Source organism: Pinus tabuliformis, chromosome 6 (assembly GCF_031772625.1).
Source record: "Pinus tabuliformis cultivar Carrire ecotype Pingquan chromosome 6, CPIR1, whole genome shotgun sequence".
In the NCBI taxonomy this organism is placed as follows: domain Eukaryota; kingdom Viridiplantae; phylum Streptophyta; class Pinopsida; order Pinales; family Pinaceae; genus Pinus; species Pinus tabuliformis.
In genome coordinates this window covers 459,134,003-459,206,091 of record NC_142292.1, presented here as the reverse complement: position 1 = coordinate 459,206,091, position 72,089 = coordinate 459,134,003, and the positions used below count along the sequence as shown (strand labels likewise).

The 72,089-nt window shown below is 38.7% G+C and overlaps 1 pseudogene; it reads left to right on the top strand.

Moving 5' to 3' along the window:
- Window positions 1–37,391: 37,391 nt before the first annotated feature.
- On the top strand, window positions 37,392–64,827 carry LOC149259291 (protein BOBBER 1 pseudogene; annotated as a pseudogene).
- The last annotated feature ends 7,262 nt before the right edge of the window (window positions 64,828–72,089 follow it).

The window sequence follows — 72,089 nt, the reverse complement described above, 5'->3', positions numbered from 1 at the left end:
TGGGTGGACGGAGAAAATAGATGAGGGTGATCGATTGGAATGGCCTTGGCCTTGTTGGAGCATTTGAGCGAAGTAGAAGAAAGTCAAAATTGGACTTCTTTTGACTAGGCTTGACCAATTTTCCTTTTGGTACCAACTTGTTCTTGTTGCTTGCAAATGTTGGAGAGTACATGCATGCATGGAGCACGGATTCTTTTATTTTTTATCCTTTTTTTTCTAGGCCTACTAGCTGCCTCAATGAGGTTTTTAACTAGTAGATCTGCCTAGGCACCTCAAATGAGGTTTCCACCTAGGATATTCTTCCTTTTTTCTCTTTTTTTTGCTTTTTTCCAACCCATTGACCGCCTCATGGAGGTTTTCAATCAGTGAGCCAATCTGAGGCACCTCCAAGGAGGTTTTCAACTTAGATTTTTTTTTCTCTTTTTTTCATTTTTTTTCTTCTTCTTCTACCCTATCCTACTTGAAAAACAAAATCACTTTCAAGTATAAGAATACTTCCAATGGAGCCATGTGCACATCAAGATGATAGACAAAATGATGTGGAGGCTTGAAATGTATGCTTTGACATGTACCTGGATTTCAGAGACCAAATGATTTGACTTTGAAAGGATAAAGAATAGTTGAGGAAAAGAGTGATGTTGTAACTTAGTGACTGTCTGGAACCATATTTCAATATAGTTGTGATGCCTTTGGTCCACTTTCTGATTTAGATCATCTTGTATGTCTTCTTCTACCATGACCTTCAAGTCTTCCTCTTTTTGTTTATTGATCTCTTGAATACATGGAGGATTTGATGGTAACCATGAGGGAGCTTTCTCACTCTCTGATTTTGCTATATGATATTCATCAAATGCAACCCATGGTTCTTTGATCTTCTCTTTTTAGTCCTCTTCTTCTGGATGTGGTCCTTCAATGATATCAATATGATCTCTTTTTTGCAATACTCTTCCTGAACTATGGTGAATACCATTGAGCTCAAGAGGAGTTGTTTGGAAGTGTTGTACCTCAACATTGTAAGTGGGTTGATCTACTTCAATGTGTGGGTTTGGAAATGGTGGTACAGGTAGTTGAGTGGGAGTGTATATTTGAGATGGATGTGGATGGGGTTGTGCTTGTGGTGGAGGTGAATGGTAAGGATAACATGGAGTTTGGTATGGAGGATACACTATAAGAACAAAGGTCATTGGTGAGGGTCATGCCTGTGACGGACATTTAAGTTCCAACGCCAATGTCGCATACGATGATGGTTTTTAAAAAAGCGTTGTTGTAAAAGTATATAGTGATGGTCCTTTAAGGTTTGTCACTAAAGCCATTTTCAATGACACTACTGGTGAGGGTCGTTAAAGGTTCGTCACTAATTCTCTCTTTGGTGACACTTTTGGTGAGGGTTGTTAAAGGCCCATCACTAATTCTCACTTTGGTGACACTTCTAGTGATGATCTTTTATTGACCATCACAAATGATCTTTTTGGTTACTTTTGGCAACGTTCAATAAATGTTCACCGTCATTGATCATTCCAATGAGTTTTTGATGACGCTTCATGCCTATGACAGACCTTTAAGGTCCGTCATCAATGTTGCATATGGTGATGGTATTTAAAAAATCATTGTTGTAAGTGTATATAGTGATGGTCCTAGTGTTTTTCACCAAATCCATTTTCAATCACACTTTTGGTGAGGGTCGTTAAACGCCCGTCACTAATTCTCTCTTTGGTGACACTTTTGGTGAGGGTCGTTAAAGGGCCATCACTAATTCTCTCTTTGCTAACACTTCTAGTGACGATCTTTTATTGACCCTCACCAATGCTCTTTTTGGTTACTTTTGGTGACGGTCAAAAAATGTTCATCATCATTGATCATTCCAATGATTTTTTGATGACGCTATGTACCTGTTACTATATTTTTTGTCAAAAGATAATGATTTAAGACCATTGTTGTGGACTACTTTCATTATGTGTCCAAGGTCATAGTGGTTATAATAGTCAGTCAATTTGTTAAGAAGTAATTAGTGTGTATCATTTCCCTCAAGTCATAAAAATATAGTTTTCCTATGAGTCAACACATGATTCATCTCTATTAGGTTTATTATCTAACAAATTTCCTTTAAATAAAGTTCCACTAGTGTGTGTAGGAACTATATTATTTAATACATAATCAATCTCTATCAATTCTATTAATGAGAGAGACCTAGAACTCCTCAACACTCATGGCACACCTTAACATGCTTTGGAACAGTACACTAACATTCCTTGGCACCTCACATGTCTTGGAACATCTTTGTACCTGGAACATCTTTGTACCTAGAACATCTTTCCATGAGTAGGATGCCCAAGAACATGTTTCCATGCCCTAGCATAGCATAGCACTCCCCTATCATGTTTTGGCATGCTTTGTAGCCCCTAGCATGCCCTGGAACACCTTGGCATAATATTGCATTGACAAACATTAACACTTGGCACACATTGCCACTAGGCATGTATTGGAACATATTATTAGTGTGCCTAGCATGCCCCTTTTGAAAAATATAAAGTCCTGACTTATTAACCCTCTTATGTGTTCATTTCCTTGCATTTTAGCTTGGTCATTTCTTTTGTTGCCTTGAAACTCCTTGTGCATATTGGCATACTCCGACACCCTACACATCCTAGCATGTCTTAGCACCTGGCATGCCTTGGCACTATTTGGAACATTTTAGCACACCCCGTAATTACCTAGCACACTCTAGAACTTCTTAACATAACATGATATTCCCTGGCGTGCCTTACCCGTGCTTAGAATACCTTGTCACTCCCTCCTTGGCATGACAACTAGCACTCATTAACACTCCCCGACACACCCTCAAATTCATTCACTTCCATGCATTTTGACCCAGTGCTTCCTTGTGTTGTCCTATTACTCCCCAACACTCCTCAACATGCATTGGCACTCTCTAGCACACCTTAGCACTCTTTGATATGCTCTGCCACTTCATAGCATGCATCACACTCCCTAACACACATTGGCACTTGGCACATGTTGGAACTCAGCAAGTCTTAACATGTTTGGCATGCGTTGAGTTGACTTGGTATGCTTTGGCATGGTTTAATATTAAATTTATTTGAGATCAATCATTGGAAAGTAGATGAGAAGAAACGGAGAAAGATTTGACACTTAGAATGCATTAACACTTGGCACTTGGCACTTGGCACCTATTGGCACCTAGTGTTGGTGTGCCTAGAATGCCCCTCATGGAAAAGGTAAATTTATGACTTATTAACCCTATTATGTGCTCATTTCCTTGTAGTTTAACTTGTTCCTACCTTTTGTAGTACATCTTGGCATGCCTTAGCACTTGGCACATCTTATCTTGTTTGACATGTCCTCGTACTATCTGGCACATGTTAGCATGCCCTAGCATTCCCTAACATGCCTTGGTAGTCATGAACTCACAACTAGCATTACATTTTTCCATGACTTGGGAACCTTACATTCACTAGAACACCTTGGCACTTCCTACTTGTCATGCCCTTTGTTATCCTCCACAATGTCCCAGGATGATGAGGAGATCGATGGAGGTAACCATAGACCAAGCTCTTAGTTTGGTAGCTAACCCTACAAAACCAGAGAGGTATCTCTCTATGAAATCACAGCTAAGAGATGACTGGAATGTAAAGGATTGTAGGCTATATAGCTAGACTCAGATGGGTTTTGGAAAATTTAGGCTCATCATGTTTGCTTGATGACCCCACCTCTATGGGTTGTACTGACATGGTTTGGTGTTGGCTTGGTGAAGTGGTTATATACGATTTCAAGGCTGCCTCAATGAAGGTGTCCCATGTCATATTCTTCTCTTTCAACTAAGGGAGTACTATAACCTTTATCAGGCTATGATGAAATAGGCTGGGATAATGCACTTTTTCCTTTCAATTGCACCCGTTCAGACATTTTGGTTAGGCTCCTATACAAGTAGCTGGACAAATTTAGGGACTTGGCAGCTGTAAAGTGCATGAGCAGTCTTATGTGGTATTGATATAGCCTAGAAAATATGCCCTCACGTGAATGACTTCATGACAACCTTCATCAGTGGTGCATATATCTCCAACAAGTATCTAAAAACATGTGAATGAGCTCCTTTGTATTGTGATTTCAAGTAGGGTTTGTACTCTTCTAGGTCTAGGTTCATGCCTTTGAACCAATTTTCACCATGGTTTGGTATGCTTGTAGCTTGAGAGATGGCATCCACTGAAAACATGAAATCAGTCCCTGCAATGGTGACCTTGTCTTCCTTCAAGGTGAGGGAAAATATACCTATGAGATGCTCATGGTAACCTACTTCCTACACTCTTTGACAAAACCCTAAACAATTGACATCTTCAAAGCATTTCATGACAAATGGGGAGGAGGTGATTTCATTGCAATTAGAGGGCTCAAACCTCAGTATCTTCCCCCCCCCCAAAGTAGATTTAGACCAAAAGAATTGATGCTATTATAGCTAGGTGCATTTGGGCTAGGCTTAAATCCACAAATAAGATACTTTTGGTCTATTTAGAGGTGCTTGTGAGACATGAGAAGGATTAAGGATGGGGTATAAAGGACACACAATGTTTTAGTAAGGCTTTAATTGTCAAGAAATTATGGAAAAATTTCTAGGGCAAAGGTATTTGGTAATAGGTTATTAAAGAGAAATATCTAAAAAATAGAAAGCTTAAGGAATGGATTAAAGAGGCGGCTCCAAAGAAGAACGTGGCATCCTATATATGGAAAAGCATGATGAGAAACAAATATTGGCTACTATGAAATATGAGATGGGAGGTTGAAAGGGGGAATAGGATACAAATAGGACTAGATGATATCAAAGGGGTGGAGGGAATACATACTCTTTCTATTCACATCCTTGAGCATTTACATAAGAAAAGGATTTACTTTATGAACTAAATATCTTGTGATTGAGGATCTTCTTCTGTTACAAGTTATTGGCTTAATGCATTTGAACGTGTATTTCCAGAGGATCTATTTGTGAAATGGGAATGTTTCATAACACAATTAAGTCTAATAGGTTTAAAAATCACTGAGGAGAAAAAAAAAAAGCTAAAATGGGAAGGTGTTATGTATAATGAGAAGATCTCGGTTAAAGAGGTTTATAAACATATTTCTCATGGACATGGCCTGAATGATAATGCTTTTTGGTTTCATAACATGTGGAGATGGGATATACCTCTCAAAAAAATGTTTTATGTGGTAGGTGGTCCACAATAATATTTTAACTTGGGATAATATCCATAAAAGGGGATTTCAAGACCTTGGAATATTCTCTTTATGCAAAGAAGATTTAGAAGACATGGAACATCTATTTCTACCATGTCCTTTGTGATCTCGATATGGAGTTGGGTTCTTCAAACACATAAAATACATGTAATTTGGAAAATGGTTTCCATTTAGAGATGTCTCACTCAATGGTTTGAAGGTTTCAAAACATATCGTTTCGTGGCTTTCTATATTTTGCGGGGCATATGGAGAAGCAGGAATGAGAAGATTTTTTAACAAACAGAACCAGATACTAGAAATGCCTATTTAAAGATCTTTGCATATTTTATGGAGATATGGCTAATGAAGGAGGAACAACCTAGAAGATATTTTCAACTCATGGAGCTATGGTCATACCTTTTTTTTTTTTTTTTTTTTTTTTTTTTGTTATGGAGCATCCACCAACAGGGTTTGTGGAAGTGGGACACATTTGTCTTTGAAGCCAGACAACACCTTCCATTTCAGTTGGTATAGTGGCACAGGGTCAAATAATAGAGTTGAGCTAATCATACTCTTGGGGGCTCTTTTATGTGCTAACTAGATTGCAATTGAAGATTTACCTGTGTTTGGAGATTCCAAGATGATCCTAGATTGGGTACAATTGAGAACAAAATTTGGACCACCTTCCCTTACTTTTCTGGATGCAATGCATAATATATTTGATGAATACCTTTCAAAGACTGGCCTCTAATAATGTCTGTAGAGAGTAAAATCAAGTGGCAGATATCCTATCAAAGAAGGGATGCAACTGTGTGCCGAGGATTTTCTACTCAGCTTTTGACAAAGGAATCTTTTTGCGACTCAGGGAGTTTTAACTTATAATGGTGTCGGCTTGATGGGCCCTGACCCAGGTTCAGCATTAAGCAGCCAAGAAAATCCCTACACTACTAGCCCTTTCGGCATCAGTCCACAGAGCATGGACTGAAGTCTCACCCGAAGCAGTATGGGGGGATGCAGGAACCAAGTTTTCACACCCTGAGATGGTCGTGATGTCGATCTTATACCCTAACCCTTGTCTTCGCGCAGATCGATAAGCCCTTAGGGCTTATCGATGTTCCTTCTTCTCTGACCTTCAGAACCTTCGCGAAGGTATATGACTAACCTTCATGCAACCCTTACCAGCGATCCAGGCACTTACGCACCTCTGTAACTATGTATGGTTACAAGTTCCCAAATTACCTTAAGTGTTCGCCAATTTTACCATGCAATTAAGGTTATCTTTGCGTAAACATATATTCTTACTTGCATTCAATTAACAGATAGAAACAGATATATTCGTGCATCAAATTAGCATTATAATGTAAACCCAGAACTTAACATAACATAATTGGATGTAATAATCAGAGACAAAATACACAACAATTTTAGAATACTTCTCTTTATTTATGATTCAAGTTCCTAGTACAGACTCTACCCTAGGCCTATGCGCACTCAGCTGTGGACTTCTACCCTAGGCCTATGTGCACTCAGCTGCAGATCCTCTACCTATGCTAAGACTCTCACTCTTAGCTCCCTTATGACCCAAAGCACTTAGAATTCTACTTCTTTTCTACTACTCCCCTAGAACTTACTTACTTAGCTTATTTTTATACAATCCCATGGTCTGTGGACCATGGGTGGATCTTTACAGCCGACATGATTCTTTACAAAACAAGGGCGGACAACCCTTAATGACTCTTGACATCTTCGCGCTCCGCGACCACAAAATGCAGAGACTTTACATTTCTTTATACAAACTTCAGGCCTTCTGCCCCAAAACTTGGGGTTTTTAACCCCAAAATTGACCCCCAGGGGACCCGTTCCCAACAAAAGGATACCCTTGAAATTTTTTCCTTCATCTCATTTATTTGTCATCCGTCCATGAAAATTTTCATATATCATGATATGTTTTTGTCATCTGTGAATCATATATGTTATATTTGTCATCATAAAAAACATCAAACTTTTTTTGTGAAAATTGATATAGTAGACAATTTTTAGAAATAAAGAACTATAATGTAGAGTAATAAGATACTTAGAAATTTAACCATTTTATTTTAAAATCTAATATATGGCATGAAGAAACATTAACAATGAAATACCAAAGTATATATCTACTTTTTATTAATGAAAATCAATAATTTTTTCCTTATTAAAAATAAAAATAAATTTAATCTATCTAAATTCTTGAATACTTGATTAATCCAAATCTAAAATAAATCTAATAACAATGTTGAATTCCAATTCCTAGTGCACTTGACTAGTGCATAGTACCTCATTCAATAGCGTTATGAACCATTACATGTAGTTACATAAAACAATCGCGCCAAATATTAAAATTAGCTTCATAAAAAAGCTCTAACTTCAATCCATACCACCACAGAGATCGAGTCAAAGTTTTCGTAGCTTCGTTAATTGAGACACCAAACATCCAATTCTATTGTGTACCACATTGTCAAAATCATCAACAATAGCTACAATCTGAACTATGTCGTAACTGATAGTCGGGTAAGTCAAGAACCGACATCAGCACTTGCATCAAACTCCCATATATTGGATTAGTTAAACACGTTGATTTGCCTTTGTTCTAATCCCTCAAGGAGATTTTTTGTTTTGATTTGGAATCTCAGTTGCGAGCAACCCAACTTCTTATTATTGGACTTCCAACATTAATCATCAATTTTCTGTGTTCACACTTTGGGTTCTAAACACCTGATTTTGTACCATATATATATATATATATATATATATATATATATATATATATATGTATATGTATATGTATATGTATATGTATATGTATATGTATATGTATATGTATATGTATATATGTATATATGTATATATGTATATGTATATGTATATATGTATATATATATATATGTATATATGTATATATATATACATATATATATACATATACATATACATATATATATACATATACATATATATATACATATATACATATATACATATATATATATATGTATATATATATATATATATATATATATATATATATATATGTATATGTATATATGTATATATATATATACATATATACATATATATATATACATATATACATATACATATATACATATATATATATATATATATATACATATATACATATATATGTATACATATATACATATATATATGTATACATATGTGTATACATATATATATATACATATATATACATATATATATATATATATACATATATTTATATATATATATATATATGAGATATTATTCAGTGGAATTTATATGCAATGGGGGTTGATTTTGAATATTTGACAAACACAACTTCAAGATCCATAGCAGGGCTCATCAAAACTACCATATTGTATCCCTTAGATACATGTAAGACCAAGTACTAGGCGGAGGTTTATGCCAGGGGTCGACAAAAATACAGGTCTGTAGCTCCAGCGCATATTTTGGTTGTTTCTTTTTTTTGGAATGGGTTTTGCTGAATTTAGTATCTGACACATGTATTTCCTTAGAAATCATCTGGGTTGAGTATTTTAAAATGGGTTTTGTATCTGGTTGCAATTTGGGTCACTGTATCCTTGCAGTATCCTTGGGTTAGTGTGCTTAAATTTTGTGGGGTTGATCCTCCTTATCACACTTGGAACTCGCTAACACTCCCTATCACACACTCTTATTCATTCATTTCCATGCAATTGAAACTAGTGCTCCCTTGTGTTTCCCTAGCACTCCCTAACATGTGTTGGTGCCACACCCTAGAACTTGGGACATCTTGGCATGTATTGGCATGCCTAACATGTCTTGGAACTGTCTCACTCTAACATGTCCTGGAACTGTTTCACTCTAACATAAGGCTTTGGCTTAGACAAATATTTGAACCACGGGGGACCAAAAGAGGCTTAAAAATCTTAAATGAAAGGGAGTTTGGCTGAGACTTAGGGATAGTTACTACCTCAAAGCTAGAATGAGAGCTTAGCTCTTTTGCACTACTATTTTTGCTCAAAACGAAAACAACCTTGGAAAACTCATGCTCAAATTAAATATCTACCTTGGAACACCATCCATCTTGGAAACACCTCATGATTTGGTTGGAGATGATCTGTTAAGACAATGAAGTGTCACCTGTAAATTCATACTAGGATTTGAATGCCTCATGTGGACATGATTGGGCTCATAATTAACAATATCAACTTCCATTTGAAACTGTGGTGGGACATAATTAATTGTTGACAAGACCCATTGTCTGACAACCAAGACAGTGAAAGCTCTTGGGAAAAAGAAATAGATTACACAAACTTTACTTGTTGTCGGAGAAAAGTGCCTTCAACTCTAACCACTAGGTCTGAACATGTCCAACTTTGTAACAATTGAAATAATGAAATGAGATTTTCCAATAATCAATGTTATGGGTCTAGACTTTTTCCTCGTAAACCAATTCAATGGCCTTGAATAAAATATCTTTGATATCTACTTTGACTAGAATCCAGGCACACCTTGGCACACCTTGGCACTCCCTAATTGTCATGCCCTCATAGATAGCTTTACTATTTTTGCGACTTGGGAACCCAACCAAGTCATTGGCAAAACAATGTTGTGCCCAACCCAAAGTCTCCCTTTTTCTGAAATTGGTTTGACCAGCAATGTTGAGCTCTTTGAGATGATAAAGGACTATGATTTTAATGAGGGAATGATGAAAGAGACTCTTCATTTGATGTTCATACTCTCTTTTCTGGACAATATAGGCCATCTTATCAATGCTCTGAAAAAGATAGTAGGGTATATTGAGCATTTTTACCCTAGTGAAATGCATTAAAAGTTGGATGTGATTGAGCATTTTTGGGTTCACTCTTTTTCGAGCTTTAATTGAGATATTCTTCTCCTGATTTGGATTTGGAGGTTTTCGCTACAATTCAGAGTAGAAAACATGTTGTCCGCATATGGATAAAATTGCAACCTTCAAGAACTCCAAGGTGTATGGATATGTTTTAAAGGTATTTTTCTGATCTCATTTCTATGACTTTATTTTTAAATTTTCAAATAATTTAAACTTGTATACTGAATTATGGAGAAGGGAGGGTTAGGGTTGACAAGAGTTTATAAATTCAATCATATTTTTCTTGTGATTAGCAAGACTAGGAACTCGTGTGGAAATATGATCTTCAAGCATTTTGGGAAATTCAATGGTGATATAGATTGATCAAGAGGCTATGGCTGCTTCAAAAGTTCTCTAATGATTGTGTTGCTTCTTGTGATATATGGATAAACTTATGCTAGTCTTTACTTTGTTCCTTGCTCTAATACAATGTAAAAAAGTAAAAAATCCTTACACTATTGTAGTGAACAATTGTGAAACTAAATTGTAACACCAAGACACAATTTCTCTACTAATTTCAACAAAATAGAACATAATTAAACAACAGTCACACAATCACAAAACACAATTTTTCTGGGGAACTTAATTGGGAAAACCTTCTCCTTGATTGAGAATTTTATTGATAGAAAATGAGCAATGGATCTCTTACAATACAGTTTTGTTTCACTGGAAACCAATCTAGTTTTCTTTGCTTGTCCTAAGCTTGAAACACCTGCAAGACCCTTCATCTAATTCCCTCAATCCATGTGCATAGCTTGATCCTATTTAACTAGGAAATACTGTTGAATTTCCATGATCTTGGGTCTAATATAGAATCTTAGAACCTTATAATCTCAACAAAAGCTACTTTGCACTGTGGAAAATAAATAACAGTAAATCACACATGCACAAGTATACACAACTTTTTACAAAATTATTGTACAAATATGTACAACCCAATCTTTATTATATTAAACCAATCTAAATAATACAACAGTCTACGCAATACAAGATAAAATGACAATCATGTTGCATACTCTTTGTCGTATCTTGTCTTGTTGGTCCTTCACTCCCATTCTTCTCTCTAGCTTCCCCTTAGTCCATCAAAGGAAAACACATAGAGTCTCCAGGAGGGCTTGTTGGCATTATGACACAGGTTTGGCACTATGGCACAGGTGTTGTCCTTGATGGCAACTCACTCTGGTGACAGATCTCAGTTCAGGCTCTCAGAATGAAGGAAAAATATATATACGTAGTTTTCTCTCACTGAAGTAGCATATATGATCTAGGTGTGAAATAAAAAATATTTGACTTAATAATACTGATTCACCCCCCCCCCCTCTCAGTATTATTTCCAGAAATTGGTATCAGAGCAGGTCCTTCAAAAGAAGCTTGATCGCTTGAAGGAAGATCTATCATCATGAGCAACTACGAGAGAGAATCCTCAATCAGGCCACCAATTTTTGATGGGACCAACTTCGTCTATTGGAAGGTAAGAATTACAGCCTATCTTCAATCTCTTGGTACAGAAGTCTGGGATATCATAGATACAGGGTACACATTTCCTTCAGCTACTCCTACAGATCCGGCTGGGAAGAAGTAGTATGAAACAAATGCAAAGGCTGTTAATACTCTATTAGGGAGTCTATCTCAAACAGAATTCGTCAAGTTTATACAACTCAAAACCGCAAAGGAAATATGGGACAAGATCATTCTGAGCTATGAAGGAGATGAACAGGTAAAACGAGCAAAACTGCAAACCCTCAGAATTCAGTATGAAAATCTCAGAATGCACAATGATGAAAGTGTGGCTAACTATTTCCTTTGTATAAATGAGATTGTTAATTGTATGAAAAACTTGGGTGAAGAAATAAAAGAGGTTGTTTTCGTTGAAAAGGTTCTAATATCTTTGTCTTCTAAGTTTGAATCAAAAGTTTCTGCCATAGAAGAAAAGTAGAATCTAGAGAGCCTTACCATGTCACAGCTGCACAGAATTCTAACTGCTTACAAAATGAGAAAAGGAGGACCATCAGACAGGAGAGAAGCTACATTCAAGGCTTCAGGAAAAGGAGATTACTATGAGTCAGGACATATGTCAGAAGAAGAGGAAGAATCAAATTTTGTCAAGAACCTCCAATGGGGAACTGGAAGATTCAGAGGTAAGCTGCCTTTCAAATGCTTTGCTTGTGGAAGAGTCGGTCATTATGCTGCAAAATGTCCTCATAAAGATAAACTAGACAAAGGTAAGGAACTTGTCAGATGGAACAGAAAGCAGAATAAGAAGAGCTATTACACGCATGAAGACAGTGATGGACTGTCAAATAGTGATGAAGATGAATGAGGTAATGATGATAGACTTTTGATGGCTTTTGAAGATGATGATTTCTTGGATGCTATAAATGAAGAAGGTCTTTATGAAGAAATTTCTAGACTTAAAGTTTGTTTAGAGGAAAAGAATATGATTATAGATACTCTAACATTCCAAATTGCCGAAAAAGATAAATACAATGAAAAGTTAGAATGTGAAATTGTGGGACTTAGAAAAGAAATTGAGAAAAAAAAAGCCCTTAATCTCAGATTTGCTAAAGGATCTGAAACTTTAGATGAGATTATCAAAGTGCAACGTTCTTCTCTAATCAAGACAGGTCTAGGATATAATGAAGAAGCATCTCAAGCACAGGAGCCATCCACCTCCAAAATTTATCTTGATGCAACAAGGAGGAGTGAACAAATTGATAATCAACAGCAAAGGCACAATGGATATCACCAGGTAAATCAGGGGCAATTTACCTCAAGAATGAACAGAGGCTACCAGGTAAATTGGGGGCAATCTACCTTAAGGATGAACAAAAGCTACAACCAGCCACAGGTAAAACATTCTCAATTTGCCTCAAGAATGGATGTCAATAGAAACTACAATCATTCGGTTGGTAGATTTGACAATCGCAGGAGTTTCTTCAATGGCCAGTGTTTCTCTTGTCATAACTTTGGTCACAAAGTAGCTCAATGTGTTTCCTATAAGACAATCATGATTAAAGAAGCTCAAAAACAAAGAAGTATGACTAGGATCATGAAAAGGACCTACAATAACTTTTTTGCTCTTGAAAATTAAATAGAATGTTCTATTTGTAACAACTTCGGTCATGAAGATTCTGAATGCAGGAGCAGGTTTCGGCAGACAACTCAGAAGGAACAAGTCTCAAGTTCCAAAACATGGAGAATGAAAGAACCGCAACCAGAAAGATGTGGGATAGCCTTATATGCAAAAGGACAGGAAAATCAATGGTATATCGACAGTGGATGTTCGAAACATATGACAGGTGATAAAGAAAAACTTCAATCATATAGTGCCTTAGAAAAGGCAAAGAAGGTCTCATTTGGAAATGACACCCCTGCGTTCATAAAAGGTAAAGGTTCTGTTCAATTGAAGGAAAAGGTCAAAGCTGGAAATGTTATGTATGTTGATGGCTTAAAGCATAATCTATTGAGTGTCAATCAGATGTACAATCAAGGAACTGAGGTAATATTTCGATCAAATGGATGTAGTTTTCGTGATCTTGATACAGGAAAAACAATGATCAAAGGCATAAGAACTCCAAATAATTTATACATATTCAAAGAAGGACAACATCAATGCTATCTAAGCAAGAATGATGAACAATGGCTATGGCACAGAAGATTGGGGCATCTTAGCTTCTCTCAGATAAGGAAAGCATGCAAATATCAGGTGGTTCGTGATCTTCCTGAAATCAGAATTCCAGACAATACAATATGCAAATCATGTCAGTTTGGTAATCAAACCAAAACTAATTTCCCTGAGAAGGAAGGATCAGCTAGCACGCCACCTGAACTTGTCCATACTGATATACGTGGTCCAACTAGGAAGAAGTCACCTCGAGGTGAAGAGTACTTCATATTGTTTATTGATGACTTTTCGAGGGTGTGTTGGTTAGGACTCATGAAGTATGAAGATGAAGCTTTTGAAAAGTTCAAATCATTCAAAGCCTTGGTTGAAAACGAATCATATCGACGAATCAAATGTCTCAGATCTGATCGAGGAGGAGAATTTACCTTAGATGAATTTTTCGATTTTTGTGAAGAACATGGCATAAGAAGGGAATTTTTTGTTGCAAGGACACCTCAACAAAATGGAGTAGTGGAAAGGATGAACAGAACGGTTCAACAAATGGCTCGTGTTATGCTCAATGAATCTGGAACTCCCGCAACCTTCTAGGGTGAAGCCACATTTTCTGCAGTAACTATTCTTAACAAGACAAATGTTCGGGTAAATGACACTCAAACTCCTCATGAACTTTGGTATGGTAAGACTCCCATGGTGAAATATTTCAAAATTTTTGGAAGCAAGTGCTACATTAAAAGGACTGATGAAAATCTTGGCAAGTTTGAACCTAGAGCAGATGAAGGCATTCTCCTTGGTTACTCTCCTCATAGCAAAGCATATAAGTATTACAGTAAAAGACTTGGAAAAATTATTGAAAGTATTGATGTAGTGATTGATGAAGAAGGAAATACCTCTAGGCAGGAAAGATCTGAAGTTTTCGAAGATGATGAGGACTATCCCTCAACGTCAAATCAGATTCATGATGAAGAAACCCATGAGGCTCCAGAAGAACAAATAAGAATAGAAGAAAAGACTCCATCCAGATACATTCAAAAGAATCATCCAGAATCTCAAATTTTGGGGCAGAAAGAGGCAGGTGTACAAACAAGGAGAACCATTTCAGAAGCTTCAAGCTATCTAGCATTGCTCTCCTCCACCGAACCACAAAATGTACAAGAAGCATGCAAAGATGAATGCTGGGTCAAGGCAATGAATGAAGAACTTGAGCAGATTGAAAGGAATAACACTTGGGAGTTGGTTCCTAGACCAAAAGATAAGAATGTCATAGGGACAAAGTGGATTTTCAAAAATAAGCTGAATGAAAATGGAGATGTGGTTAGAAACAAGGAAAGACTTGTTTGTAAAGGATATGTGCAACAGGAAGGCATAGACTTTGAAGAAACCTTTGCACCAATGGCTAGACTTGAGGCTATAAGAATGTTCCTTGCTCTCTCTAGCTTTCAAAAGTTCAAAGTATTTCAGTTGGACGTAAAATCTTCCTTTCTGAATGGAGACTTGAATGAATAAGTGTACATTGAACAGCCAGATGGGTTCATCCTTGGAAATGATCCAAATCTTGTATGCATACTCAAAAAGGCTCTCTATGGTCTAAAACAAGCTCCAAGGGCTTGGTATTTTCAATTGGATGAGTACCTTCATCAACAAGGTTTTGCAAAAGGATCAACAAACAACAATCTATATATAAAGGTTGACAATGAAAAGTTGCTAATACTTGTTGTGTATGTTGATGATATCATCTTTGGCAGCAATGAAGAAAACATGAGTCAAAATTTTGCCTTGATAATGCAAAAGGAGTTTGAAATGTCCATGCTTGGTGAGCTCACATATTTTCTTGGTTTACAAGTCCAACAAAACAAAGATGGCATTTTTATATCACAAACCAAGTATCTCAAGCAGATCTTGAAGAAATATGGGATGGATGATTCAAAACCAGTGTGTACTCCTATGGTTACAGGATGCAGTCTCAGCACAAATGATGAATCAGCAGTTGTACATCAACCTACCTATAGATCCATGGTTGGTAGTCTACTCTATCTAACAGGTACCCGACCAGACATTATGCATGCAGTAGGGATAGTTGGAAGGTTTCAGGCAAAACCAAAGGAAACTCATCTTCAGGCAGTCAAGAGAATTTTCAAATACCTTCAAGGGAATCAAAACTATGGTTTATGGTATCCGAGAGATACAGATATCACACTTCATGCATATACATATATAGATTGGGCAGGTAACGTGAATGACAGGAAAAGCACTAGTGGTGGTGCATTCTTCATGGGTCCTAGATTAGTATCATGGTTCAGAAAGAAACAAAGTTCCATTGCATTATCTACAGTTGATGCAAACATTGCAAGATCTTCAAATCACTTGTACTCCACCTATTTCCATCTTCTGCGATAATACAAGTGCAATCAGCATTTCAAAGAATCTTGTCATGCATTCAAAGACCAAGCACATACCTATCAAATACCATTTTCTTCGGGAACAAGTGCTTGAACAAAAGGTCAAGTTGGAGTATGTTCCCTCTAAGGAACAAGTTGTTGATATTCTCACCAAACCACTACCCAGAGAGACATTTGAATACCTCAGATAGAAGTTGGGGGTAGTTGATGCATCATCTTGCTGTTGAAACCTGTTTGTTTCAGAGAAATGTGGTTGTACGCGAGTTGCATGAGGCGGATCCATGTACATACGCCATTTATTCTGATACAGTCACGTATATGGTGATTGAAGGAAATCACTGGGGACAGACTCTAGTTGAAGAGAGTCTGACGAGAGACCATCTAGCACAGGTTTAGGGGGAGCAGATAATCTTCTAAAAATGCATTGTTGGCATTACATTAGAATCTCTTGGCTTGCGCACACAAGTTGTTTTGGGTTTAGGTGGATCAGTTGCAGAAGGAGAACAAAAGGAGAACATGGTTGCTTATCTAAATAGTGCTGCTGATATTAGTTATTGGTGACCTTCATAGTCTTGCTCTAAATTTTTCGTCTCTATGTCATGTATATATTTTACTATCAAGGTCATGTAATGGCCTATTTTTGGTTTCCCCACTATGCCTGGGATGAATGATGTAATGTACTTGGCTATCATATGTAAACTTCTGATGTATCCCCACTTGGTTGGGTGGATGATCCCCACTTGGTTGGGCGAAGGATGTTTGTATAAAGTCTTTTGGTGATAGGAAGGTCTCTTATGATGTATAAATCATTGTTCTTCTTGAAGAACATATTTTTGCAGATCTTGCCTACAATGTGGGGGAGCATGGCTAGCACAGCAGAGCAGAGATTTCAACATGTACTCAGGGGGAGCATAACCCTTTGCCCTTGATGACAAAGGGGGAGAATGACTTTGAGGATCTTGGGGTTGCCATCAAGTCCAAAGGGGGAGATTTTTGGCATTATGACACAGGTTTGGCACTATGGCACAGGCGTTGTCCTTGATGGCAACTCACTCTGGTGACAGATCTCAGTTCAGGCTCTCAGAATGAAGGAAAAATATATATATGCGGTTTTGTCTAACTGAAGTAGCGTATATGATCTGGGTGTGAAATAAAAAATATTTGAATTAATAATACTGATTCACCCCCCTCTCAGTATTATTTCCAACAGGGCTACCACCTATCACTGCTGCAAGTCACTTCTACTTCAGTGAACACGAGATGATCCAATCTACTCTTCTAGGTTGGTCAATCACTGAGCTCCAATCTGCCTTCTAGTAGCCTCTTTCATCCATCAAAGAGCTACACATAGGCTCCCACTAAGCCCTTAAGCACTAAGCCATTAACCTCTAACCCATATAGACCTCAACCCCATGGCACTCAATGCCCTAAGCCCTAACCCTTTTCCCTTTACCCTTGATTCCTAAACCATTAAACCCCTTAAATCCTAGAACCCCTAAGCCTTTCTCCTAATCTATAGGTTCTCCAACACTAATATTCTTGGTCATGTTAGGTTCTTGTCTACTAACCCCTCCAAATACAACCTCCAAGAACTATTAAGGTCCAAGGAAAAAAGCCACAAAGTCTCTAAATTTGATCCACATTTTATGGATAGTCACATTTCTCCCAAATATCTTCTGTGTATTTTCTTTCAAAGGGAAACAATATGTTCTTCTAATTTCCATAAGTACATCTAAGTTCACAGGAATAAAGTAAGGTTCATCTCCAAGTTGCTCCAAGTATATTTTAAACTGACACAAGCAATCCTAACTACACAAATGGTGCAATCTTCAAGCTATCCATATCTAGGTTCATCCCCTTTTGAACCCATTTTTTGCTTCTTCAATACAAAGCTAACCAAGGTCATATTACAATTGGATATCCCTTTTTCATTTGGTGAGAATACCACCTTGTTCTTTAGTATTTGATTTCTTCTAAACATAATTACACAAATACTCTCAACATATGTGGGGCTATAAGGTAGATTAAGAGGAGAAAACATAGGTCAAACTCAAACTTATTGTCAAACATATGTCAAACATATATAAAAAATTAAATAGTATACACATGTAATTCTTACATTGTTTGATGGTTTTGGATTAACTCCACCATTTTATTTACCACACTCATGTTAGTTTTTCATTCCATTAATTATTCAACAACCGATTTCAATTTTCCAAGTTCCTTGACTTTTTATCCCAATATATATTTTGCTTCATGCAATTGAAGTTGATAAATAAAAGAAAAAATAAATTTTCTTAGATGAGGAAATGGAAATGTCAGATAAATAAATACAATAAGTGAACTCTATGGATCCAAATAGATATAGAAGATCTATCAAAAGAAAGGCGAGCACCAAAATCCAGCGAAGAAGAGTCATGAATAGATAACCCAAAATGAAAGAAACAATTCCAAGAGATATGGAGGATGATGCAAAAGAAATGGATGTAGAGTAAGTAACCGTGACAAGCATGGTAAAAGAGCTAAAAGGAAAAATTTGCAAATAGTAACGAAAAAAATGGTGTAGATGTGGATAACCCATCACAATAAATAAACTTTGTGGATCCAAATATAGATCAAAGCTCTATCAAAAGAAAGGCACCAGAAGCCAACCAAGAAGAGCCATGAGAATACAACTCATAAGAAAAAAAACAATTCTAGGAGATACCTAGGATGATGCAAAAGAAATGGATGTGGAAGAAGTAACCTTTGCAAGAATGGTAGAAGAGCTAAAAGGAAAATATTTGTAAACAATCCTGAACAAATAGTGTAGATGTTGCATCAACCCTACTTGAAACTCTGTAATCATAAAGGGATGACCTCTCAAAGATAAGGTTAGTCAAGATATGGCATCAAAACTCATAACTTCAAAGAACCCTCAAAGCACCACAAGGAAGCAAAAAAGAATGGCAAAAAAAGCAACAAAAACCTCATACAAGAAGTGAGTGAGATGCTAGCCAATTCAAGTAAGGTGGCTCTCATGACGGATGTATTCCACTCCATTCCCCATCATTCTTAGTGAAATTAATCACATGGAACATTAGGGGCCCCAACTAAAAAATAAAGTTGAAGCTCCCAAAAGGTTGAAAACATAAGGAAATCCCTATAGTACTCATACTACAAAAAACAAAATTCTCCAACGATCGTGTAAGTGAAATCCTAGAGAAATGTTAGAAAGGTAGTGCTTCAGTGTAATGGATGCAAAAGGAAAAGGAAGGCTAGCTCTTATATGCAATCATGTCAAAAGTAACATCACCAATCTAACTATAACCCCATGCATTCTTTCAGGTCATTTGCAACTCAAAAGTTTTAAGTCAAAAGGTAGAATTACAAATGCAAGTGGTCTAGCTCTATTGAATGATCTCCACTCCATATCTTTAAAATACCTATGGATAATAGTGGTGTTATAGCTCCAAATCTCACTCTTATGGTTTGTGATGCTGCACTCATGGCCTAGGGCAACCCCTCCTTCCAGACCTGGTCCAAAAATTTAAAAAACAGTGTTTTATTCCCTATACGCGACATTGCCCTGAGTTAAACGCGTGTACACACGGGTCTGTCATACCCAACCCGCGTGTATCTATTAAAACACTTAAAAAAATAATAAATTCCTCTTTTTCGGTCGGAGATCGCGGGTTTTACCTGCTGGATCACCTATTAGTGCCCGTGGCCCAACTGTTCCCAACCAACTCCTAACTAAAAAACTACTTTGGAGAGGGTATAAAAAGACATCAAAGGGAAGGCCAAGGAGAGAGAGAAAGGAGAGCAAGATTATTATGCTGAGATTTTCCCCTTAGACAAGGTCTGAAGTCCTTGGTGCTTTCTGCACTTCCCCCATTTTGCATAGGAAACCCTTGTTTCCATGTGTATTGGTGACCATTCATCCTTGATATCATCATTGAGTAAGACTTGGAAGGAGCTCTTGTTGGAGGCTTGAGGCTGGAACGAATCCGGGAGGAAGCTTTGCTTGGAGCCTGCTGAAGGTATTCAGGTGATATCTTTCTGTTATATGTACTTTATTTGCCTTTATATATAAAGAAACACGTCTTTGTTCCCGAAACAATCTTTCTTTATGCTTATGAGATTCTTGTTTTGAATTCTTATGCAAGTGGTTACTTAAAGATTTTTATAACTAACTTTATAGCATAAAGATGGTTTATACATAAGTATCTGTACATGTATTGTTGTGTTCTTTGATTTGTTTGTCTTGCAGGTCAAAGGAAGAAGAAGGGAACTCCAAGAAGGGTTTGGACCCTAAAGGCCTTCTCGAACGTAGGACCTTAGGTACGTACCCTAAACATTAGAATTTGCTTAAAAGTAAAAATGATGGCTGTGTGTGTGTTTCTTTGAATAAGCAATTTTCAGTCTAGTAGAGTCTTAGCCCAAAGGACCCTAGGGGTACTTTCCCTTCAACCAGAATTGGCGACTCCGCTGGGGACAACACTCTTGTTGTTCCTAGTTTGGGTAGTCTTCAAGCCAATCAAGGCTCAGCCCCTCTGTTTGTTGGCTCTGACTGTCTGATCTTTTCTTGAACTCCAAGCTTTTCCAGTTTTTCAGTCTGTGTTTTTCTTTTTTCTTTTTTTTCTTGAAAGACTTCAGATACGCTCTTTTCCTGGATTATAGAAGCGTATATACACAAGTTGCACTAAAGTGAACTCGCGTATACGCAGGTTTCCTTAGTTACAGCCACGTGTACACGCATTCTGCACTTATTTGCAGGTGCGTATATTACATAAATTTCAAGATTTATAAATTTTCTTTTGCTGAATGATTGTCTGGTGGTTTGGGTCAGTGTCAAGCAGTCATTTTTCCAGTGACAGTTCTTTGTTGACAGGGGGCATCTTGTTCTGAACTCTCTCTAGTCATAAGGAGTATTAGTCTTGTTTTCGTTTATTGCAAGCGTCATTGATTTTTGACACACAAGATTTCTGTTTAAGAATCTTGATTGCTCTGTTTCGGCAGAGTAGGAAGATTGGGTTCAATGTTTGTGTCCATTTTTGCTTTGATGACAATTTTGTTTGCTTAACGAAATCATTTTTGTGACCATTTGCTCCTTCGTTTCGGGAAAGTTGTTTGTTACCATTTTCTTGAAACTTGTCTTTTGATCTTTTGGGACTTTCATTGCTGCTTTTGATTGTCAAAAGCGATTTCAAACACATTTATTTTTGTTGAGTTTTCATCATTTGAAAGGTGTCGATTCACAAAAGTGTTTGGATGCCCATTTATCAATCATTGGTGACAGTATTTTTGAGAGCTTTCCTTTGAAAAAGACTTTTTGGTTTGATTGAAAGAAAATCTTTTGAAAGTTTTTGAGTTTTGCTTTCTTAAACTCGCTTCTCATTTGATTTCCTTTTTTGCGAAGTGACAGTGCTTTGTTTTTATCTTAGAACTTGTTTTTATTGTTTGGACGAAATGATTGGTAACACATCATCTTCTATCTAAACATTTTAGTGGCAAGACAAAATTTGGTAAAGCGGCAACTTTCCTTCTTTGTTTTTAGAGTAGTCTTTGAATCTTGCATCCACATATAGTTCTTGCATTAGGGTAAGATTTGCATCTCTTTTTAGGCATATTTAGTTTTGTTAGTTTTTGTGAGTGTGGAGTCTGAAAAGAAAAAGAAAATTTGTTTATATTACAAGTACCTCTGAACCTCATAGAAATTGCTCTTCATCGAAAACAAAAGTGCATGTGCATGTAGCTAAGTTTTATTAATTTCTTTTGCGTCCATAAAAACACCACAAGTTTCACCTCCATTACCCTGTGACTTAAAGAACAGCCTAATAAAATCAAGCGCTTAATTAAAATCCACTAGAACTTTTTGTTTTAGTTATTACACCAACAAGTCTAGGATTTTAGGGCCTTGGATTAGGCGAGTGGAGAGTTAACTCTCCAAGGCCACATAAAACGTCAAACATAAGAGTCTGATTAACGAGAGTAAATCCAATAGCGTTAGGAAGACCAGGAAAGCTCCGGATCTGGGAGTTAAGCACGAGGGTCTGTGAAGACAAGGAAGAGAGATACCCCCTCTCCTACTTGTCCGAACTTACCTCACGACTGTTCCGCCTGGCTTCTGCGACGAGTTGGTGCCCATAGTTGCCTCTCCTAGGGATCTGCATAGGTGGCTGCGGAGGGGAATCCCGTGGCACCTGAGGTCGACGTTGCATCACTCTCGACAGTACCACTGGAGGGCACCCTTGCGAAGCTTGGGGGCTTGCACCGGCGCAGGCTGTTGTTAGGAGGTCAATGTAACTTCCTCTGATACCTTCGCTGATAGGACTGGGCCCTCATCATCCCAGACTATCTTCGGAAGGCCCTTTGATTCACTTTCTCGTATTTTGGTGTCCAGTCCTAATCACCCGGAGCGGAAATACTTGGAAGTTGTTTGACTGGCTGTATCTTTAGGAACTTTATAGTGTGTGCTCTGTGCTCCTAGTCGGCTTAGCTTTTAATTTTTTGAGTCTTTAGTTAGATCATAACAAAAAATTCAAAGTGGCTGACCGGTCTCCAAGATGGTCTCGAAGACTTCGTGGTCTCTCGCCACCTAGTTTAGAGCCTTCTCCTAGAAGGCGCAAAGGGGATACTACCGGTGGGGCCCGTCCCGCGCCGGTTGACGCATCGAGGATTGATCCTCCTCTCGGGGATATTAGCGGCCAAGCAAGGCCTGGCACTTCTGAGCAAGAGAGGGACACTCCAGTCCTTTCTCGAGTTCGCTTTCAAGCGGAGAATAACGTAGAGGTAGAAGAACTTTCAGAATCTCTAGTGATTCCAAATTCTCCACTACCATCTAGTTATCCAGACGTATTGCAATACGTTGGGACTCCGTCACATAGACCAGCGAGTCCAGGTTATGCTACGCGCTTACCATTTATAATCACTACTGGAATCATGGCTTCTACGAGTGCTGCGACTATGCAAACCCCAACATCGGTGCAAGGGGGAGGAACCATTTCCATCCCCTCCGCTTCCTTGTTTGGATCTTTTGCTAGCACGTCTTTAATTGGGTCTACCTCCATTCCGTCCACGAGTGGAAATGCCCAAACCAATGCTTTTAGTACTGGTTCCTTCCTTTTTGGCACCCAATCACAGGGTATTCCATCGGTTCCGTTCAGTGCCGCTACATCCATGATGGGCGGATCGGCTTCATTCCAGGGTTTTCCTTTCGAAAGTGGTCATATACCACATTCCAACCCGATGGTAGGATCCATGCCTTTTTCTTCAATAGGACAAAGCAGCAATCCTTTCCAAGGTTGGAATAACCCTGGGGTTAGTACTGCAAAAACTGCGAATCCATTTATCGGCCAACAAGGAAGTAGACCGTATTCCACGGTTAGCATGTTTCAAAGCATTCCTCCCCTTGCTTCGGCTTGGAACCCATATCAGGGGTTATCAACTCCTTACCATTCTTTAGGAGGAAACTTTGCAGGCTATGGAAGTTATACGGCAGGAGTTGGTCAAACTCCAAATTTTGCTGGACACAAGGCTTGCCTTTTGGTTCAGCCGGTTCTACTGGTCACTTCGGGCAGCCTGGTGCCTCCCAAATCCCAGGACAATCTTTTTAGAGCTTTGGGAGTTCTGCCCAGTCTGGGTGGAATCCCCTAGGTCCTCCTAGGCTTCCGTTTCTGGCAACGTTAAACTTGCCAGATCTCACTAAGCTAACGAACGACCCTATCAAATACAATCCGGCCTAGCCTCCGGTCCCAACCAAACTCCCTTCGGATATACCAAAATTCGAAGGGAAGAGTGGTGAAGATTCGGGCGATCATGTAACCACATTCCATTTGTGGTGCTCATCCAACTCCCTCATCGAGGATTCGATTAGGTTGAGACTCTTTCAGCGCACCTTGACTGGTAATGCGGCTAAATGGTATATAGAGTTGCCAGGGGGCAGCTTTACATCGTTCGCAGACTTAGCCAATATCTTCTTGAATCACTTCCAGTTGCCTGTCCGCTATGATGCCGGAACTAAACTTCTGGCTACCTTTCGTCAGGATAAGGCAACCCACATTTCTGATCACATTCAGGAATGGAGACGGAGAAAAAGGCTCATTAAAGCCGAAATCCCTCCGGAGTACCATCTAGAGTGGTTTTTGAAGTCTTTGCAACCCGAGATCTCCAAGGATGTCTCCATGTCTGGGGTCTATTCTGAGGAGCAAGCCATTTTCAGGGCCCAGCAGTTAGAACTGATTTACTCTCAGTCTGGGATCCTCCAAAAGTACTTGCCAGATGCTCCTGGATCTAAGGTTGATTTAGCTAAGCCAAAGCCAGGTCCGCACGCGGATGGTATCGTAGGGTCAGTAGACTCGACTACAGTGAACTTGTTGAATCAATTGCAGCAGTTGTCATTACAAACTGCTCCTAACAACCAAGTCACAATGTCTAATCCTCAAGCCTCCCAAAATTCTTCCATTAACGCCGTCCAATCCGATAACCCCAAAGGAAATCAAAATTCCAATGGGAAAAAGAAAGGACGTGGTAAGAAGAAGAACTTGGATGGGAAGCCCGATGCAAATAAATCCGGCAACAATGCTGGTGGTGGCAAAAGTGAGTCGAGAAAGAAAGTTAAGTTCCCTTGCAAGTTATGCAGTGGGGACCATCTAACTCATCTTTGCCCTAGAATTGAAGACGCTCAGCGCTTGTTAGGACAGCAAGGGACTTCTAGTTCGCAAGCTGTGTTAACTAACCCGTTTCCCCAAGGGCAGCAACTTCTTGCTGGCACGAATTCAAATCCTGGGACCTCCTCAGGGGGCAACCAGGAAGGGGAAAAAGCATCAAATTTTTTTACGATGGGTTCAAACGTTAACGTGACTACTCGGTCACATGATTATGGTGAAGCCGAAACATCTAAGGATAAAACGGTTCCTGGAAGTAATGACCTTCATATTGAGCGACCTCTTGTTGAGACTATACCTAGGATACCGAAAGGTTCCTCCAAACGCGCGACGATTAACCCTAATGCTAGGGCCGCCCAAAATTACTCCATTGTGGAGGATTTGGCTCAAAGCCCGTGTGCTATGTCCGCTTTGGAAGTTCTCCAATCGTGTCCGTCTCAGAGAAGTGCTTTACTCTCCGCCATTGGAGCAGTCGATCCAGCTAACTCTTTAGTGCTCTCTTTTGACATGTCAAATGTCAAAAAGAGACTCCCTCATCATATGGCTTTTCAGGTAAAGTCAACATACCGGAAAATCAATATTTTTCGCACCGTTATAGATGAAGGAGCTTCCAAATGCGTCATGTCCATGTCATGTTGGAAGGCTATTGGTTCACCTTCGGTCGTTCCTTCACCAACCGTCTTAACTGCATTTGATGGCTATTCTCACAAGCCGCATGGGATTATCCCGGCCTTTCCTATATGTGTTGGAGGGAAGGTCGTTAATATCGAAGTTGAAGTCGTAGATGCTAACCTAGACTATAATCTCCTATTAGGAAGGAACTGGGTGTACGAGATGGAAGCCGTCGTATCGACTCTGTTTCGTGTCATTTTCTTTCCTCATGAGGGGAAAATCGTTAAGGTTGATCAATTGGACTATGCTCCAATCGATCCTCAAGCAACCTCCGACTCTACTGTTCCTTTGGTGGATAACCCTCGCCCGCCGACTCAGAATTTAGGAGTAGGGATTTATTCCTCATTGATGGGTACGTTTGATCTTCCCTCTCCTTTTGCAAGAATCAATGCGATTTCATCATCCAAGGAGTCTTCTCGAGAAGAGTTCTTTCGTACTCATTATTTTTCCGACCCTTGGACCTTGCCTTCACCTACGACCACATTAGTTGAAGGACAAGTGAATGGAATGGCGTTTCCTATATCTACAGCTGAGCTTAGATATCAGTCTATCGTAGACTCTGCAGATAACCATTCTACTCCTTTTTCTGAAGAGGAGTTAGATGGTCATGTGGCCCCAGCTTGGAGCTTCGATTCTACCTCTGCCTTGGACTGCTTAGATTAGGTTTTACCTTTTGAAGAAGCAATCCTCGAAGTAATGATGGGTATAGATTGACCTTGGGAAGACTTACACCATCGCTCATATTTTCTTCCTCCATTGCAGGAAGCAGAATCTAGATTCTTCGAACTCGTTGGTAGTGATGTTTGTACGGTGTCGAACCCTTTGGATCCAACACACACACGTGCCGAAGGTAATATGTCGGTAATTTCAAAGACGATACCTATAAACATCTCTAAGGATCCTAACATCATTGAGAATATCTTCATCGGAATTGAGTGTTCCCCTGAAGAAATTCAAATTTACACCGACCTATTCAAGGAATATCGTGATGTATTTGCTTGGTCTTATGAGGAAATGCCCGGCATTGATCCTTCTATAGTCCAACATGAGATCAAGACGTACGAAAACGCAAAACCGATTCGTCAAAGGCTTCGGCCGGTTAACCCTAGGAAAGCAGTGGCTATCAAAGCTGAGGTTGAGAAGCTGCTAAGGGCGGGTTTTATATATCTTGTTCCTCTTACGGATTGGGTTTCGAATCCAGTCCCTATGGACAAAAAGCAAGGAACAATCCGCGTATGCATCGATTTTAGGGACTTAAACAAGGCTTGTCCAAAAGACAATTACCCCACGCCATTCATTGTTCAGATTATTGACGAGTGTGCGGGTAATGAGATTTTCTCCTTTATGGATGGTTTCTCAGGTTATCTCTATTCGCCCTGAGGATCAGCATAAGACTGCCTTCATATGTCCCTGGGGTACCTTTGCATATCGAAAGATGCCCTTTGGTCTTAAAAACGCTGGAACCACGTTTCAGCGGGCCATGTCCTACGCTTTCCACGACATCAAACATGTCATCGAAGCATACTTAGATGATCTCGCTGCTCGTTCTCGAAAGAGAACATATCACCTTAGTCATCTTCGATTATTCTTTGAGCGATGTCGTTTCTATAAAATCCGGTTGAATCCCAATAAGTGCGTTTTCGCGGTTACATCCGGTCGGTTGTTAGGGTTTATAGTGTCCAATGAAGGGATTCAGGTTGGTCCCTTCAAGGTTGAGGCAATAGTTCAGTTGCCTCCCTCGTCCTCAATCCGTCAACTTCAAAGTCTTCAAGGGAAGGCCAATTTCTTGAGACGGTTTATAGCAAACTACGCCGAGATCACTAAAGGGTTCATGCGTTTGCTACGGAAAGGAGTTCCATTTGTGTGGGACGACTTTGCGCAGCGGTCGTTTGATGGTTTGAAAAAGGCATTAGTCTCTGCCCCGCTTTTGAGTCCACCGGATTATGGTAGAGACTTCCTTTTATATCTCGCTGCAGCAGAATCTACCATTGGTATGGTTCTAGTTCAGGAAGACGATGCTCTTGTCGAGCACGTGATTTATTATTTGAGCCGAGGCTTAATAGGCCCTGAACTCCGCTATTCTCCGGTTGAGAAGTTGGCCTTGGCAGCTGTCCATGCTGTCCAGAGGCTCCGTCATTATATTTTGCTACGCAAAACTTTTGTCCTAGCGGCGGTCAATCCATTCCAATTTGTCCTCAGTAGGCGAGTGATTGGGGGCAAATATAATAGATGGATAGTTATTTTACAAGAATTCGACCTCGAGTTCTTGCCCGCCAAGTCTAAGAAATCTATGGTCTTCGCGGAGCTAATTTCTGAGCTTCCTTGTGGAGAGGATATTGTTTATGAGGAAAGTTTACTCGACGAACATATATTCCTCATCTCTTCACAAGACCCTTGGTATGGAGATATCATTGTTTATCTCCAGACTTCGAAGTTTCCCTCTACTTTCTCCAAGGATGAACGTCGCAAGTTACGTCACCTGGCTAAAAACTATGTTATCATTGGTGACACATTATACCGTCGAGGGGTTGATTCAATTCTTCGACGTTGTTTAACCTTAGAGGAAGCGGAGTCTGTTCTTAATGATTGCCACAGTGGAGCTTGTGGTGGTCATCTATCCGGGCTTGCTACAGCCCAGCGCATCTTACGTGCCGGCTACTTTTGGCCTTCACTCTTTAAGGACTGTGTGGAAGCGGTCAAACGCTATCACCCGTGTCAAATTTTTACTCGCAAGATGCGCGCGCATCCAGCTCCCCTTTTTCCCGTTGTCACCGTCGGTCCCTTCACTAAGTGGGGTATTGATTTTACGACTTGTAATCCGCCTTCAGCGGCGAATCACAAGTACATTATCGTGGCTGTAGACTATTTCACGAAGTGGGATGAGGCCATGCCTACTTATAAGAACAACAGTGACACGGCAGCTTTGTTTCTTTTCAATCAGGTTATCTTAAGATTCGGTATCCCAAGAGAGATTGTCACTGACCATGGCAGTCATTTCCAAAATCAGCTAATGTCCGAATTGGCTCTTAAATTAGGTTTCCGTCAGGAGCATTCGTCTCCTTACTATCCTCAGGCCAATGGACAGGTCGAGGCAGTCAATAAAACTCTTAAGACGATACTCCAACGGACAATCGATAAAAATCGGTCCAATTGGCACATTATGTTGTATCCGGCTCTTTGGGCATACCGAACCTCCATCAAAACGGCTACTGGTTTTACTCCTTTTCAGTTGGTTTACGGGATGGAATCTATCTTTCCGGTCGAATGTGAAATTCCATCTCTGAAATTGGCTGTCGAGCTTCTTCCTGAGACTTCGAGTCTCGAGGAGCGCCTAGTTCACTTGGACCATCTCGATGAGCAGCGTCGAGATGCCGCCACGATGAATGAGGCCCATAAGAAAAGGGTCAAAACTCAGTATGAAAAGTCTGTCCATCCTCGTGTCTTTTCTGAAGGTGACCTTGTCTTGGTCTAAGACCAAGATAAGGACGCCTTGGGGGCAGGCAAATTCAAGCCTATGTGGTACGGTCCTTTCATTATCAAACGAGTCTTAGAAAAAGGATTGTATGAGTTAATTGATTTCGAAGGAAACAAGCTGGCGGAGCCCCGAAATGGGCTCTATTTAAAGAAGTATTTTGCTTAGTTTTACCAGGCAATGGCTTCTTTGTATTTTATGTGTATTTGTACATATATTATCGAGCGTTTTCTGATATCAGCACTTTTTGGTCTGCCTTGGCAGGTGCTGATGGATGATTTGGTTTATTTTGGATTCGCCGATGGTGCTAGTCGGCACACTCGGAATCTTGCTTCCGCAGCTTGGGTACTTTATTACCCAACTGGTCAGTTGACGATATCGAGAGGCGTGTGTATTGGTCCTGCTTCAAACAATATGGCCGAGTATACAGCTGTTATCAATTTATTATCCGAGGCAATCTCTTATGGGATCGACTCGTTGGTAGTATATCTTGATTCTCAATTGATAGTGTCTCAGTTAAATAACATTTATCGGGTTATAGATCCATTATTATATCGCCAATATTTAAGGGTGAGGTTGTTGCAAAGAGCATTTATTTACATTAATTATTTTCACATTCCAAGATCTCAAAATTGGTTAGCTGATTCTATCGCTAATCAAGCATTGGACTGGCATATCAGTCATTCATCATCATAAAATCATGCATCAAAAAGTCAAACTGTATATATATATATATATATATATATATATATATATATATATATATATATATATATCGCAAAGAGTCTCGAGTGTACATATGTGTGTCCAAAAATATACAAAATTGGGACTCAAATGCCCATAATCATGTCAGGCATATCTAATGCCTCGGCTCTGGATGAGCAGCTAAATAAGTAACTATAGCATTGGCCACGCGCCGAAAGACGCGAACCCAGTCACGTGGCATCCCAACCACGTGACGCTGCATATCTGGAGGAAGGTCCTCTATCTCGGCCATCGGTACTTGGCAGCTTAGTCTCGCTTAGTGTCGCTCGACGTTGTTGAGGGTCCTTTCCGCATCCGCAGCCGCCTCTTCGGCTCCTCGGCCACGCCGTCCATGCCGCGGGAATCCATCTGGTCGCACGGGCCCAATGTCTGGAACATGATCATCATATTAGTCATTTGAATCTCATCAAAAAATATTTTTCAAAATTTATCATTATATTTGAAAAATCCAAAAAAATCATATAATCATAAAAATCAAAAATCTTACCAATCTCGCCCCATGCTGCATCCGGTGGTAACACTAGATCAGGATCTCCTCGGAAATCCAGCCCAGCATAGGGGTAGTCATCTATGGCGATGATCTGTTGCTCCCACCAAGCAAAAAAGTCATCGTCGAATGCATTCCTAGGTACTTCCCCACCCCCCAGACGTTTCATCAAGTCAGCCCACCGGCCCATGCGTGGATCACGTGGACTACTGATGGGAACTGCTACCCTGGGGCGGAGTGCGGGAACCTTCTCGAAGAAGAAAGTGCATAAAATGGTTCCGTACCCAAAGTTCTTGGTCTGTCCCCTCCTGATAGAAGCAAGTTGTTCCTTCATGTTGGCAAGTAGAGGAGTACACCAGTCAAACACCGTGGTGAGACAGTCCACTGCTACGCTCATGTTTACCCGTGATGCCTGATGTAGTGAGGATGATCCGTTCACTCGAGCTATGGTGAACAAGATTATCCGCAGTGACAAACTCGCTACGTGTGGGATAGAGATCTGGCTCCAGACCTTCCGATGACCTGGGCAGTAAATTTGAACATAGTCGTCTACACTGAGACTATTCCGGGTCCTGCCCCGGGAGTGTACTACCTCTCCCCTTCGGGAAAGGCCCGTGATAAAATATATATCTTCCACTTCTACCCAATCAATCAATCACAAAAGCTTCCTCCTCGACATCCCAATAATCAATGAGTCTCTCAAGCAGACGCACGTTTGCTTTCATATTTGGCAACTTGAAGAATTTTAACAATCTGCATCCCCGTAGGGCGTCTAATGCCTCATCATTGTTCATAACTTCATTATCTACAGCTGAGTGCTCTCTTTCACGCCATGTGACAGTCATCCTGGAAGAAAAAATCACTTTCATCCGTTAGTTTTGTATATAAAATTAGTTTGATGCGCACACGCGGGTTCCCTTGTATACAGTCGCATGTAGGGCCATCGTATACGCGAGTTCTATACAGCCAACCCGCATGTACGCCGCAGAGCAATTTTTTGCAAAATTCTAATGGTGAAACATTAATTAAACTTCCTAAAAAATATCACAATTAATTGCAAGACAAGTTTAGTGCTTACCTGGAAGTTTTCGGCAAGTTTGAACGGTTGAATAAGTCACGGGGAAGTTTGCTCCTTTTGCTCCACAATTTTTTCTCTCCAAGTCAAACGGTGAAAATGGTAAGTCCAAAATTTCTTTTTATAAGTTTTGAAAATGCAATTTTTTTTCAAAATTTTATTTTGTTTGGTTTCATGTCACTTTTAACTTGGGAGCTTGGAATGTCGAGATTGGGTTGTTTTTCAGGACATTTTGGACATTTTTCGACGGTTCGAGACGGTTCCATGACTGTTGACCCATCATGGCATGTATCGTGTTCTCACTGGAATATAGGTTAGGGACACCATTTTTCCGTTGCATTATGCATACTAGCCTCCATTTGACCGATACATCTGCCGTAGGGTCGACCCCATCATGTTATGGTTCGTAAGCCATTTTCACTCGCCGATTCTTTAAATCATAACATGATGGTAGAGCCATCCTTTTACATGGGCATCCTAGTTAGCACCTCACTGACATTTTTTGCCCATGCTGCTTCGTTTTGAGTAGGCTCGGGAGTCCTCTGTAGTCCCGCCATGACTTATGCGTTGAAGACTCATTCCTCTTTGCTTCTTCGCTTCGTTCTGGCCTTATACCCTAGAGGCTCCTATGTGTGTTGAGTTGTCCTTCTGCATTGCATGTTGACCATTTGCACCTTTTGGCCTATAGCCGGCTTCACTTGGACTCGTGTTTAAGCCAACTTTTGACCATGACGTCTGCAAAATCAACCTTGCATACCCTTGACTTCTACAGCTTGACATACCCAGATCCGTGGAAGGAACTTACCTCTGAGTGTCACTGACCAGTTTTTCACCTCCCTGCATTGAGCATAGGAACGTTCCTTTCCCAGGAACTAGATCATCTGTTTCACCGACACTCGTTCTTTCCACTGTACCATAGCATTCTTTTATTCTTTTTCCGGCTTATCAGAAAAAGACAAAAAAAATTAAATATTCCAAAAAGAGCGGGAACAGGGACATTATTTCCATTTATTGTTGGCAGCTAGAGTCATTCGTGTCGCCCTTGAACAAAGCACTCAAAACAAAGTCTCCTCCGCATGGGTGGGATTTAGTTTGACTTAGGTACGCCATAACCTTGTTATCGAGTCAGTTCTCCCCCGATTGGTTATCTCTTCCAATCATATGGAGGGTTCGTTCGTGCCTCCTGCATGACGAACTTATACAGATTCATCATATGCCGCCACATAGTCACATTGAGTCGTGCTTTTGTTCAAGGGAAGTTAGCTTGAGTCGGCCTTTCTGTAGTGTCTCTTGACTCATTTTTCAGTCGGCCATCCCTGGTTGTCAATGTCATGTCTATAATCACATCAGTTATATTGGTCCTTTACTCGTGCCGGTTTGAGAAGCTCCCCATTGACTTCTTGTTGGCGGGTCTTGTCCTTATCGACGACGACACCTTGCTCTGAGGACAGGCCTAGAGCCGCACCCTAGCCCTATTTTCATTATTGATAGGTCACCTTGTGCTCAGCATCGATCAGTATCATGGGTCTTTGACTGAGTGGTTTCCCTTGTGTTCGACATCAGCATACATTATCACACATTGGGATTTGTGCAGTACCTTGGTTTCCATTTGACCCTATTGGTGGATACCTCGCCTCTGTGTCAGCTTTCATTATTGGTTGGTTCAAAGGGTTTCTGCCGTGCGCTAGCCACATCTTGTGTACGCCGGAAATGTACTTCGGTTGGGTTACTACATCTTTTTTCGTCCGATTCCTTCCACATTATTGGCCTACGGGTTACACTCACGCTAGATTGATGGGGGATGCCTTAATGCCTTCCTTCTAGCAGATCTTTCCCTATCGACTCCGACTCATTGCTCTGGGGCAAAGATCTAGAGTCCATTTGGCAGTACCTTTGGGTTTGCAGTCATTAGTGGCAGATTCCTCGCTATCGATAGTGGGAAACCATCATTGTCTCCTGATTGATAGATTCTTACAGGTGTTCGACTTCAGCTCATCTATTCACACTTGTTAGATTGTACTGGGTACCTTGACGCTCATTATCATTATCGGTGAGTAGTCTCGCGTTTGTTAACGGTATACATCAATGACCGGTAATCAAACGATTTCTCACATGGTCGACTTCAGATCATTTATTCCCATGATGTAGAAATGTACCACGGCGGTCGGTGAAGACCTCAGGTTGTATCAGCATTCATTGGTTCACTTGACAATTGCTCCTGTTACTGCTAGTTGATACCACTCCACCTTATATGTTGCAGTCAGTCACGGCGACATTCTATATGCTGGCACCTGAGTTTGTAGTGTAGTACCATCCTATTCCATCATGTTCAGTTGGTACCATTTTGGGATCAGCCTTTGATATCAGTGATCCGTTGCATCTTTCAGCATCATTGACAGTCTTATATGTGATATTCAGACATGTACTTACTCATTATGATCAGATGATCCATTATGTATTTTCCAGTCATTTATACTTGTATACTTAGTGGATCCGCTTGTACTTGATATGCGAACATGCTTTACTTTTCCTGAGCATGGGTATGCCCACCTCAGACAGTGTTTCTTTCTGATCTCCTTTTGGTGGCTTGGCAGGCTGAATTCTGGTGAAGTCCTCCTCGGTTTTTCGGCAGAGTTCCTTTCCTTGTACTTACTTAATATATTTCGGCCATCATGTTCCCCTTCTGACCTCATACATTAGGGGGCATCTGTTATAGCTCCAAATCCCACTCTTATGGTTTGTGATGCTGCACTCATGGCCTAGGGCAACCCCTCCTTCCAGACCTGGTCCAAAAATTTAAAAAACAGTGTTTTATTCCCTATACGCGACATTGCCTTGAGTTAAACGCGTGTACATGCGGGTCTGTCATACCCAACCCACGTGTATCTATTAAAACACTTAAAAAATAATAAATTCCTCTTTTTCGGGCGGAGATCGCGGGTTTAACCTGCTGGATCACCTGTTAGTGCCCGTGGCCCAACTGTTCCCAACCAACTCCTAACTAAAAAACTACTTTGGAGAGGGTATAAAAAGACATCAAAGGGAAGGCCAAGGAGAGAGAGAAAGGAGAGCAAGATTATTATGCTGAGATTTTCCCCTTAGACCAGGTCTGAAGTCCTTGGTGCTTTCTACACTTCCCCCATTTTGCATAGGAAACCCTTGTTTCCATGTGTATTGGTGACCATTCATCCTTGATATCATCATTGAGTAAGACTTGGAAGGAGCTCTTGTTGGAGGCTTGAGGCTGGAACGAATCCGGGAGGAAGCTTTGCTTGGAGACTGCTGAAGGTGTTCAGGTGATATCTTTCCGTTATATATACTTTATTTGCCTTTATATATAAAGAAACACGTCTTTGTTCCCGAAACAATCTTTCTTTATGCTTATGAGATTCTTGTTTTGAATTCTTATGCAAGTGGTTACTTAAAGATTTTTATAACTAACTTTATAGCATAAAGATGGTTTATACATAAGTATCTGTACATGTACTATTGTGTTCTTTGATTTGTTTGTCTTGCAGGTCAAAGGAAGAAGAAGGGAACTCCAAGAAGGGTTTGGACCCTAAAGGCCTTCTCGAACGTAGGACCTTAGGTACGTACCCTAAACATTAGAATTTGCTTAAAAGTAAAAATGATGGCTGTGTGTGTGTTTCTTTGAATAAGCAATTTTCAGTCTGGTAGAGTCTTAGCCCAAAGGACCCTAGGGGTACTTTCCCTTCAACCAAGTGGGTAACTTCCACATCATTAAATTGATGGAAGAAAAAAGGTGGCTTGAAATAACTGGACTCTGATTCCTAGCTCTTCCTTGACCTCATGCAAGACCTGCATGCCACATATGAAGATACTATACATGGGATATTGACTTGGAATAATCGAAAAGGTGGTTTCCCTCAAATCACTTTCAGATTTTACATATTTTTGGTCTCAAAAGCTCCTTGGGACAATGAGACCTTTGTGGAGGTTTTAATCCTTCCTTGTTGCATATCATATCATTGGCATGTAAGCTTGGAAGAAGATATCAAAGCAAGCCCCAAAAATAGACCCTTTTGCTTTGAAATCTTTTTTCTTAGGGATCCTTCCCTCTTGGAAAATACCCAATAATGGTGGTAGGAAGCCACTCCTCGACTGGGCTCAATTATGCACCAATTCCAGTAGAAAATCAAGTTCTAAAAGCTCAAATAAAAAAATGGAATGGAGAATATTTTTGGAACATCCACGAAATAAAATAGGAATTATAGGATCACATGGAATAAGTCCAACAATGCATTATTCTTGAACAATCCACCAATCCATGATCAAACACCACCATCACAACAAAATCTTCTCACATCAAAGCACTACGGGATATAAGCTTACAAAACACGAGGAGTTGGAAGGATAATTAGTTGGTTGAATTATCTTTAATAAATCAATTAAATTTAATGTCACGTTTATAATATAAATACTATTTGGTTAATTGGCAAAGTTTACAAGTCATATTTACTATGACAAAATGAAGGACCAACAAGTATGGCCACCATGTACAACATAAAAAATTGTGAAGAATGATCGGGGGTTGGGAAAGTGTATGTAAAGAACACTTGAATTTTTTAATAATCAATTCAGTTGTCTCAAGAAGACCTATAGTTACATCAATATCAACTAATATCCTTACAAATGACCTTTATCTTTCAGAAACAAAGTCGTCATCCATGAGAATACTTTTTCCTAGGTTGTTTTCAATTGTGCATAAATCTTGAATATTCTAGGGTTCCAAGGGGAGTCCAAGAAGCTTTATCCATACTAGGGTGTTTGACATGGTCTCATCCCTAGCATAAAAAAGGGGTGGTGGGGTTTTATAGACAAATAAAACCTATCCACAAACCAAACTTCATTTGATATAGAAACTACATCTTCTTCGTTCCAAAAGACAAAAAGAATGCATCTCTTTTGCTACCATGTGAGTTGCTAGTATATAGCATAAACTTGAACTCTGACTCTACTTTATCTATCTCAGAAAGTAGTCCATCTCTACACTCTTGCCAATAAAATTTCATGCCAAAGTGCATCTTGAAAGGTCAAGGATTTGGTTGACTGCAATATATTCCCCCACAACTAAGACCACATTTTTCCTCAACTTCTAATGACTTTACATCATTACTATTTCCAATGAACCAAAAACCCTCCTTAGAGGCCAAGCAAACCACATGTTCCTTATACACTCCTTCACAATCACCTTCTGTCAATAGATAATGAGGGTTCAAGCACACAGGAAGACGTTCATTTTTCTAAACATTAACTCTCGAATTGAAAGAAATGGCTAGAGACAATACACCCACAGCCATGTCCTACTTAGGAGGGCCCTTATAATTGTCCAAAACATGGCAATATTAGCACTTGTACCACCAATCTTATCACTACTCATAACATTTTACCAACTCAAAAAACCTTATCTTCACATTGTTTAAAGTATGTGAAAATATTCTTAATCATCTTAAATATCATGTTATTCCATTATCCATAGACCTTTTTCCATAAATCTTCTATTATTTTTTTACAAATTAATTAAAAAAATTATGTAATCTTTAAACAACATATCATTATCATTCACTCACTTTGCAATTTCCTTTCCCACTTCAGCTTATGTTATCTTTTATAAAATGAGAGGGGAAAATGAAAAAAATATATATTTTTTTAAATATGATGGAAATTGAAGAAACTAGTTATTTTAATAAAATAAAAGGCCAAAAATGAAAAAGAAGTTATAAAAAGGGAAAATGAGCCTTCTCCTCGTTTTGGTCATTTATATTTTTGAAGCAATTTCCTTTCCCACTTCAGCTTATGTTAGCTTTTATAAAGTGAGAGATAAAATGAAATGAAAAAAATAAAAAGGAGGGAAATTGAAAAAATAATAATTTTAATAAAATAAAAAGCCAAAAATGAAAATGAAATTGTAAAAAGGGAAATTGAGAATTCTCCTCATTTTGGTCATTTGTATTTTTGAAGAAGAAAACTCTCAGAGAGAGTTTGGAATCCTGTGAGGCTAAGCTGTCAAAAAAACCCATTGGGAAAATTAGTTTGGTGATGAGAAACTAGCCCCAGGTAGATTGGAGCTAGATTTTGCCATTGACTGCATTTTCATGGAAGAAAAATTTGATATTGGTGCAGATTGGGCAGGATTTGGAACTCACGAAGGTACTAATTTCATGAATTCTTCCACAAATATTTGTGCCATGAGATAAATTTGTAATTGCATGTTTGATGAGAGAAGTTCTAGATATTTTGGGGTGCACTCTCTTTCTATTGGTGTCTGAAGTTTCGTATGGTAGAATAAAGGTTGAAATGCTTAATCAAGGGCGTTTAGTTCCCAACAATTGCTAAACGAAATCCTGAGAAAAATAATTAAGTGTTGGCTGGTTCTCAATGGCTTAGAGGGTGTAATTCTCTGAGAAATATCCAAAATTCATTGCAAAGGTTTTACAGGGGTAAAATCCCATCAAGAATGGCACCCAAGTTCATTAAATGAGGCACATTCTCTTGGGTGCACATATACTTTCAATATAAAACTCTCCTTTAACAAGGTTCTATAGCCAAGCAACAAAACTTTTAAAACAATAGCTGCACAGGAAAAGTCATATTGAAGCTGCAGAGGAACTTTGACAAATAGTGAAACGTTTTGTTGACTTTCAATATAAACTCTCCTTTAACGGGGTTGTATAGCCCAGCAACAAAACTTTTAAAACAATAGCCGCATAGGAAAAGTCGTATTGAAGTTGTGGAGGAACTTTGACAAACAATGAAAAATTTTGTTGACTCAGACACATTCAATGAATCTCTCCTTGTTCAAGACCAACTTTCCCACGATTGTTAATATCCAGTAGAATTAAAGAGTAGACATTCTGATCCAGGTGGATATTGGTGGCCACCTGCCAAGTCCACCTGGACCCCCACCATTGTCTTTCTCAGCATTTTCAGTTTCCTTAATTATAGCACAACTAACTATTTTTAGCAGTTTTTCGGGTCCTGAACTTCCGGAGCCGTTTTGAGGCCCTAAACGACGTTTTTTGGGGAATCTGGGGGCAACATGGGTCATGGAATGGACCAATGTTTCCCATTCCAACAATGGTAGTACTCGGATAGATCTTTCTAACGAGCTATTGTATGCGTCAAACGGAGATCATATGCCAAAGTTACGACCCCGGGAAGTTGATGTACCAATTTACCCCAAACGGGGCCCACAGTTTGGCGTTTCATCTCCTAGGGTTAGGTTTTGGAATGTTAAGGGTTTTCCATTGTTTCTCAACAATAAATAGGCCTTCGAGCCTCATTGTAACACAGTTGAGAGGCATGTAGCCATCACATCTCTTCTGAGAGATAAGCTACCATCGCCCTAGCTGGTTTATTTCCATTTCTGGTTGTAAGCATATTTCAGTATTTTCCATTAATGAAATGAAGTATTATTTCCGCTGCATCTTTGTGTATATGGTTATCTCTGTAATTTGTTGCGTTCCTGTTTAAATCCAGATCAGTGGTATCAAAGCGGTCTGCTTTTTCTCTGTTTTTCTTTGCATGTCCCCAACAAGGTCGGGATATAAGGAGATAGGGCTTGAACTGGTTGAACCTTTGCAAGCCCAGCCTCGCAAATCCCGACGGCTTCCCATGGCGGACGAGAAGAAAGACGAGGGGGCAGGAGATCCCATCAAAATCTTGCTCGAAGAAGCCCTCGAGCGATAACGGAACGCGATGATGGACAGCTTTGCCCAGATCCTTCAGCGGCTACCCAGAAGCAACGCATCGGCTTCCAGCAGCTACTCTGGAAACACCACACCCTTTAAGGTACAAGTTAATTTTGAAATCCCCATATTCGAGGGTTAGATAGACGCAGATGCCGTAGATAAATGGTTAAATCTGCTAAAGGGTTATTTTTCTGTTCATGAATTTTCGAGTCAGGAAAAGATTGTTTTTGCTCTTCTCAAAGCAGCACCCCACGTCAAGCACTGGTGGGAAACCTAATGCGAGCAGAAGGATGAAAGTACTGGTTCACTATTTTCAGCCGCACCCACCTGGGATTCGTTCCGGGATGCCATAAAGGAGCAATACTACCCTGTTGGAAGCTATGAGGATGAATACATAAAGTGGACCACGCTGCGGCAGGGAAGGGACCAAGACGTGCCGGAGTTCACCAATATTTTCCATACCCTTCGCACAAAGCTGGGTATCAAAGATTCGGAGCAACATTTGATACTCAAATACCGTGGCTGCCTACACAAGTACATCCAGGAAGAAATACAATTCCTAAACATCCCCTCGCTCGGCGCAGCATACCGATATGCCATCAAGGTCGAGCAGAAGTTTAAACAAAAGAAGCGAGACTTTGGATCTGCGAATCCAAAGCAGGGGAAAGGTGCCCCTAAACTACAGAACAAAGGACAAAGCCAAGGCGGGACAACCCAAGACAACCAGCCGAAGCTGCAAGCAAAGAACAGCGCCACGAAGCCGAGAAAGGACACTGGAAAATGGTGCGAGTTCCATAAAAGCTCCACTCACAACACAAGTGAGTGTCGGGCCAAGCAGTCACTGTTGGCTGAGCTAAAGGTTTCAGAATCAGATGCATGTTCCGACTCTGAGTCAGAACCCGATAAGGGGTATGAAAAAGGGAAGCAGATCATTGATGCGGATCCCAGCGCCGCTGTTGCTACCGCAAAGATCCAGAAAAATGAACCCGAAGATCCAGAGGAGGAGGAGCGTCTCTTCCACTCCCAGATGTGGGTAAAGGGCTCCCTGATACAGTTCATTGTTGATAGCGGGAGTCAAAATAACCTCATTTCGGCAGAGGTCGTGAAGTGGTTGGGCTTACCGACCACAGCACATCCACAACCATACATCATTGGGTGGCTTCACCAAGGACGAGATCTTCGCGTGAGCCAGCAGTGTCGCCTTCCATACAATATCAAGCCCTTCACGGATGAGGTATGGTGTGACATTGCTCCCCTTGAAGTTTGTGATGTATTACTAGGACAACCATACTTGTGGAAGCGACATGTTGTGTATGAATCAAGGCCCCGTGTTCTTATTATTACATTGGGAAATAAGTTGTTCAGGATACCAGAGGTAGCACCACCTGCCGCCATCTCTTTGATTACTGCAAAACAATGCAGTAAGATCATTTCCAAAACCAGGAAATTTGTTTTCCTGATCATACGCCCTTAAGGAAAGAAGAAGACAGTGGTTGTGGCCTCCAGACGGGGTCCCTCTGCACGACAACTACATATGGACAAGATTGTGGAGGAGTACGAGGACATCTTCACCTCCTCGGCAGGGGTTCCTCTGCACTGTCAAGTCAAGCACTCCATCGATCTGACCCCAGGTGCGCCGCTACCCAATGGACCAATTTATCGGCGCTCCGTTCTGGAGAACAATGAAATCAAGAGGCAAATTCAGGAGCTCCTGCAGAAAGTTCACATCCGTCCGAGTTCATCGCCCTGTGGGAGCCCGATCGTGTTGGTACAAAAGAAGGATGGGACGTGGAGACTCTGTATTGACTATCGGGCGCTGAACAAGATCACTGCCCGTAATAGGTACCCAATCCCGCGGATTGATGACCTCCTAGACCAACTAAAGGGGGCGAAATATTTCAGCAAGATCGATCTGAAGTCAGGATATCACCAGGTACCAATCGAACCCTCTGATGTGTGGAAGACTGCCTTCAAATCCAAGGAGGGCCTCTTCGAATGGTTGGTCATGCCTTTCGGATTGACGAATGCTCCTGCAACCTTTATGAGGCTAATGGATGACATCTTACGGCCATTCACCAACTCCTTTGTAGTAGTATACTTGGATGACATTCTGATCTTCAGCCAGAGTTGGGAAGAGCACCTCCACCACATCCGACAGGTTCTCCAAACACTGCGGCAACACAAGCTATGTGCCAATTTGGAGAAATGCACTTTTGGCATGACCCAGGTTCAGTATCTGGGATACATCATTGATGAACAAGGGGTGCATGTTGATCCAGCCAAGATCCAAGTCATTCGGGATTGGCCCTCTCCAACCACTCTAACAGAGCTCCGCAGCTTTCTAGGTCTTGCCAACTTCTACCGCAGGTTTGTGTTCGGGTTTTCTCATATTTCTTGGCCCTTGAATCAAGTCACCAAGGGAGGGGATAAAGAAAATTTCTTTTGGTCTGAATCTCAACAGAAGGCATTCATGGAGTTGAAGGATCGCCTCTGCACGGCACCAGTGCTCGTGTTACTAGATTTACAACAACCATTTGAGGTCGAGACAGATGCCTCTGACTATGCTATTGGGCCAGTCCTTACTCAACATGGACATCCAGTGGCATATCACAGTGAAACACTTTCAGACACAGTCTGGAAGTACCCCACTTATGATAAAGAGATGTATTTCATTGTACAAGCCTGCCGACAATGGAAGCATTACATTTTGGGGAAGGAAACAATCATCCACACAGACCACCGACCCCTGTAGTTCATACAGACCCAAGGGAAATTGCAGAATGATCGCCATCAGAAGTGGTCTACATACCTGCAACAGTTCCATTTGAATATCAATTATAAGAAGGGCAGCACCAATAATGTTGCAGATTGCCTCAGTCGACCACCGATCATGGCGTTAACCACCGTGCTCAACTCTTGTGGGCACGAGACTTCTGATTGGCCACTTCTCTACAAAAGCGACCCAGAATTCGGCCACACATACCAGACACTCTTGGAGGGTCGGCATGTTACAGATTTTCACCTCCAGGATGCCCTATTATGCCACCTCGGTCACCTTTGTGTTCCTTCAAGCGAGCGTGCCAAGATGATTTGGGAAGCACACTACAGTTGGGCTGCTGGGCATTTCGGGGTCGAGAAAACAGTGGTAGTACTGCAAAATTATTTCTATTGGCCGAATCTTCGATAGGATGTTGGGAAGTACATCAGATCATGTACTGCCTGTGCCATTGCCAAACCGACCATTAAGAAGCACAACCTCTATACCCCGTTGCCTACCCCTAGTCGACCTTGGGAATCCATCTCCATGGATTACATGTCAGGCCTTCCTTCCACTAAGCATGGAAATGACTGTGTTTTTGTGGTCGTCGACAGGTTCTCGAAGATGGCCATTATGATGGCCTGCAAGAAGAACATCACAGCAGAAGCCACTGCTAAACTCTTCTTTGAACGAGTGTGGGTGCACTTTGGGATCCCACAGTCTATCATCTCAGATCGGGACAGTCGGTTTCTCAGCACATTTTGGTCCAGTCTCTGGTCAATGCTGGACACCAAACTCACGAAGTCCATAGCCTTCCATCCTCAAACTGATGGCCAGACAGAGGTTGTCAATAGGATGATTGTGCACATTTTGCGCATGTATAACTCAAATCATCCACGCACATGGGATGAGAGCCTCCCCTATGTTCAGCACAGCTACAACCGAGCTCTTCACAGCTCCACTGGCCATAGCCCTTTTCAGGTGGGTTTGGGATTCCAGCCATTATGCCCCATTGATGTGGCCATGCCACTTGCAGCTACTCACATGTATTCAGCTCATGTCCAGTCCGAAACAGATAAGGCCACCAGCTTCATTGAGCGCATCCAACATATTCGCCAGCAGGTCAATGACATTCTTGAGAAATCAAATGCCAAGTATAAGCAGCGACATGATCAACACCAGGTGCCACACAAGTTTCAGGTGGGCGACAAAGTCTAGTTGCATTTGCAAAAGGAACGCCTTACCGGAGCCTATCGGAAATTGAGACCACTCCGATATGGTCCTTACACCATTACTAAGGCTATGGGAGACAATGCATTTGAGCTCAGCATTCCCCCATTCCTTGGCCTGCACCCAGTGTTTAATGTGGACCGCCTTCGACCATACTTTCCACCATTGCTAGACACATCCGACATTGCAAAACAGCTCAAACCCACAGAATTAAATCCAGATTGCATGGAACAAGCTGCAACTGATCGGATCATGGACACACAGATCAAGAACACTCGCCAACAGAATATCCAACTGTATCGAGTCGGCAAAGCAGGCCAACTCCTTCAGCAGGGCAAGTGGCTCACCAGGGAACAAGTTCAGCAAAAGTTTCCTCATCTCATGGAGGAGCTCAACGCAATGGGGACCATTGCTTCCTAAGGGGGGAGGAATGATCCAGGTGGATATTGGTGGCCACCTACCAAGTCCACCTGGACCCCCACCATTGTCTTTCTCAGCATTTTCAGTTTCCTTAATTGTAGCACAACTTACTATTTTTAGCAGTTTTTCGGGTCCTGAACTTCCGGAGCCGTTTTGAGGCCCTAAACGACGTTTTTTGGGGAATCCGGGGGAAACATGGGTCCATGGAATGGACCGATGTTGCCCGTTCCGACAATGGTAGTACTCGGATAGATCTTTCTAACGAGCTATTGTATGCGTCAAACGGAGATCATATGCCAAAGTTACGACCCCGGGAAGTTGATGTACCAATTTACCCCAAACGGGGCCCACAGTTTGGCGTTTCATCTCCTAGGGTTAGGTTTTGGAATGTTAAGGGTTTTCCATTGTTTCTCAACAATAAATAGGCCTTCGAGCCTCATTGTAACACAGTTCAGAGGCATGTAGCCATCACATCTCTTCTGAGAGATAAGCTACCATCGCCCTAGCTGGTTTATTTCCATTTCTGGTTGTAAGCATATTTCAGTATTTTCCATTAATGAAATGAAGTATTATTTCCGCTGCATCTTTGTGTATATGGTTATCTCTGTAATTTGTTACGTTCCTATTTAAATCCGGATCACATTCTTATACAAATGAATATACAACAGGTTTCCGCGTAGGGTTTAGTCCCTTGCTTTTTGTGGCATTGAAAAATTCCCACGCTTTAGAAGTTTTGCCCTAGCTTACTTCTCCAACAATCATTGCTACGATAATTAGAGCATCACGTTCACAGTGAAATGCTTGCACTTACCAAAGATACCTATTAAGTTATTAGCCTCTTTGTATTTTATTTCCCTAAAAATATGCTAAACCAAGGCAATGTAGCTTGAAACAATAGGAATTCAAACTAGTTCTTGCATGATATGCATTGTATCAAATCCTCTCTTCACCTAGCCTATTTTCAAGTAATCATCAATAAGGATGCCATAAACATTCTCATCAGACATGCAATTTTTCATTTTCATGACATTGACTGCTTAGCATAATCCATTTTTCCATTTTTTGCACAACATTTAACTAGCATATGGAAACTCTTGGGCATAGGCAAAAGGCTTCTCTCCTTGATCTCATGGATCAAGTCAAGAGCTCCTCAATCCTTCTTGTTATATATTAACATTTCAAAAAACAAGCATAAATTTCTTGTTGGAAAAGATGGGAAAACTTCAACATCTCATCTCTAGGAGCTTTGAAAAGTTTTCCTTATTCAGACCAAAATCTCACGAGTACCCTATATGCGGGAAAATTCACGATCATATTTTCTGAAAACATCATTGAAGATTTTGCGAGGATAACTAATGGTTAGCAACAACTTCACACCTTCCTAGCTCTATTTTTTATTAACAACAAATATCAACAAGAGAACATGTTGCTTCAATCAAAATATATTTTGATTATGCATTATGGAGCCTTTGCACTAGTCCAATGTATTCAATTACTATATTTCTTTCACGTAAATAATTCCTGCAGCTAAACAATGCAGTAAGAACTGAAGCAAATTTATCTCAAGTATTGTCATTAGTAAAACAAAAGATTTTAGTCATTGTTTCAGTTCCATCATTTCCAGTACTATCTTCAGTAGAGATCTTAAGGCCTCCAAAACAGAACTTTTGTTTTTGGTAAGTCACCAGTTAGAAAAGTAATGAGTTGGTTGATATTGCTACTATTTGATTTATGGGTGAGATGGTTCAGTATATTTACAATAATTTATTTCCGCTTGGACTACAACTTTTTCCACAACCCAATAAATGTAGGTACGTCATCTGCACTTTCAAAACATGAATGGATATCTTCACTACGAATACAGAGGTTCACAATAACATTTTTAGAGTGCTTTTTCACTTTTGAAGATACAGTCTCCGAAATCTAGACTAGAAGAGTTATGCCACCTGTAGTAGGAATTTCCCATTTGCTTTCATCATTTTCATTTGAAAACATATAAATCAAGGCCACTGCACATTCCTATTGCTATTTGAATAAAGGGCAAGAAGAAAAATCAAGCATTCTACTCCTTCCCTACCTTGAATGGCATGCCACATATTATTTGCACTATTGTAGAGAATTTTAAGAGACCTTATGAGTTCCTCCTAAACATCATCTGCAACCCTTATAAGTAAACCCACTAGCAAACACTTTTCTTCTGCATTTTGGAGCTTGATACTTAAGTAGCTATTTCCATACAAGCTAGCAAGGGCTTCTAATGTATGCTCCCAATCTAGAAAAGGTGATCAAGTCTTGAATTGCTTAATCAATACTTGTTCAATAAATACATTTTCTAGTGAATTATGCAAACTAGGCTATGAATTTTTCCCGAAAAAAATTATTAGCATGCCAAGTGTAGTTGAGAGAACATACTTTGGATAGTGGGATACAACCTTCAGTTCTGGAAAGAGTATACAAAATCACCCTTGGGAAATTGACTGCTAGCATCTTCACATCATTTTTTTGCTCATTGACTTCATCTTTGCTTCAAGGAAGTTTTCCTTGTGGATCTTTTGTGAAACTCCTTACCTTAGGTTACAATTTATTCTATTAGAGAAAAAATGAAAAAATACATAGAATACATTGAAATATGTTTGCAGATTGCATTAACAAACTCCTAGATTTGTGAAAGTGATTCTTTTAAACTCAAGAAACGTTAAAATTGACCCAAAGAGCATGCTACAATTTAATTTTCCTGTGAAATTTCATTTCTACATTGCATGAAATGCAATTTCACAAGCTTGAGAACATTAAACATTATATCAGCCTCTATTAAAACTTGAACCACATTTATTTCTACATACGAAACTGATAAATGGAGCACGGGATATCTTGCACTAAAAGTACCTTGCTTTTTTGGACAATTTTAACTTGAAAACTAGTTGAAATTATCCTAAATATCTGAGTTCCACTTCTATAAGGGTGTTTTCTCCATGAAACTAGGCCCCAGAAATGGGCCAACCTAAGTTCCCCATATCAGACACTGAGATGTGCATGGCATGGACTTATTCTGATATTCTTTGCAAGCCCAAATTTATGTATCTCATTTTTGAAGAAGCCTTTGAGTGCAACGTTAATTATAATTCTCTTCTGTAATCATTGAACCATTTAGTTTGTTTTTCAACAATATTAAAGTACTTTCTTTTTGTGTTGGAAACACCATTCAAAAAATTCTAGAGAGGCATCCCAAGCTATTGGACAACAAATATTTTACTCAAAGAGATCATAGAGTCTTAATGTTACAACTTACATATCAAAATAGCATACTGGAAATGGAAGTTTGTGCAATAGTTCTCACATTCTGATAAACATGTTTGACAACCTAGCCTCTCTCTATCATCCCATTCCAAAAAACCTCAGGTTTTCCATCTATATCTAAAGAATACATCAAAAACATTTTTTTTTTAGGATTGAACAGAATCCTTTTTTAGGCCATTTCTTCACAAGTTTTGAAGCTTTATTTCTCTCACTTTCTCCCAAGTATGCATAAATAAGAGTAGTAAAAATAAGGGCATCGCCAACAAGACCCCTCCAAACATTTTATTAATTGTTTTTTTTTCCCTGCTCAGGTTTCCTAACCTCGAATGGTGTTTCTATATAAAATACATCTTCAGATAAACCTCTTTCGAAAAAATCATCAAGAAGCTTCAGAGCTTCCTCTTCATTGTGTTGGAAACAATAGCCATCAATTATCCATGAGTAAACACTAAAATTAGGCATAAACACACAATCATCATTTTAATAGGACCTCCATTGCTTCATTTATTTCCCAAAGTTTCAAAAGCCATGAATAAAAGCCTTGTATGTATACACAAAAAAATATCCCGCTTTGTAACATCTTGTTGTGAAGTTTCCAGGCATTAGCCATGTTACCTCTCTTGCATTATGGATTGATCAACATATCGCATGTGAAGTGCTCAAGTTCACCCTTGTTCGCCATTTCATGCAAAAGGTTATTGGCTTCTTCCAATTTCCCTTCCTCATAGAGCTTATGGAGGAGGACACCACATGTCACCATTCTTGGCACTAGCCCTTTCATCTTGCAATCAGAAATCCCCAATCATATTATCTTCTCTACAATTACCATCAATCAGGGTAGTATATGTTACATTATTTGGAATCAAATCACCCATTTCATTCAAAATATTCAATGCACACCTCAATCTACCTTCTTTACAAAATCCATGTATCGGAGTGTTGCATGTTACAATATCAGGGGAAGAACCTTTTCTTGCAATCTTGGAAAGGAAATTGAATGCATTTTCAATGTCTCCTTCCTTGTAGTATCCTTGAATGAGCAACATTGTAAGTAACAATATTTGGGAACATGCATTTAGGCATCATTTCCTCTATAAGGGTATTTTATTTAAGCATCTTGCCTCCTTTGGAGAGACCACTAATGAGTGCAATATAAATGACAATCGTGAGTTTGATATAACAGTCCACCATTCCATGAAACAATTTGAAAGCATTGTCCATTTTGGATTTCTTGGAATATCCATTTATCATAATAGAATACAAGATGGTATTGGAAGGTATGTTTATGGTCCTCATCTATTTGAAAATAGCCTCTGCCTCATGTTACCCCATCAATGCACATCGACACACATCAAATGGCTTATCATGAATATATTCCAGCACATTGCCAGTCATTTCTAAATGATGAAGTGCTCCATTTCAAATTTCCCAAGCTCATTGTTCTGGTAACTGACCTTCAATTTTTGATATTTGTGGTGCTCAAAGCAAATCGGAGTAGAGGAGACTGCATAAAACCATGCCCTTGGGATTGAAAATTGTCATGAATTAATATTTATTGTTCCACACAGATGATGCTATGACTCCCTTCAACTTTACTATGGAGAATGATCATTCTCAACTCATTACACCTGTTCCAGAATAAGATAAAACAAAAACTCAAAAGAAGTTGTGTATAATAATGGTGCTAGAGACAATGGATCTTCACGTAATGCACACTTGAATTCTTAGATCTGCAGATAAACTAGTTCCAAGGAACATAGATTTGTTTGATGCAAGATCATTCCACCAAGACACACTCCACTGCCTGATCTCACTTCTCCGATACCATGTTGAAAAACATTTTATGATCTATGGATAATTACTTGTGATATTATTTACCATGAGTTTAGCTTATTCAATTTTCATCAAGTAATTATACATCAAAAATTTAACCAATACTATTATAGCTATAGTCTAAGAGATTTTACTTAAAACATAGGAATAAGTATATGGGAACAAAGGAAAATTTCGTTGTAGCTATTGCAACTAGAGCTTGCACAACGGTGATAACACAGGTACAACTCCTTTTCTTCCTACTTTGTCCTAGTGATTTGGATTTCCTAGCCAAATTTTGGTATTTTGACTTGTACATTTATTGCTCAAATTTATACACAAACACTATGTTATGTGGTGGTTTAATTTGTTTTGGAAAGCCACTAGACACAGCTTCTTCTCGAATGTAAACTAGTGCATTTGGGAAATCAAAGGGACTTTGGTAAACTCTCACTGAGGGTTCTTGGAAATAGGCATTCGATGGACTTGGTGTGTCTTTACTCCTGATATCAAATCCTTCTATATAGGTACTATTAACGCCACATTTTCTATTCAGTTTCTGAGTTAAAACTTTCCATTTTGCATTTGTATATCCTTTATCCATTCTATTTTACATGTTTAGCTCTCATTGATATGTTCTTTGTCTGCTAATGGTTTGTTTTATTTCTTACTTGGTATGGAAAAATGCATAATTGAAACTAAACTGTGAAAAATATATAAATCCATATGGCTTTGCTAAAATAGGCCTGCAACTTTAACAACAGAAAAGCTAGAGACCCATTTTAGGTTGAACATGGCTTTAAGAACTATACAACATCAAATCAACACCTCTGAGTAAATGCAGATGTAACTTAATAAAATACTAACATTTTTTTGCACATTAAGTCAATTTCCTTTCAATCTTGGGGTTTGAAACAATTTATTATCCCATTGAGATGAATTTTCTTAAAACCATGCAGTAAATTTTGTCTTATCAATGGCAAATATTTATACTTTGTTTGACTTAATTCTGTCTCTTCCCACGTTAGTCAATCTTTTAAGGATTCAGTTTATCAATGTGGTAATATTTTTTTGATCAGTTGATTCATATCCTTTGTTAGATTTTCTACCTTGTTTAACTCTGAGAGTCTTCTCCACAGTACCAGAGTGCACTTAATTGGTAGGTACAATAGTAGTAAGGGTGTACCTTTTGCAAGTCCATACAGCAATAATAATGGCAACAGTTTTTCATGGTTCCAATGCACATTATAGTATGAGGGAGGTGTTGTTATGTAAGAGAGTAGAGGGTATATTTCTAGTTTGGCTACCCTCAATTAATTTCAATTTGCATGTTGTTTAAGATTAAGCAATTCCATTTTTTCTTTAGTTCAGTTTAGTTTGTAGTTCAGATTCAATTCAGTTCAGTTCTGCATGCATGATATAATATTTGGAGGGCACAAAACCCTAGATAATTAGAGCTCTTTTGCATGATAAGGTTCCAGTCTAAGTAGGGGCACAATTCTCAAGGAAGGAGATGCATGCTTCTGTTTGTCTTCCAGTTGAGATGCACTTACCTAGCACACTTATCCATGTAGCAAGGGTACACTAGATGATTAAACTTGGGCTAGCATTTGACTAAGTCACCTTGAATGCTTCATGCATGTGACCAGATACTTTGTATCTTTTCTCATCTTCCTATTCTATAAATGAGATGTAGTGAACACGTTTGTGTTGGTTAGCAAGCTTTTGGTTTTGATGTATTGCATTGTATTTTCTTTGCTCTGCATTCAATAGAAGATAGATGTGATTGAGAGTTCAGACTTGTGTACATGCTCTTATTATTTTTATGCAGTGTTTTTGTAGATTCTAGTATACCCATCAAGGGCTTTAAATTACCTGGGGTCTTAGAAATATTCTTTTAGTGAAAAATTTACTTACTATTGTCTGGATTACATGGTATCGGAGCACTTTCACTGAAACTAATAGGAAGTTGTGCATGGATAGGATTGAAAATTGTTAGAGGGAGTTGTTGAAGGGTTTCAAGGGTGGGATGCTCGAGTTTCAGCAAGTGAAGAAGATTTCGACTAGTTAAAGGTTGTGGCCCATGGGGTGTGATGTCCCAGTTGTTCCAGGGATTGGAGTGTTATTTTGCGTGTTTGTGAAAGGTGGCCTCCACCTATAAGAGGTTGCAGGTTTGATTCTTAGTTCTCGATATGTTTTCATGTTTGTTTAAAGAGTTGTAATCACAAGTAGTTAGGGTCTTTAGGATTGTCACATGTTGGAGGGCACTTCCAACTTTATTATAATTCACAATGCAGGATCTCTTGGAAGAGGTCGAATTGTGGTACGTAGTGGAGAAGGAGATTTTTACTTTCAATAGATACCAAGGTGTTGGCTGAGCATGATTAGAAATTGGTCAAACTAGAATGAATAGTTTTTGATTTGGTGAAGAATCATCTAACCCCTTTCACTGTAGAGAAAATGATTGATATGGAAATGCATATTACCTTGATTACATTGTATTGGAGCGAGAACATGTCTAGGAGAATGCTATTAATGAAGAAATCATCCATTACTTGCATGAGCAACACTACTACAGTAGTTATCTATCTGATAAAGATCAAGAGTTGAGATATCAACGAGCTACACTTGATGACAAGGTAGAAGAGAATGGACTAATTTGGATCATTTTGAATGGCTTTGGTCCATCTTGGCACCATTTTGTACAGTTTGTATGTGCTTTTGAGAAGCTACCTTCAATTGAAAGTTTGTGGGATGCATTTATCGAGGAGGAAATGAGATTGGAGATGGTTTCAGCTAGTGATGAGGATGTACCAGAGCTAGCCCTCATTGGGAGGGTGAGGAAAGGAGGGAATAAAATAGGATTTGTGAAGGGTTAGAAGAAGAAGGAAGATTCAAGCTCTTCTAACCAACAGAAGAATAATTTGAGCCATATCAAGTGCAAGAACCATGGCCAATATGCTTCTTAGTATCTTGAGAAGTAGGGGAAGGGTAAGCAACAATAACAGTAAAATAGTTTGCAAGAATTGTAGAACCTTCGAGTATGGATGGCCACTATGCTTCTTAGTGTTCTAAGAAGAAAGGGAAGGGTAAGCAACAACATCAATAAAAACAGTTTCTAGAAATTCTGAAATCTTCAAGTTCATTGACAGGTGTGGTACAACCTTTTCCATGGTGTCATGCCTTTCCACCAACACTATTTCAATTGTTTGTGGTATGTTGAGAAGTGGAGCCTCAAGACATGACAGTAAACAAAATAGATTTTTTCAATTTTCCATATGAGTATACCTCACCACTTCTAGTCAATGTTATCTGCCTTTAGGAAAAAATAAACAGAGCACCCCACGTGAGGTACATGATGCTATCTGCCTTTAGGAAAATGTAAATATAGAACTTCACACCAGAGCCAAGTATATTTAAATTTTACAACACTTTCACACACAATTAACCTGCATGATTTGGACATTACCTCTTAAATGATCCTTAATATCTTGCAAGCTGTTTCTTAGAAGCATATATTTGGATGTGAGTGAATTCATCTTACATATACATTTAGTGAAGGAAAAAATATTACTAGGAGTCACCAACGCCAACTATATGGTTGAAGATATATTTGTTGGCCTTGATGAATCCTAGTAATATTGATTTTGTATTGGATTTTTTAAAATACATAAGAATTTTATATGGTGTATTGGCATTTGAAAGATACATAGGATGTCACAACTAATCCTAATAATCAACTTCCCTAATGACTGGGAGGCCATAAAACTCCACTAGTGGTTTTTGCACTAAATGTGGGTATCATTTATTGATAAAAGTGGGATCTCAGGGAGACTTGTGTGGAAGTTTTCTGTAAAGAGCAACCAAATTTAGAATTAAAAATTTGGCACAAGTGCACTCTAACAAAACTAAACAAGTTTCTCTTTATGCTTTCAGGGTAGCCCAATACACCCCTACAGATTGGTAATTACTGATTGTACATTCTAGTCTCATTGGCATATTTGTTTGTCATTCGTTGGACATCAATAAAATTACCTTTATCTGCTTACTACAAATTAAAAATGTTAAACAACTGTAGTTTGATATGAATGCTCTGAATGAAGGTCTCTATGTTGTCGAACCTATTATTCTTTTCTCTTAAATAAGATAAATGATCACCAATGAATTCCTTCTCCAGAACTTAGTTCTCCTACAACTGCAGTCCTTCCTTTGAGAGAGTATATGTTGCCCTATTAAGTTCTCTAAACACATGAGAGGTTCTGATCATCTGGAACTTCTGGAGAGCTCTTTCATCTGAGTAGTTAAGGGAGATAAGGAAGTATCCTGGATCTGACCTTGTGCATTCATCCAATTAACATCCAGTGTTGAGTGTCCAAAGACCTATAGATGACCAATATCCTTGTCAAAGGAAGATGTTAATAAGGAAAATAGAGCGTTCAACTTCTCCAAGTTATTTTTATCTTGGTCCATGTTTTCCTTAGTTCGGAAATAGTGAGTGTCACAACAATAAAACACAAATGCATGACTACAAATCTGATGAGAGCCTTGGAAAACAATTCTACATGTAGTAAATTTTTTAGTGTTTCAGTTGTATTGCTTTTAAGTTATCAAACTGTAGTGTTATCAAAGGACAATAGATACATGTGTTGATGATAATTATCACAATTTTAAGATATTCAACAATAAAAGTTTAAAACCATTTTTATGTGGACTGTATTCATTTAGTCTCATTTGTGTTATTGTTTTCCATCAGATAGAGTCATCTTGGTCTTGTTGCTACAGTTTGCCTCTTTCAAAATCTTGACAAAGATGGCTTATTTAAAATTTCATGCTCACATATATCTAAAGTTAATATCCAATCAACTTGCGAGTTGTAGGATGGTATAATGAATCCGTTCTCTCTCAAGGAGACCACATAGTTACATTAATGACAAGGTTATCATGCTTCAGTCAACGAGCAAGTTCAATATGCCACAGGGTTCAGATATGAGCCTTCCAAATAATAATAACCAAGTCTGCATAGTTAGTGCAGCTTTCACCAACATGAATATACTATAAATTTACTGCAATAATGACCTTCAAGGAGGCCAAGAGATTGTGTAAAATGACCATCGAGTGCCAAGTGTTGACTAATCGAACCTTCTTGTGCTCAGATTATCGATAAACTTGTTTTAGGGATACCTCCAACATAACCATAATATGTCTCTTGGGATCAATATGATCCTTATTTAACTTTTCTCTTACACAATCCTTCATCCTTATTATTGCCACAAGTTAGATGATTCAATCCTTCAAGCAAGGCATCATAGTGACTTGACCCTATCGCAAAAAATTTCTATCTTCAAAGAAAAATATCCTTCCAAAACCAGAGGCATTGATAGAGAGAATAGGTGTTGAATAGTTGATATTAATCAATGATCATGGTGATCATGCTTAGAATTTGATGTAGGACTTTTAGATTCCAGGACCCTTCTGAAATATGTTTTGGTCTAGGATTTGGTACTCTTGATCAATGTCCAGGACTGTAACTTCTTAGGATAGAATATCAACTTCAAAAGTAATGATGGAATGAATGCAAGCCTATACTTTTTATCTAAAGTATACGATATATCTTAGATAGATATCTCTTGCACTTAATCGGTCCTCTAGAGATGAGAATAGTATTTCAAACAAAGATCTGTAGAGGATTGACCTTACCTCTAGGGATCATAGAAAATATCTTTCCATAAGATTACGATGATGATACAGTCTTAAGATTGATGAGTAGGACTGTTATAAAGTACAAGAACATACCTTGTTGTCTTCCAACTTTTTCCCATGATAGTTGAATATCTTTAGGATTGGTGCCCATGTTTACTAATTAGGGCTTGAAGAAGGCCTTGAGAAATAACCCAGATTTGAACTCTGACTTGATTTACCACAGAGAGATGGAGGTATAAATGAAATTCTTTAGTGATTGCAATCTCTTTAAGCTTGGGCTTGTCCTCACCTGAGCTCTGATACCATGTTAATTTTCAGTTAACATGTTCTTTGTTTATGTTAGATACTTCATTCAACCATATGCCCATTAATCCATTTACCAATCACATTAGACATTATATAATAGTAACTGATGAAATAACATAAATGATAGATGCAGAAGACAAGCCAAGACAGAAAGACACGAGAATATGGCTCAAGCTAGGGAAAAACCCCAAGATGGGGAAACCCTTGATCAAATCTTCTTATTATTATCATCAAATGTTTAATAGAGAAAGAGAGAGAGTAAAATGATATAAAATAACTTTCCAATATGAAGATTAGGCATCACTTCTCTTAGATCCATTCAATCTTGTAATCTAGGCAGTTTGTTCATAGAGGACAAATCATATTGTTGTACAAGATTGGTCTGGTTAGGGCAACAACAGTCCACTGCTTTCTAAGTTGACTGATCCAAAAATCCTCCTTTCTACTGTGACCTTCCTTATTTCACATGATGCTCCCTTTGGCTGGCTTAAGGAGTTAGTTTATGACCACATTAAGGTCACCGTTGATATTATCTCTATGGTTATGGATTAGGGATTCTTGATCTGAAAATGCGATCTTAGACTAATATTAAGGTATTACAGACTCATGTGTAGGATTTGCCTACATTACTTAGTGCAACGGATCGAAAATATTGCGAATAATATAGACAATGAAGCAGTTAGAAAAACATAACAGTTACACACATAACACAACAATTAATCGAGTTCACCCAAAACTCTTGGGCTACGTCTCCTGGTCCAGCTTTCAATGGTGGCCTCTCTATTATGTCTTCAAGAGAAAAGTTTTTACAAATGTGAGCTCAAATTGAGTCTCAACACAATAGGAATAAAACAAAAGGGCTTTACTTGGATTCCCCAAGTCTTTTTTAGTACACAGACTCTCCCTCTCACTCTATGTCTTTGTTTTCTCTCTATCTTAGCACTACCTACCTCTGTCTCTGTCATTCCGTGGCTTTTAAGCCAATCGGCATTGTCTGTTCGTTTCCTCTTTTGGGCTCCCCTATGAGCATTAAGAAATCATTGCTAAATGGTTTTAGGGATGGTGGCCACCTGTTTTACAATGGAAGGGGCCTTCAGCACCTTTGAAATCCCAAGGATAGTCGTTCTCTGTTTACACAAAGAAATACACAAAAACACGGGAAAATCCACCAAACTGTTGTTTATCGGACCTGAAATATTATCAATTCCGCCTTATAACTCCATCAGGTCCACCTTTATATCGCTATCGCATGTCCACCATTGATCTATATGATCATTGATCCAATGGTTGCTATTCATTTCAGGCGGCTTATGCGTACGGAGATTACCCACCTAAAAAGGCGGTTTTCTCAAGCCACATGTCAGCTAGTGGATGGGATCGGGTGGAGCCCATCCAATACCACTTACCGCCTAAGGCCTGCCCGAAATCCCGCTCATTAGGGAACTCAAAATATATATTGTTGCATGTATAAACCCTTTCGGGTCCATTTTATCGCTTCATTCACATTTCCTTTGTTTTTCGCTTATTTAACGAAAATGTGAAATACATAGAAAAAATCCTTTTACCAGACTTGAAATATTATTAAATTTCATCCATAACCCTGTCAGGTCTGGCTATCACAAGTCGCATTTGTATCGGCCCCACTCTTTTATATTTCTCTAATGCAATATTGCGATGTGATATGTCGCAATCGCATATCTCATAGTCCCCAGGCCTTTGGTAAGCGCTCCTTGTATTTTGCCGATGTGATATTGCGAGTTAACCTGGGCCGTCAATCTTTGCACTTGATCGACAGTCCTCGTTGACTCGCGTTGATCGCTATCGCAACTTTCATATGGTAGCCTCTAATAGGCTCCGCTTACCATCTACGATTGTGATATGCCAATCGGATCTGGACTGTTGATCAGCCAGATCTGACGGCTCTTGTGCATCATTGTTCAAGCCTCTGATAGCTCTGTTTTTCACTGTTTCTTCATGTTTTTCAGGCCCGATAGTGTAATCCACCATGTTTAAAAGTTCATCCTTTGTGATAAAAAAAAATTATTTTTGAAGACTTATAGGGTTTTTAGGGTCCATTTTGGATCACGCCTTCCCACTAGAAAATCTTTTGGACCACCAAAAGTTGGTTTTTAAGCATCAATCAAGTGAGGATACAGCTTCCTCACTTGTCCAATCTCTATCCATCATGCACTGCTTGGTTTTGAACCTTTAAGTCCGATTCTGAGGTACTCAACATCCCCTCTGCGCGTAGTTCTCACCTTTCTATCCAGAACTATGTCTTCCTACAACTCATTGAGATATTCAGGCAACAGATCATCAATAGAAGGCAACTGACTTTGCTCTTCGGGATCTTCAATCAATGAAGGTTCATATAGTCTCAAGTTCTCTACATTAATGACTGAATAGATATGCATATAAGTTGGCAAATCAAGGCGAAAAGCATTTTCACCAATTTTCTCAAGTATCTTGAAAGGCCCATACCTTATTGGTTTCAGCTTCTTACCTTCACCTTGCATTCTGTCTTTGTTGATGTACAGCCAGACTTGATCACCAACTTGGAAGCTATGCTCAATTCGATGCTTGTCATGCCTTGCCTTGTACTTGGCCTGGCTTCTTTCCAGTTGTTCCTGCACTGCCTGGTGAATTTCTTGGATCTGTTCAATGAACTTGGTTGCTTTGTCCACATCATTGTGTCCATCAACTTCTATGTCTTTACTAAAGACAAAATCCAAGGGAGACTTTGGTATAAAACCAAAACAAGTCTCAAAAGGAGATCTCTGTGTATAAGAGTTCTTGGCACAGTTGTAAGCATGTTGCACATAACACAAATGCTCATCCCAAAGCTTGGGATGCTTGCTGCAATAGCCCCTGAGCAACTGGATCATTGTCCTATTGACCACCTCTATTTGGCCATCTGTTTGTGGATGAAATGTTGTGCTCTTCTTCAATCTGGTGTCCATCAACTCCCATAGACTTGGCCAAAACTTCCCAACAAATCGGGAATCTCGATCAGATACAATAGAAGTGGGTAACCCAAAATGAACCCATGCATGCTGAAAGAATAACTTCGTTGTTTGTTCAGTTGTAACCTGCTTGTTACAAGGTATCAAAATACACATTTTGCTGAACCTATCCACAATAACATATAAATAATCATGACCTTTTCTAGATTTTGGCAATCCCCCAACAAAGTCCATGGAAACACTTTCCCAAGGACGAGGAGGGATTGGAAGTGGAGTGTACAAGCCTAATTTTCTATTACCGAGATTTCTTGTAGCACACATGGTACACCCTTTAATATATCTAGAAATTGTTTCATGCATTCTTGGCCAATAACAGAACCTTTGCAACTGTGAAACTGTTTTACTTACACCAAAATGACCTGATATTAGAGAAGTATGTGCTTCTCGGATTATGTTAACTCTTTCAGTTTGTGGAATGCATAAGTTTCCCAAATGATATAAGAGTTGGTCCTTAACATGATAATTCAATTCTTCTACTTGTTTTCCATGACTTAAAGTTTCATATACATATTTAAAATCTACATCTTGAGCATATTGTTCAATGTAGCTTTCATGCAATACTGAGTTATGCTTAACTATAGTAGATGCATTTATGATTGGTCTTGATAGCATATCTGCAACCTTATTGTGTATGCCCTTCTTATATCTGATGACAAGATGAAACTGTTGTAGAAAACCCATCCACCTATAGTGTCTTGATTGTTGCAATTTAGTTTGTGAGTGTAAATATTGAAGTGGTTGATGATCTGTATGTATAATTGTTTCTTTTCCCATTAGGTAATGTTTCCACTTTTTCACACTCTCTACTAATGCATACAATTCTTTATCATATGTGGGATCATTAACTACTGCAGAAGTAAATGTATCAGAATGATAGCATATGGGTTTACCGTGTTGCATCAACACTGCTCCCATGGCATAGTCACTAGCATCCATTTCAATCTCAAATGGTCGTTGAAGATCTGGCAGTGCTAGTACTGGTGATGTACTAATTTTTCCTTTTAAGGTGTCAAAGGATTTCTGTTGTTTTCCTCCCCACTGAAACACCTTGTTCAATCCTGTTAAAGCATGCAAGGGAGTTGCAATCAAGGAAAAGTTAGCAATAAACTTTCTCCAATATTGTGTTGCTCCTAGGAAACTCCTAACTTCTGTAGCAGATTTGGGTTTAGGCCAGTTCATAATGACTTCGAACTTAGAGGGATCTATCTTCAATTCACAACCCCCTACAATATGACCCAAATAATTTAAAGATGTTTTGCCAAATTCACATTTTGATAACTTCACATAGATATTTGCTCTTTTCAAAACATATAAATTCTGCTTTACATGCTTCAAATGTTCTTCCCATGTTTCACTGAAAACAAGAATGTCATCTAAATATACAATTACAAAATCATCAATAAAAGGTCGGAGTACATCATTCATAACTCTCATGAAAGTGGCAGGAGCATTAGTTAAGCCAAAAGGCATAACCAACGATTCATACAGCCCTTGCTTTGTCTTGAAAGCAGTCTTCCATGCATCTTGTTCTGCAACTCTAACCTGATGATAGCCACTACGCAAGTCTAACTTGGAAAAGTAAATTGCTTCTTTCAACTGATCTAATAGATCATCAATGCGAGGAAGAGGATAACGATTCTTGATCGTTATTTTATTCAATGCTCAGTAATCAATGCACATCCTCCATGAACCATCTTTCTTTTACACCTGTACGATTGGAGATCCACATGGTGATGTGCTCGGTCTTATGAACCCTTTATCAAGCAGCTCATGTACTTGCTTCTTGATCTCTGCATTCTCTAAAGCAGATAACATGTACATCCTGATGTTAGGTAATGGAGCATCTTGCTGCAAATGAATATCATGTACTATTTCCCTTTTGGGTGGCAGACCTTTAGGTTCTTGAAATAGGATATCATATTCTGAAACAAATTTAACTAAATCAACCTTCTGTTTAGTATCACAGCCTTCAAATACATTGGTTTTATCAGGTTTCTTTTCCTTTACAACAATTAGTAAAAATTGTTTGCATGAATTTACAATTCTTTTCATCTGCCCTAAGTTTATGAGAGAATAGTTATTTTTGAGTTGATGAGCTCTTACAATATGTTCTATTCCATCTTTAGTGAGTTGATACTTATTTTCAGTTCTGTAGAAAATGGCTTTTCTATCATACAAGTAAGGACATCCTAAAACAATACCACATATATCCAAGGGAACTATATCTAACTCAACCTCATCTACGAAATTTGACCCAATAGCAAACCTAAGTTTACATTGTCTAGTCACTTGTAGCTTTGCTTTATCACATACCCAACCTAATGGATATGGCTTCTTTTGAGGTGTTTTTAGTAAGCCCAACTTCTTTACAATTATTTCAGAAATCAAGTTTACTTGTGATCCACTATCAAATAAAGTATCAATCTTTTGGTGCTTGGAAATAACTCTAATATGAAAAAGATGATGTCTTTTCCTCTCATTATCTTAATTATCCATACATTGTGAAGAATTACTTGTAGATGCTTCAGAACTTTTACCTTTTATACCTGTGGATGTGATTGTTTTTTCATCACCTGAGTCTAAACCCAATTCTTTATGAATAGCAGCAGCAATCTTCTTCTTCTTACCACCGAACTTCTTAGGTTTCAGCTCCAGATGCAAAGACCAGTAGTGTTCATCATCGTGTCCATCCTTCTTGCAATGAGTGCATGAAGGTTTTTCTTTCTATACAGCATTTTCCTTCCTCTCTTTCCATTTCAGCTTCTTCTTTTCCTTGTTCTTGCTTGCAGAGGGTTTTGATGATCCCCCAATCTATGGGTTCACATTCTTGCCTCTAGCTTCTAGATGTGTAGCCTGAACTAATACATCATCTAGGCTAGTGGGGTTAAACATGAGAATGGTGTGCTTCAAATAGCTATGCATACCACCTATATAATCAAAAAAAATTTAAGTGAGTCTAGAGAAATGTCTAGAGTTAAAGCTCTTTTTCTAAATTCCTGGGTATAACTTTTCCCCTTTAATTGGCGAAGAGTTTTCCAACTCATCATTGCTTGTTGCATATAATCTAGAGGATAGAACTATTTTTTAATAGCACAAACAAATTCATTCCAAGTAGAAATAATTTTACCATGTCTCTTCAGATCAGCTTGTGTCTTGCCTTCCCACCACACTAGTGCAGTTCCTCCAAGGTGAAGGCTAGCCAGTTGAATCCAGTTATCTATCTTTTCTGCATTTAGTTCTCCATCATAAATTGGCAAATCAAATTTCACATCTAATCTAATCACAACAGTTTTCTTCTTTTTCTTTTCAGGGCTAGTTTTATGTGAAGAAGATGATGAGGATGGTGATGATGGAGTAGATGGTGGAGAAGGCCTCTGTTCTTTTCCTTTGCCTTCTGGATGGGCATCTAGAAGAGGTTCCTCTGCTCCTTTATCTAGTTGAGATGCTGAAGTGCTTTCACCTCGGCCTTTCTTAAATTCCCGATACATCTCTTCCACCATGGCCTGAAGTGCCCTAAAACCTTCCATAAATTGAGATTCTGCTCCCAAGCGAGTTTCTTCTGCCATTTTGCTCCGAGGATAAACTCTTCCAATTTCTGGATTGGCCTCAACAAGTTCTCCTTTTCCTAGTTTGAGCTTTGACCTAGTTAGCATTCAAAAATCTAGCACAAGCTTGTCTAACCTTAGAAATCCTAAAGCTCTGATACCACTTGATCTGAAAATGCGATCTGAGACTAATATTAAGGTATTACAGACTCATGTGCAGGATTTTCCTACATTACTTAGTGCAACGGATCGAAAATATTGCGAATAATATAGACAATGAAGCATTTAAAAAAACATAACAAAGACATGCATCACACAGAAATTAATCAAGGAGTTCACCCAAAACTCTTGGGCTACGTCTCCTGGTCTAGCTTTCAATGGTGGCCTCTTTATTATGTCTTCAAGAGAAAAAAATTTACAAATGTGAGCTCAAATTGAGTCTCAAAACAATAGGAATAAAACAACAGGGCTTTACTTGGATCCCCCAAGTCTTTTTGAGTACATAGACTCTCCCTCTTGCTCTTTGTATTTGTTTTCTCTATGTCTTGGCACTGCCTGCCTCTCTCTCTGTCATTCTGTGGCTTTTAAGCCAATCGGCACTGTCTATTCGTTTCCTCTTCTGGGCTCTCTGGCTCCTGCCCTCTGTCCACTCAAATCCCCTCTGAGCGTTAAGCAATCATTGCTAAATGGTTTTAGGGATGGTGGCCATCTCTTTCACAATGGAAGGGACATTTTGTGCCTTTGAAATCCCTAGGATAGTTGTTCTCTGTTTACACAAAGAAATACACAAAAACACGGGAAAATCTGCCAAACTGTCATTTATCGGACCTGAAATATTATCAATTCCACCTCATAACTCCATAGGGTCTGCCTTTATATCGCTATCGCATGTCCACCATTGATCTATATGATTGTTGATCCAACAATTGCTATTCATTTTGGGCGGCTTATGTGTACGAAGATTACCCGCCCGAAAAGGCGATTTCTCAAGCCATGTGTCGGCCAGTGGATGGGATCGGGCAAAGCCTGTCCAATACCACTTATTGCCTAAGGCCCGCCCGAAATCCCGCTCATTACGAAACTAAAAATATATATCACTACATGTATAAACCCTTTTGGGTCCGTTTTATCGCTTCATTCGCATTTCCTTTGTTTTTTGTTTATTTAACGAAAATGTGAAATACATAGAAAAAACCTTTTACTGGATTTAAAATATTATTAAATTTCATCCATAACCCCGTCGGGTCTAGCTATCACAAGTCACATTTGTATCAGCCCCACTCCTTTGTATTTCTCCAATGTGATATTGCGACATGACATGTCGCAATCACATATCACATAGTCCCCGGGCCTTTGGTAAGCGCTCCTTGTATTTTGCCAATACGATATTGCGAGTTAACCTGAGTCGTCGATCTGTGCAATTGATCGGCAGTCCTCGTTGACTCACGTCGATCACTATCGCAACTTTCATATGGTAGCCTCTGATAGCCTCCGCTTGCCATCTTCGATTGCGATATGCCAATCGGGTCTAGACCGTTGATCGGCCAGATCTGACGGCTCCTGTGCATCGTTGTTCAAGCCTCCGATAGCTCTGTTTTTCACAGTTTCTTCATGTTTTTCAGGCCCGATAGTGTAATCTGCCATTTTTAAAAGTTCATCCTTTGTGATAGTTTTTTTTTTTTTTGAAGACTTAGAGGGTTTTTAGGCTCCATTTTGGATCACTTCTGAAGCATGCTGCTCCAGCCCTTGAATTCTGTAAACAGTGCAGCCTTTTTCTTCTTACAAGGGCTCTATTATTTGTAGTATTCCTAGCCTATTTTTAAGTTTCCTTGTCATCATCAACAAGATACTGAATACTATCATATAAGGTCAACGACTTTCTATTGTATTTCAACTTCTTGGGCAAATGATTCGAGCCCTGCGGTCAAGCTGTGAGAATATATTCTAGCTACAGCCAAACTACAGGAAGAAGTCCCATACGAAACAAGTCACAACCCATATATAATATTGTCCTTAACCATAGCAAAGGACTGCTTCCAAACTCAGACCTGTTATGACAAACCCCTAGCCAAAACAGTCCCAACAATAACAAGAATTTATCCTCCTTAATCTTCGTTGCCATAGAGATATCTTTTTCTTTTGATTCATGTGTCCCAAATGAGAGAGAATGTTCCTCTATATATACAATTCAGTGGAGTTGAGGGGACGTGACTTTTGATATTCTTAAGTCGACATATAGTTGAGGCCGACCTCAATAATTTACATGAGAGAAACATAAATTCAAAATTTTACTTCTACTTATCCAAATTTGATGATATTTAGATCGATTTTGATCCTCTAGAAAATAGGAATTCAATGCCACAATTATATTCCCCAAAGGAGGTGTTCAAAGTGGAATTTGGCCGTAGTTTCCATTTGTAACAAAAATAACCATCATTTGAATGTCTGGAAACTACAATATATAAATGTGAGATATATACTCTACATCGTTGGGTTATCTCCTTTTCAAATCTGAGTTTTTTTAGGCTACATGTTAATTGTTTGAACTTTGAACTTTTAACTTCGAAGAAATTCCTGAATGGACTTCGTAAGGCAATGGTACCATAAATTGTGTTATTTCAAAGATTTGACTTCCATATTTTCACAAAATACAATTTCCTCAATAAAAACTTATATGTATAGATACTTATGTTTAGGATTATATGTGTTGGAGTGGTTCCTTTACATTTTACTATAATCTTGATGTTGAAAAGTTTTAGCTGAGTTTTTTCATCAATTGCTCATAGAATATGCAAAAGGAAATTATTGTCAAAATGTGGCAAACATTACTTTTCTCTTGATTTCTTATTTTATTGTTCATGACAGGATAATCATGCTGTAGGAATGAGTTATCCTACAATCTGTTTCAATTTGTGGATTATTTTTTTCTTCCCATTTTTTTACAAATATGTAGATTTCATTTTCAAGTTGATGGTTTTTGCATGTATCTTGTCTAGCCCCAAATGCTGGTAATGGAGCAGATCTTGAGAAGTAGTCATGGACATAGACGCTATCAGAGGTTAGTGTTACAATACCACTTCCACCTAGTATCAAAAAAAATTTAATGGTCTGTGGCATAAAGAAGACTTATTTAACAACAGGGTTGAAAGGGCAACCTCATGTCTTAGTTTCAAGTCATTTATTCGTGTTTCTTAGTTGTAAGTCTTCTGTTCGACTTTGAGCTTTATCACATGAATTATTTCGCTAATCCAATATGCATGGCCTGTATTTCTCACCCGATGTTAGTTACTTGACATGGTTGATATAACATTCAATTCTAGGCCACTTTTATTTTAAGTCAGAGATTTTATTGATTAAAAGGATGTTCATATTTTGATTGGTTTACTTGGAGCTTGATTTAAAAAAGTTTTGTAAATTCCACGTGCAAGATATTTTTTCAGTGTGATCTCTCTGCACCAGTAAGCTCAGATGATTCCTAGAACATAGGTATACAACAAGTTCATCTTTGGCCTTTGTTGTTTATCTGTTACTCTTTACATCATTGATGGATGGTTATTGATTGACGTAAAATAGAGGATGGGGAGGTCCTACCAATTCTCTTGACAAAACAAAATCAAATGGAGTGGTAGAGCTGTGTTTTAAAAGGTGAGCAAGAAATCAACACTTGAAAGGTAGAACTTGATAATAACAAGTTATTTGATCTGGATCTAGAGACACAATAGACCGTGGAAAAAAACAAATGGTATTGACGAGTCTTCCCTGAAAATAAGCTCTAACTGTTACACCACTGCCCAAATTTCAGTTATCTGCAATGACAATAGTGACTCTGGCTTTATTTGTATGAAAGCGACTTTGGCCATTGTCCTATTCATTTCCTATGAATGGTTTTGATCTTCAAACCCCAACTAGCTTGTTGTTAAACTAATTAAAGTTTTGATGACAAACATATAGTTTTCAAAACTCTTTTCTAAATCTTTTTACTTGAGCAAATTTGTATTTTTACTTTAGCAACTGTAGATTGCTACCGTGTGACATTTGATATGATATAATTTCCTGGATAAATAGACAGAAGTGTTGTACAACATAGTCTTTTTTAAATCTAAAGAAACAAAATTTCCAAATACAAATTTTATTAATTAAGAACATCTTTTAGACTTCTTAGCTAACTTATGATTATATTTCGGTAGGGGATTTTGTGTACACTGATATTGTGTTGTCTCTTTGGTTTCTGTCAGGTAACAATGGTTAATAAGGAATGTGTTCTTGAGCAGCAGACACACATCTTATTCTACTATCGACATGGATATCCATGGTTTTCAGGCATGGCAACAAAAACACAGATGTCAGTGGGATCTCCAAAGTCCGTGTTGGATGAATTTAATACTAGTGATGATTTTGATTCCTTGTCAGATAAATAATGTCACAAGTCAAATTCAAATAAATAGAAGTAGCTCAAGAATGAAGGTGAAGCTATTGCTTTCTGTCCAAGTCAATTTCTTTTATTTTTTGGTTGTTGTCATGTTTTGAGCGCAGACTTGTGAAATTCCAAATTTCATGTTGGTTTATGTAAAGGGGATATATATATATATATATATATATATATATATATATATATATATATATATATATATATATATATATATATTTCGTTCATGGTTTCTGAGGATTTGTGTTACATTTTCACATAAGTTTAGATATCATTCAGCTATCTAAACAACATTGAGATTTTTCTTTCACTCAACCTATAACATGTTGCATCTATCTTCATCAATGTTCTTGTTCCATATGATATCCACTTATGACATTTCTTTTGCAATATTTGGTGCATTTTCTAGTTATAGGTCATTTATAGATTGTAAATGTATTTAGAGTTTCACTTCTAATTGAGTATTCAACTGAACATATTGATTCTCTTATACATAATTATTTTTCCCTCCACCCATTTTTCATAACTTCCATAACCACTAGGTAAGGACCTATAGCTTCGATGTTGCTTTGCTTGTTTAATAAATATTTCCCAGACTTTAATTTATTGAAAGTTGTAGAATTTAGAATTTATGAAGTTTCAAGGTCTAAATTTTAAAAGTCTAATTCTTTAAAAGGTGCTAGCTCAATCGAAAAGCACCTTCTTTACAAGCAGGAGGTTGGTGGTTCGATTCCATCGTGCCCTGACATCCATATGGAATGACGATGATCAATTTTTGGTGACAGAGGTTCTTTTGACCATCACCAATTAGATTTGGTGACATTTTTTTACCCTCACCAAAACATGAAATGATGACGGTCAACAAACACCACCATATATACGCATCAATAGTGACGACCCTCAAAGGTCCGTAACCATAAATCTTTGTTGTTGTTATGAAATGGTGAGTCATTGTCCATCATTATAGTCATTATTCATGATGGACATTGAATGTCACCACAACACCTATACTTCTGGCAATGCGGATTTTGGTGACAGTCAACGAACGTCACCATATATATGCACCAATAGTGGCGGCCATGAAATATCCATCATAATAAATCATTGTTCATATGAAATAGTGACAGTCACTATCTGTCATTGTAATCAATATTTGTGACGGACCTTGAATGTCACCATAACACTTATACTTTTGGTGATGCCACCTTGGGTGATGTTCAGTTTTTGGTGACAAAGGCGATGGTCCGTCACCATGTCTCTTATGAAATGGTGATGGTCATTATCCGTCATTATAAATTATTATTGGTGATGAACTTTGAATGTCACTACAACACCTATACTTTTGGCGATGCCACCTTTGGTGACGTTCAGTTTTTTTTACGGAGGCTATGGTCCGTCACCATTGCTCATATGAAATGGTGACGATCGCTATCCGTCATTATAAATAATTACTGGTGATGGACTTTGAATGTCACTACAACACCATACTTTTGGCGACGTCACCTTTGGTGATGTTCAGTTTTTTGTGACCAAGGCTCTTTTGACTGTCACCAATGAGCTTATGGTGACATTTTTCGCCCCTCTCCAGTGTCCTTTTTTCTTGTAGTGATATTGAGGAAAATACTAAGGATATTTTGGATGGCTCCCATAAGTTCCTTGCTGACCTTGTTGCCAAGATTGGTTTTGGGGTTGAGATGACCAATGTTGCCAAGGAAAGGGTGTGTTCCAATTACTTTGAGGTGGATGTGCATAAGCTTGAAATTGTGAATTAGGATCTTGCATCATATTAGGCTGAATAGGCTGCCAGTCCTCTTGGAGCTACATAACATTGTTGAATTGGCAATAGACTTGCTCCATTGTCCTCTTGGTGAACTTCCTTCAACCTTGGTAATGAGGAGCAACATTTAACATCATGTGATTCTGCATGGACAACACAAGCATCTTCTTTTTGCTCATTTTGTATTCTTAACATTTCTACTTGTTTGGTTAGATTGCTAAGAATTTATGTTTTAAAGTCATCAAACAAATTTCCAAGTTTAGCTTGACTTACCGATCTTGATGTTGATTTATCTACTCTTTCTTTTCCTCTTGATATGTGTTTGTATGTTTCACAAATTTCCTCAAATGATAATTGATATACATCACCTCTACTTATGAGATTAAGGAGATCAATCCACTCATCCCTAATTGTTCTAAGTAAGAGGGTTTTTAGTGTGTCGGATCCTAAATGATGTAGTTTTTCCCTCTTAAGATTATACATGAACCTCTCTATTAGATCCTCTAGACTCTCATCTTCTCTTTGATTCATTCTAAAGATTTCTTCTTTAAGATCATGATCTTTATATTTTTCTAGGAATATATTTTTCATATCATTCCATGATATTATTGAATTAGTCCCTAAACTCATGAACCATTTAAGAGCTCTATCCTTCAAAGTTGCCGGAAACAATCTCAGTTTTTGAGTTTTTAATAAATAACCATAAGATCTACAAACAATCTCAAATTCAAAAAGAAAGGTTTCCGGATCCTCTGACCTTAGACCATGAAATTTTGGAAGAAAATAGGGAGGGATGTTCTTCATGTGCACACTACCATCAGTATCTTGAATGGGAAATCCAAGAGGATATTCCTCATTGTCATCATCTCCATCCATTTCTTCTACATTCTTTTTCATCTTCTTCTTCTACCTGCAAAAGTGAATGGTGATGTGTCTCTTACTACACCATGTGATCAAATGGGGGGGTGGGTTGGTGTTGGAGATTTTTTGTTTTTATGATTGAATGAAAACACTAATGCAATGCACTTTCCTATCTTTGAAATAAAATATGCCTAATGCAATTGTTCTTTTGTTTTTACAAAAAGTAAAAAGAAATTAATCAACTAGGGAAGAAAACAATGCATACTTTGACACCTCCCTGGCAACGGCACCAAAAAGTGATGAGCCTCGGTATTGCAACAAGAATGATGTAACTCCCAAGGCTACCGACTTTAATTATCAACCCGGGGTCCGTACAAACTTAAGAAGTGTCGGCACTATATGTGCAGCATACAATGTGTCCTTCCTTTGCTGTCATGATGTAATGGCGTGCATGCACTGAAATCAAATCCTAATCTAATTGTAGAAAATGAAATGTTCGAAATGGAACCTTAACCTAATGCAAGAAAGAAAGTACAAGGAAAGAGACGGAAATTCAATGCTAAATCACACCATTTCCTAATTAACTACCAAGAAACTATTCTTTGCAATAATGCTAAATTATCATGAACCAAATGCTACTATCTAAGCATGGAAGTAAGAAGCATCAAACATCACTAATGTGCAAGTAAAGGGACTTAAATAAATCTGTTTGTCTTTTTGTCTTTTCATGCAAAATCAAGTATGTAAACTAATTTCCTTTGGTGATGTGGCAGGTGAATTAAGGATGTTGGAGGTTGGATGGTGTGGGAGACCCTTGGGAGGATTTTGGTGACTTCCTAGAGGTTTTCCATCAATTTGGCCTCAAAATAGGCCATTTCAGGAAAACCTACAGGATGTACTAGAAACCTACAAGATGATCCTGTAGGAATTATAGCGAACCTACAGGATACAACTGAGAGAAAAATGTGAGGTTTTGGAGGTGATGGAAGGCTTATGGAAGGTGGTATATGGGTGGAATGGAGTGATAAAATGCCTAGGATCACTCAGAACTCAAAATCAAAGTTTTGAGATGGATGGATTTGCTCAAAAAGCTTGGAGAAGTTTCCTTGTGATATGATGAAATTGGTGAGGGTTTAATAACCAAGAAAATCAAATCCAAATTGTATGGGACAAATTTTGTTATTAAATAGGATTTCTTAGGTCCCTATTCCAAGTGGAATCCCTCAAAAAGACCTCTATTAACCCATGAAAAAAAAAAAAACGTTACTAGTCAAAAATCTAGAAATTCGAGAACTAGTAAGCTAGTAAATCTAAAAAAATTCCTAACCAAATCAAGTGCAAATGCAATAGGGTAATTTTTGTTATGAACTAGAATTTTTTTTTGATCTTATGCAAGTGGAATTAATTTTATTGAATCTCATTATCATGCTCTAAAAAATAGAAAAGATTTATTGTTCTTCGCTAAAAAGGAGGTCCAGCAATCTAGATTTGGGAATAAGCAGACTAATCCAAGAAACTAAATGATTATTAAGAAATTCCAAAGCTTTTCCAAGGATGAAATAATGCTTTTGATCCTGCAAAATAACTTACATCAACCATTTAACTCAATCCTACAACAAGAAATCATTAATACAAAATGCAGAAATAGAAAGAAATAAAACAAGACATGCATGTGAATAAGAAGTGAAAAGAAGGAAATAAAATGATACAAAAGGGCTCTGAGGTTCCTGGTATGGCCACGACCAAGGAAACTCAGATACCTATGGAGGAGAACAAGATTTATAAGTTGAACATGATACCAATCTTCATTATTTTCATCAATAGAATTACATCCCTGCAAGAAAATACAATGGAACTGCAAAAATACAAGCTCTCTCCACAATAACACCAATGAAAATACCCCCCTAGAGGAAAATTAGACTTGGTACTTAACAAAATGATTAGGAATCATTCCCCATGAATGGAGTAAGTTTCCCCACCAAAATCCCTTGATTAGTGGATCTAGTCCCCAATACTAGGAATTTGCATTAAATGGCAGGGAACACATTCCTAGATTTTCTCAATCATTCCCTAGAGCCAAATTCGACTTGGTACTTATGCAAAATGATTAAGAATCATTCCCCATGGATGGAGGAAGATTTCCCCACCGAAATCCCTTGATTAGTGGATCTGCTCCCTTGATTAGTGGAACACATTCCTAGATTTTCTCAATCATTGGAGTTCCACAATTTGTGCCATAATTCCGTAATATCTTGTTGAATTATTATTTATTATTGATCCTCCAATAGTAGGGAACAAGTCCCTAAATTATCTCCTCCTCCAATTCTTCATAATCTGCGCACTATTCTCATAATATTCCACAAAAAATAAATAATATTAGGCACAAATATTCAATTATTCATAAACCTTTCTAATGAATACATTAAAGTTAAAAATAAATTATCTAATGCAAACAGAGAGGTTTAATGTGCTGAAGGATGTTCATAGGCCTTAATTTATATTTTAAATTAGAGGCATGGGCCTTAATTTATGTCTAATTTAGAGGCTCGTCACCTCCAACGCTGATGAAGGTGATATGTTGACCAAGTAAGATGCAGTCTCCACCGAATTTGCCCAGAATTTTTGTCCTAACCCAACACAACTGAGCATGCTTCTTTCCTTTTCCATCAACATCTTGTTCATTATTTTTACAATTCCATTTTATTGAGGTGTGTATGGAGTATTCTTTTGTCGAGATATACCACACTTCTTACAAAACTCTTCAAATTTCGTCTTGCAAAACTCTCCACCATTATCTGTCCTTAGCACCTTTATCTTCTTCTCTGTCTAGTTTTTAACCAGAGCCTTAAATTCTTTAAACCTGTCAAAGACTTCATATTTCTTCCTGAGGAAATACATCCATGTATTCCTTGAGAAGTCATCTATAAATGATACATAGTACACAGACTTATTCAGTGATGGAACTCACACAGGTCTAAACCCATCACTATGCAAAAGCTCTAATATTCATTTTGCCATCTTAGCACTAGAGGGGAAACTCACCTAATTATGTTTCCCATATACACAATTTTCACAGAAATCAAAATCCAGAGAGTAATTAGACATACCTTCTACCATACCATCACCATGAAGTATTCTAAGGCCCTTCTCTCCAATATGCCTAAGCCTTTGATGCCATAACATGGTCTTTTCTCCAGATACCACTAGATTTTCTTCTCCACTTTCAGGAACTGCAGAACTGTTACACCCAAAAATAAGAGTGTTATCCTGAATCTTGTACAAAGTTCCAATTCAAACTCCTCGCATCAATACTAGTGCTCCCCGAACCATCTTGCGGGTCCCTTTATCAAACATTGTTTTTACACTTGCATCATGCAGCTTGCTTACAAAAATCAGATTTCTAGCCAATGCAAGAATATTCAAAACACCCGAATGTGTTCTAATCCTTCCACCTTGTAACTTCAACTTGAATTTTCCATGACCTATGATTCTAGCCTTCCTATAATCCCCTAAGAAGAGATCACCACCATCATATTTATCATACTCACATAACGACTCCCTGTGGAGAGTGAAGTGAAACGATGCACCCGAGTTAATCAACCATGCCTCATGATCTACATGTGTACTTGAAGAAGAATCCAAGTACACATCCCCGCCTTCATCTAAGGTTGTTTTTGCCTCTGAAGAAGGAGCATCATCAGATCCCTTTCCTTTCTCAGGAGCTTTAGATATACAATCCTTTTTGAAGTGCCCTTCCTTTCCGCATTTCCAGCACACCTTTACAAGTTTTCCTGGAGATTTAGATCTCCCACTATAGGATTTATTTTTGTTTTTGTTATGGGACCATCCTCGTATAGACAAGGCATCACCATTCCGACCCTCCATATTTTTCCATCTCATCTCCTCCAACTGTAAGGTAGTCACATTGCTACTTATTGCAACAACCA